This window comes from Sturnira hondurensis, unplaced genomic scaffold, assembly GCF_014824575.4.
Source record: "Sturnira hondurensis isolate 20B ecotype Veracruz unplaced genomic scaffold, ASM1482457v3 Scaffold0020879, whole genome shotgun sequence".
NCBI classification, from domain to species: Eukaryota; Metazoa; Chordata; class Mammalia; order Chiroptera; family Phyllostomidae; genus Sturnira; species Sturnira hondurensis.
Window position 1 is genome coordinate 37,698 of NW_028093510.1, and position 72,089 is coordinate 109,786.

Below are 72,089 nucleotides of genomic sequence, written 5' to 3' on the forward strand. Positions count from 1 at the left end.
TGAGTGGATGACGGATGGATAGGTAAGTGAGTGTGGCTAGCGGATGGGTGGCTTTGAAAAGGGATGGATATGTGGAGAAGTAAGTGAATGAAGAATGGGGTGTGTATTGGGTGTCCCATGGAATGGGTGGTGGGTGGAGGGATGGCTCTGAGGCTGGGCCAGGGGTGAGTGGGGGTGGGGGTGCAATAAGTGGGCAGAAACAGAAATACTTTCTCTCCCTTCTAACAGGCATAGCTTCCTAGACATTCTCTACTTCTCCCCTACAACCATCTTCTAATGAATGTATCACTCACCTACAAGGTTCAGGCTGGCCTAGATTCATCATTGAATTGATCCCCTTAAAAGTATATTCAAATTCAAGAAATCACACATTGCAGGATCACAGGGTTTGGCAGATACCTATACCTCAAGAATGAAGTGAACTGCGTGGCTGCTTAATAGACAAACGGCACCAGACCTCCAACAGGCTGATCCTAGGAGAAACCCCCCGCCTCGTGCAGCCCAGAGCCCTGGAAGGCTGAGGAATGCTCCTGCTTCTGCCCGCCTGGAAATGAGAGAGATTTTGCTTTTTCAAGAGCGGATGGAATCTCGCCAACAGGAGAACTGTGCCCAGCCCTCCCAAGACCAGGGCACGAGTAACCAGGTCCCGTGGCATCTGCTAGAGCATTCTGTGTCACCCCAGCTCCTTTCCAGAGTCACCGTCTTACCCTGATGCCATTTAGGAAGTGTGCAATTACAATAATAGTTTAATGAGCATTAACAAAGGACTGTGCCAAGAGCACTCCTGTGTGTTTCATTTCATCCCTAACGTGACCCCAGGACCTGGTGCTGATATGACCTCTGCTGGTTCAGGAATCAGGTGAAGTCCTCTGCTCACGGTCACCCAGCCACTAAGGGGGCAGGCTGGGCTTTACAAGCACTTTGATCTAACTTCCAACTCTTGCTCTGCACTTCTGTGCCGAACTGCTCCTTCCCCAGAAACAGGAGACCTGGCTCTCTTGACAAGAGACTTGGAGAGGACAGGATAGAGCTGGGACTTTGGGCGATAATACTTTAGAGCATATGGTTTTGCTAAAGACATTGGGAGACAACAGACTAAAAAAAAAACATTCCCTGAATCTCCCTCTGAACCATAATAGTCTTGGGAACACCTCTTGTTTGGCTGATGGATCCCAAAGGCTGTTCCCAGTCACTGGCCAGAACAAGAGAAATCCAAGGAGGCTAAGGAAAGAATTGGGCAGAAAATGGCCAAAGGGCTGTAGGTAGATGGAGCTCATTCTACAAAGCCCTTAGCATGGTACTTCGTTAATTTAAGAGCTCTCATACCCTCCTTCCTTCTTAGCTGTGCTGGATCCTTCCCTTTCGTCTGGCCACAGCTGTTCTCCGTCTTGTCCAATATGCACTGTGCCAGTGGGCCAATCTTTAATGGTTCTGACAGCAGATCCCTTGCTCTCTGCTTCTAGCTGAGTTCAGTCAAGGGGAGGTACCGGCAGGAGATACAAGGGAGGGAAGAGGGTATTGGTGAGTCATCTCTTCCCCTCTCCTGAGGTCACAAGTGCTATCAAGCAGCTCAGTACAGTAACTGCACCTCTCTGTGCCCCTCCTAATCAAGAGGTGGGCATGAGCCAGTTTTTCCCATTAGGAGCGACCTCAAAATCTCAGTGGCTACAGGAGCAAACATTTGGTTTTCTGCTCACGGGTCCATAGGTCACCTTTGGCACTGTTGGGGCCCGCTGACCTTGATCCAGGCTGCCAGTTGGGTCCACAGCTGCTCCTCCTTCCGACTCCCACAGCATATTCTTCTCACAGTGAATGACAGACACATAAGAGGGTGAGTAAAACCAGGCAAGCTCATGTGTAGCCTCAGCTCACAGCAGCTTCTGCTTCATATTCTGTTGATCTAAGCAAGTCACTTGGTCAAGCCTAAGAAATGGTGTGGGATTCATTCTTTCCATTTTCCTGGGAGCCACCACAAGATCAGCTGGCTTAGGAGGAGACATGTGAAACCGTCGTCTTGGTTATTATACACAGAGGGCCGTGGCTCCTCCCTGGCACAGCCCTGTCTTGCCGCACTACCCCGTGTTGGTTTCGGGATGCCCCAGCCACACATTTGCAAGCAGTGCATGGCATGTGTCATTTCACAGCTACTGTGTGATTTAAACATGTTTTTAGTGTCATAATCTTTTATTAAACTATCCTCAGTTTGCCCAGTTTCAGGAAGGCACCTGTTTCCCGGAGAGCCCGTCTAACTCACCGTGCAGTGGAGTCAGTGCTCACCGGGAGCCGCCTCTGTGCCTGGCTGGGGTGGATGGGAAGCAGATGGATAAAAACAACACCCTCTTCTTGCTGAGCTCACACTCTCTCTGCACAGTGCTCATTTATCTTTACCTGCATGGTCTAATTTAATGATCACACCTGTGTGGGCAGGGGCTTCTATTATTGGTCCAATGTGAGGAAACTAAGTAAGGCTCTGAGTGGTCAAGCAACTTACCCCAAAGTTATTCTGCGAGCTTGGAGGTGAGAGAAGCAGGGTTTGACCCTGGGCATGCCTGACTACAGAGCGCGCCCAGGGTCAAATTGGTTCAGTCTTAATGACTGAACTTGAGAGCTCTGCTCTGTATAAAAACAAGTGTTTTGCAAATAGATTCTTTTCATCTTCATCTGAGCAATAGGTTCAGAATGGAGTCCTGTTTCCCATAGTACCTCAGGTAGGATATCATACAGTGGAAATATAAATCCAGTTCTACTCATCTCCAGAACTTGTTCTCTTTCTAACACAGCTCCCTGCCAATCAAATCTACTCTCTAAATGGGACTCTGTCCCAAGCAGGGCCCTGTGGGAACCCTGGCCAGCTCTGGCCACAGCCCCACGGAACAGGGGCCAGCCTCCTCCAATTTCTGCTTCATCTCCCTCCTCATAACCTGGCCCCTATCCAGGCCCCTGCAAGTTTTCCACTCCCATGCCAACTGCTTTTCAGGGCTGTCTTACTCCCATACTTTACAGCCCACTCAATGCCAAGCAAATAGGTACTGACTTCAGAATTACTCATGCTCTAAAGTACAGGTTGTGATTGGCTTGATCACCCCGAGATGACAATCTATGGACTGTACCAGGAGTCTGACCCTATTTATCATGCCAGGAAACCCAAAGACAGGGTGGCCCAAGGCCTGTGTAAAAAGGAACTATTAATTCGTCCAAGATCTACCTGCAAAGATATGTAACACATAACTCAGAGCTGGCCCTGGTCTTTGTCTGACAGGTCAATGTCTGGTGTCTTACTGTAACCATCATGTTGAGTATGAGAACTGACCCTGAACAATTTGTGTTAATAGTAATAATAAGAACAATGACACAATACTAATTAATATTCATTGGCCACTTGGCATGCGTTATTTCGTTCTGAAGCCTCACAGTAGCCCTGGCACTTACCAGCTGTGGGGTTCTGGGGAACTGCTTAGCTCCTCTGTACCTCTGTTTTCTCATCTGAAAAACAAGGGGCAATAGTAACACATGTTAAGTGAAAGGTTAAATGAGGTAATTTATATAAATTCCTAATATCAGGAGCTAGATATGTGCTTACCCCCATTATTCATGAAGGAATAGAAGCCCAGAGAACTTAAGAGACTTGCTGAAGGGTACACAGCTAACACGAGGTCATGTCTAGATCCTGGTACACTGTATTTAAAATGTTTAATTGCCAGTATTGAGAAATGAAGCTAATTTCTTGCTTCTTTTGAACATTTAAAAACACTAGCTGCACTGGGCCTGCACTTGTTACCGCCACACTGCACTGCTCACCACAGCCACTCTTTCAGGCTAGCCAATCCAGCAGTGCCAAAGCCCACCCACGGACTCTTGAGTAAACCCTCCCAAAGTCTGGGGTTTCAAGGTTTTCTGGAATGTGTTGGATCTTCTGGAATGTGTTGGATCGAGTGCCTGAGTACCTTGGGTCAGGTGATGCTAACCAGCAGCTGACTTGGTTACTAGGGGTTTGTCCTCTTGTTTAACCACAGTCCCCACCATTCCCTGTTGCCCTGCACTTGACCCATTTCTCTAATTCACCATGCCCATCTGGCCCCTGAGATTGTGGGGAAGATTATCACACTCAAGTCTCATATCGAGTGTGAGAGCTGTATACTATTACATGCTCAGTTTACAGATGCAGAAACAAGTTCAAGGAGACAGTGACTTTCCCAAGTCACACAGTCAGCAAGTTTCAAACACAGAACAAGGTTTCAAACACAATCCTACCTACTCCCAGAGCCAATCTTCTTTGTCCTTTGCTGAGGTTCTTTCCCAGGCTCACAGGCTAATTGAAAATCTGCAAACAAAGACAAGAAAGGAAAATCAGTGTCAATCTCTCACACTGGGGGAGAAATATGAAAGAGAGAGAGTGCCTGAGGCTCTAGCTCACAGACTCTCCAGCAACAACTTTTCTGAGGACGAAGAGCTGTTCCAGTGGCAGATGGCTCCAACAGCACAGGACCCTTATCAGTGACAGCGCAGGACTTAACATTTGTCTCTGTTTTGTGACCATCACAAAAAGGCTTCCACATTCAGTTTGCTGTTTTTTCATTCTTTTTTTAAAGTGTTGTTCAAGCACAGTTGTCTCCATTTACCCCCACTACCCTCCCCCACCCACCCACCCACCCACCCACCCCCACCCTCAATCCTACCCACCTTTGGCTTTGTCCATGGGTCCTGTTGTTTCTTTTTCATTCTTCAGACCTGCCGGAAACCCAGAGGCAGGGAGGGCTGTGGCTGACAGCAACCCCACATCCCCACCCAGTGGGTGAGAGTGCCCAGGCCCCACTGTCCTGTCAGCCCAGCAAAGAGCTCCCCCCCCCCAAATAAAGCAGCCCCCATGGGTGGGAGGCCAGGGAGAGAGATTACGTTTTCTCTCCTCTTCTAGAGTGACAGCCTGGAGAGAAGCTCCCAAGGAATAAACTTCATTCTCAAGAAGACAGAAAGGCCGCAGCTTTGAGTGCTTCCATGAGCCCTGGCTGGGTTGCTCAGTTGGTTGGAGTGTTGTCACACACACGGAAAGTTTGTAGGTTCGATCCTGGGTCAGGGTACCTATCTAGATTGTGGGTTGGACCTCTCAGGTCAGGGTGCCCACAGGAGGCAAACTATCAATGTTTCTCTTTTACATCAATGTCTCTCTCTCTCTCTCAAATCAATAAAGATATCCTCGGGTGAGGATTTTTTTAAATTATCCATGAATATTTATGGCTTTCCTCCCTGTTTCTGCCTCAGCCTCCTGCATGTGGGTGCCTCTGAAATGCCTCTGAAGCAGCCCGTCTGTACTCTGAAATAGTGACCACGAGGTGGCGCTGTTGTCTAGTGAATGACCTGTGATAACTCTACATTAGCATCTGTGTGTATGCAGTGTGCTAAGGGTTTTATATAGGTTAAATTATTTAATCCTCACAATGCCCCCAGAAGGAGGAAGTGAGAAGCAGAGAGGCCAAGTTGTTCACCCAAGGTCACACAGGATGTATTGAAGACAAAATTCAGATCCACACACCACTGGCAGTTTTCTGCAGCAAAATGTCAGCGTCAAGTCACCAACTGTCTCTGCCTGGAAGGGCCGCGATGATCATTTTCTGAAGTTATGTCTTTGCTATTTTTGAGGTGTTAAGGGGGCGTTTCTTTTATGAAATTATAGGACAGTGGATAATTGCACGTTGTTTGCCCTTCATCAAAATGTAAAACGTTTGCTCTCTCATGTCCTTCTCTCCCCGCCAATCTCTAGGACTCAAAATCCCAGAGCCGGGACGTCTCCTGAGGCCCAACTACTGTGCTGAGCTAGGAGGAAATCTGAGATGCTGCCAATCCAACAAGAATTGTGTTGGTGCTTTACAACCCTGGTATTATTTTTCCTCACTCGAAAATAAATCTCAAATATATAATGAATACTTACTACTCATTATTTATTCTAATAACAAGTACTTATGGAACATCTGCTAGGGGTGGTGGTAGTGCTGGAAATNTCTAGGTCTCAAAATCCCAGAGCCGGGAAGTTTCCTGAGGCCCAACTACTGTGCTGAGCTAGGAGGAAATCTGAGATGCTGCCAATCCAACAAGAATTGTGTTGGTGCTTTACAACCCTGGTATTATTTTTCCTCACTCGAAAATAAATCTCAAATATATAATGAATACTCACTACTCATTATTTATTCTAATAACAAGTACTTATGGAACATCTGCTAGGATTGGTGGTAGTGCTGGAAATACAAGGTCAAATGAAAGAGGCACAGTCATCCCTTAAGGAGCCAATGGAGAAGAGAACAAATCAGGCACACGCGCACATGAATCAGTGAGCTTTGAAGGTCAAGTACTCCAGTGCTGCGAGGGAGGGTCTGTTCTGCAGACTGTGAGGTCAGGAGAGGCTTCCCCAAGGAGGCCACTCATGACCCGAGGTCTAAGGGATGAACAGACCATCAGTTGATAGGATAGAAGCCAGGAGAAAGGAGCATGAGCAAAGGCCCTGTGGCCCAAGGGAGTGATGGGCATGAGGTCAGCAAGAAAGCTGGTGAGGCTGGAGCAGAGTGACTGAGAGAACTTGGCATAAGATTCAGGTGAGAAGTAGACAGAGGCCAGGCCTTGTCTTGTGGGGCTTTGCAGGGACTTGCTCTTTCTCCCAGAGCTTTAGTCCCAATACTTTATGTAAGAACTGATTCTTTTTCACTCCAGATAGTCTTCCTCTCACCAGGACCTTGAATGATTTGGCTCCTGGTTCAAATATTGGTCCTAGTAGATGGGCCTGTCTAGTTGGTACCGTACAGTGGACTGGTAGGTGGAGCACCGGGGAATTGCTGAAGGATTTTCAGTCGCTGGCATTGGAGGAGAGGGTCCTGACATCATTTTTTTTTATCTGAAAGATCCTTGGCTATAGTGTGGGTGAGAGGCCAGAGGGGCTTCAGCAGGTCAGGGAGATAGATGAGGAGTCCACTGGATGTGCCAGTTAGACAGTCACATAAACTAGGACCAATACTTGAACCAGACTTTGAATTCCCAACACTGTTGAAACAGGGATCACAAACATGAGGGCATTCGCTAGCATGAGGCAAAGAATACACAGCTCCGTCTGGGAGGGAGATGGATGGAGGAGAAGGGTTCCAGGGAGGAGAGACGCCCAAACTAAGTATTAACAATGAAGGACTGGCCAGCATAAACATTGGGGAAGGGATAGAAGGAAGTCATTTCAGCATGAGGGGTGATGGAGTCATTTAGAATGTGTGTGGGTGCTTGGGGTGCAGCCAGCACTTGGGTGTTGCTGTAATGTGCAGGGGGGGCGGGGGGAGGCCTGCCAGGGAACCACATTACGGAGCTCCATCTCTGCACAGCCCAGGTTGGGGAAGAGGAGATTTAAGGCAGGAGAGTGCCAAGATCAGATTTGTCAGTGCCTGTTCTGTGCCCACCTGAGCTACGACACATGGCATTCACAGGTTCATCACCTGCAAGGGCTTGCTTCCGCACGGTCCCGTTTTTTTGTTTACTTCTTGTTCTGCTCTAGACCTGCCCAACCGTGACCCATGCCATGCCTCTCCACTGAGTGCAGGCTGGGTGCTCGGTGTCTAGTCGGTGTCCTTCAGCCCACATAAAGATCCGGGATGGAGGGTACAACAAAATTACTCCTGAATTCTTTAGCAGTATTAATGTATTAGCTTTAGTTCAAGAAGCATCCTGTGGGATGCTTAAAGACAAATTTAAGACTTCAAATTTGTCTTTATAGGGAAACTGAGTCAAACCTGTCCTTCAAAAACTGATGAACCTTTCCCAGGAAACCTTTCCCTCAGGTCTGTGGGCCCCTTGAAATTGGCCACCGTCAACTTATAGGCACAATTTTGAGAGCCTGTGTGCACCTATTTGAAAAAATCACTCTAAACCTTTTGCATAAAAACGCCACTGAAATTTAATTTTGCAAAGTGGCCACATTCTTTTTGTCTAGTAACTGTTCCATAGGGCTTTTCACTGCATTTACATCTCTGCAGAGCTGGTCCTATCCCCACCCCATGGCTCGTTTCTGTCTCTGCGTTCCTCCTGTTGCTCGCCCAGCACAGTGGTGCTACAGCTGCCACGGCTGGTACCCGCCCCAAATGTCCAACCTATTGTTGAACACTTAGGTCCTATGCGCTTTTTCACTGCTAAGACCTAATGTTGCCAAGGACCATTAGGCATTGTGTCTTTTTCTTCTGGTGTGTTGTTTGTTACGTTCCCAAGAGCAGGATTATTGATATGAAATGGTATGAAGTGTGCTAAAATGTGATCGATACATGGTCTTGACCTTCAGAGAGTGGTAAATTAAATCATGAATGCAGCATTTACTGACTGCTCACTTTGCGTTTACTGTGGAAAGTTCAGGTCAGGGTTTTGAGTGTGTCCTTTCATTTGTGATCAGCTTCAGCTCCCAGAGGCACAGAGTCTCAGCCTCCAAAGCTGATGAGTGCACAGCAGAGAACTAACCACAAACACACTGAAATGCTATGAGAATATTACATATTCTAATGCCATTTGCAACTTATAATATATGTCTGTCTTTTAACCTTATAAAAGACAAGTTTACTTTAAAAGGCATTTGCAAGCAAAATAATATTTTATTGAAAACTCAGAAGTTTCAGTACTTTAAGATTTTTTATATTATAAAGAAAAATAAGTTCAAGAAGTGAGTGAAGTACAATGACATTTAGTTTTCATTCCAACTAACAAAATCACTTTACAAAACAAAAATCCACAGCTTAATTTCTCTATGGTATAAACATTATTTTCCTATGTATTATCAGAATAACCTCTAATGGAGCAATTTTCAGAGCGATCTTTCAACATATCTTTCTGCGCCCAGTTTAAATGGTACATTAGTACTGTCTAATCCACATAATTACTTCTGTGTGTGCACACAAACTAGCTAATTTTAAAAGTATCATCTCATTTATCATAGGGCAATATACAGTGTTTCTAATCATTTCTTAAGCATGTTTCCTTATCTCCCTGTGGAAACCAATCACCGAGAAAGGTGGTTAGCCCCCTGAGCACCAGAGGTATAAACTAGACTGACCCTAATTCTGTCAGCGTATTAACCATTCCATCAGGCATTCATGTCAGGAAGTATCTTGCTATACTTTTAAAATCAAAGATCCTGAAATTTTCTTATGAAGGGGAAGTTAGTTGAGGCAGAAAGAAAAAAAATAGACTCACGTTTTAAAAAACTCATTTTATATAATCAATGGTCTCTATTTTGATCAAACTATTTTATCCAGAGCAGAAAATATTCACTGAGCCACTGGCGTTCAGTAATTTTACTCATTATTCCCATGCTGTCTACTCTGCATCTTCTCCCGTTTAAAGAAGAGACTGAAATCAAGACCTACTATGGGTACTGAGCATCACAGGAAACGAATGCTCTATTCGGATGCTGTCCTGACTGACATGTACCGTGAACAGGTGCCACAGGTAACCTGCAGTGAGACCTGTGCTCTCCTTCAGCCACAAATGGTACCAACGCAGAACCTGAATATTTCAGCGTATGGTTTAGAGTCCTTTGCAGCTAGAGAGCTTTTTTGTAACTGTTATGAGACTACTGAATGAAACTAGGCCCTGTTAGGAAATTTACAACTTGCTCGTTGTGTAAGATGCTTACGAAGTGTTGGGTGTGTCCTAGGTGAAAGGCAGAAACTGTGTCAATAGGGGAGAACCCAATGAGGACAGAATTAAAACATAATGTGCACTCGCTAATACAGTACTTCTTTCATTTGGTAACACCACATGAACTGGTCTTGAGCCAAGAAAAAACCCTAATTCTTATTTGTGGAGCAATGTCTAAAAACCAGTGTTCTGATAAGCCAACTTCAAAACTGGTGAAACCCCTTTTGAATGTAAGGGAATAGCAGGAACTGACTTAGAACAGAGCTCATCAGAGGTAAGTAAAGCTTTCTTTTCTCTCCCTCACCCCAGCCATGGAAACAGCTCTCAGGCACCCGAGCAGCTTTCAGAGAACAGGGGCCTTCCTGGGGCGGCAGGTGAGACGCTGAAGTCATTTTAGCTATAATGTAGCGGAGCAGAAATACCAAACACAAACGTGGCAGGTGCAATCATTCTCATTTTTACAGGCTCTGATACAATAGCAAAATCTGCTCTAATCAAAATATCTTCTCCAAAAATCTTTAGAAAATGTTAGGATTAAAACTAAATTTTCAGAGGAAAAATACTGCCCATGAAATTTTTTTAACAAATAAAACTCATCATCAAAATCCTTAAATTAGTGCATTTATACTTCACATCTAAATAGGGTTTCCCATTAAGAACTAAAACTACTCTCTCCCTTGCAATCCCTCCTCTTTTCTGCATTTCAATTTTTCTCCTGTACCCAGATAATGTAGCGACTTCTAAGCCCTGGGTGCCACTGCAGTGCTCACTGCATAAAAACGCCTGGTTAATGATGTGTCCACCACTTACTCATGCTGAATTTAAATGTTATCTATTGCTATGATAAACTAATAGAAATTTTATTGAATTTGATGAATTCCTTAGGAAAATAAACAGGTAAACATATACAAATAAAATTTCACATACAGACTAGGAATTGCCGCAGGCCGCCGCAGCAAGGGTGGTCGCGAGGTGAGGCGAGGGACTTAAAAGAATGGAGAGGACCAAATGCTCTGCTGGCAAATGGCAACTTTATTCAAGGAACAGCTGTCATATACAAACTGCTAACGCCTGAAGCAAGACTGCAAGGAACTAGAAACAATGTTGTTTTTCAAAGTTTGTGCACTCCCTTAAGCTATCAAAAGGGCAAGAAGTTCTCATAACCGTCACTTTCTTGGAACATGACACTCATGCCAAAATCTTGTTATATCCTTCAAGGCTGGGAACCAGAAGGTTAGGAAAATGTCAAGGTACCCGCCGGCTCCAGGGACCAGAAACCAAGTTCATCCACCATTTTCACAGTGGAGAACTCTGTCCTTGATCCCCTTGTGGCCTAGCAGGCCCCCATAAGGAATATCATTTAAAGACAGCTGACAAACTCTTAATAGCGCTTTCTATTAAAGAACAGTTTTCGATCATTTTATACCACCATTTTTTTCACACCTTCTTGTTGCACCTGAAGGAGCCCAAGGCACCTGCGCCCTTGATTGGCACCAGGGGCACTTGCTCACCAGATTCAAGGTCCAGCTGGATTTGGCTGTTCTTGTCCACATCCTGGCCTGTGGCAGCCACCAGCGCCTTCTTGAGCACAGCCAGCATCAGGCCACTGCACTCCTCGGAGGCAGCCACGGCCTTGGTGATGAGCTGAGACAGCCTACAGGCTTCTTGGCCCTTCTTCTTCTTCACTGGGGCCTTCTCCTGGGGGTGGGGGGTAGGAGATGGGGGTGGGGCTGGCATGCACAGTGATGAAGTGGTGCTTGGGAGCAAGCAGCTTAGCACCAAAATACCATTCAACATTTTTTAAAAAGGCCTTATTCTTAGATTCAAAATTATATTCGTTTCAATGACATTTACTTTTCCTGTTAACTTCTCTCATATTTTCTCAACATGACTGAAGGCTCAACATAATAGATTTGAAATAAAAGTATCACAAATAAGTATTGATAATACTCAGTGTGAATGCTTTAAAAAAGTTTTCATTCGTATGAATTTATGTCCAAAATAAAGCTTCTGACATTTCTTTAGGATTTTATTTGATGCTTCATTCATGATGTAAGCAAAAAATATTTGACTAAGTTAATATTTACATATAAAAATAAGGAATATATACCCTGCAGTGATCTCAGTGTCTGATACTCTTACAGATTGGAGCACCACCAGCCTGATTAAAAAGTTCAACATGTTTTAAAGAATGAATTTTTTAAAAAGCAGGATTCTTACTTTTGGCTAATAACTAGGTATAAAGAATATGGGACAGAAATATGTCTCTGGAAGAAATTGAAGGTATGTCAATATTCAGTAGACAAAAGTTTAACATTGTCTTTTTTTCCTAAGCACGGATCTCAGGGGGGTTTACTCTGCCCATTCGGATCAGTGAAAGGGGAGCCACAGCACCAGAAACAGCAGAACCCCTGTGTTTTGTCAGCTATGTCCTGCCGTTAAGGACGGTTCCCACAAAACCTAGAAAGGGATGAAACAGTAAGAACTCCAACACAAAGAGGGTAGCTGGGCGCCTTCTACCAGCCAGCAGTTAAACCAGCATGTGGTTTCTCCCTCGCTACAAAGATCGCTTCCCCTCACCCCCACCCCCGGGTGAGTGCACACTGCCCCACAGCGTGGCCGGTAGGGTTCTGACTTTTTCTGCTCAGGTCACACGTGCCATTCAAAGATCACAGCCTCCGGAGTAGTCAAAATACAAAGGGACTCAACACTAAAGTTGAACTGAACATACTTTATTCTTTTCCTAGATGTAATGTGAAAAATATTTTTAAAAACACTGAACTGGGAATCAAACGATCACCTCTCTTGATCCCAAGGCTGAGTGATCTTGCACAGGCCCCTCGGTTTTCAGTACGAAGATCAACTATCATTGTAGAATAGTATAAAAATAATTCCAATTTTATGGATTTTCTGATGCCAACATGGTAAATGAGACTTTTCTATACTTCCTCGGGCTAAGCATTTGGCTCTCTAATAAAAGCATAATCAAGATATTTTTACATTATAAATAAAATATGCTTTGACATTCACTAGGGTGGTCCAAGTGAATTAAGAATTCACTAAGAATTAAAATTAGGATTTTATCTCTCTTATTAGTGAAATCCTGCTCTCTCCTCAGCTGGGGGCAGAACAGTAGCATGGGAATAAAGGGTTTCTATTAAACTATTTCTGACTGAATAAAAAATAGAAGCCATTTTACTCTTTAATTATTTAACATTTTAATTTGTTCAATTTTCAAAACTGAATTAAGAAACACTTATTGCTAAAACCACGAATCTGCCAAAGTCTACCACTGCTAGTAAAGAATACAATTTACTTCCAAAATATCCATTTGTGCCGAAAGAAAACAGAGTTTGGCTTTATATTTAAGTCTATGGCAATGTATTCTACCAGTCCTTATTCCAGTCATTTTCAGAATTGAGACAAAAGTAGAAGACTCATAATTCCGTACCAACTATTTCAAACCGGATGTAAAGCATGTTGCATTCAAACTCAGAGAGGGGCTTTGTGAAGTACCAGGCACAACTCTGGGAGTTGGGTAGATAATTTCTTCCACGGTGACGTAGGTCCCCAACAAGAAACCAGCGACCCCAGTGAAGGCTATGGAAATGTTTTTCAGGACCATCCACACACTGCAGTGGTCCCTGGAGAGCGTGAGGATCTGCACCAGCGGCGGCAGGATCAGGGCCAGTGTGCTGCTGCTCACAGCGCCCACGAAGGAAATCACAAGGTCCAAGCGAGGAATCAGAATGGCCCCAGCACCTGGAAAGCGAAAAGACACATTTTTATTTAAGTATTTGATACTTACGTCAACGCTAAATACAGACATTTTCAACACTTAAAGTTAACTGGTGCAAGTAGGCATTACTCAACCGCTGCTGTGGGAGAATCTGTCCTATGTTGTCGTGAGCTGGAAATGAAGGCAAAGAAATGAAACAGTGACGTTTCTGGGGTTTTGATTTGTCAATAGAGTTTATTTTATAAAAATCTTTTATTTTTTAAAATTTTTAATATAGTGTATTGATTATGCTATTACAGTTCTCTCATTTTCCTCCCTTCACTCCCCTCCACTCTGCACACCCTCTTCCACCCACATTCCTCCCTTTAGTTCACATCCATGTGTCATACCTGTAAGTTCTTTAGCTTCTACATTTCCCCTACTATTCTTGCCCTCCCCCTGTCTATTTTCTACTTACCATCTATGCTATTTATTCTCTGTACCTTCTCCCTCTCTCTCCTCCTCCCACTCCCCTGCTGATAACCCTCCGTGCGTTCTCTATTTCTGTTCCTGTTCCGGTTCTGTTCCTGTTCCAGTTGTTTGCTTAGTTTGTTTCTCTCTTAGTTTTAGGTGTGGTTGTTAATAACCATGAGTTTGCTGCCATTTTACTGTACATGCTTTTTATCAGATAAGTCCCTTTAACATTTCATATAACAATGGCTTGGTGTTGATCAACTCCTTTAACTTGACCTTATCTAAGAAGCACTTTATCTGTCCTTCCATTCTAAATGAAAGCTTTGCTGCATGAGCAATCTTGGATGTAGGTCTTTGGACCTCATGACTTGGAATACTTCTTTCCAGCCCCTTCTTGCCTGGAAGGTCTCTTTTGAGAAATCAGCTGACAGTCTGATGGGTACTCCTTTGTAGGTGACTGTCCCCTTAACTCTTGCTGCTTCTAGGATTCTCTCCTTCATTTTAATCTTGGCTAATGTAATTATGATGTGCCTTGGTGTGTTCCTCCTTGGATCCAACTTCTTTGGGACTCTCCTGAGCTTCCTGGACTTCCTAAAAGTCTATTTCCTTTACCAGACTGGGGAAGTTCTCCTTTATTATTTGTTCAAATAACTTTTCCACTTGTTGCTTTCCTCTTCTCCTTCTGGTACCCCTATAATTCAGATGCTGGAATGTTTAAAGATGTCCTGGAGGTTCCTAAGCCTCTCCTCATTTTTTTAAAATTCTTGTTTCTTCATTCTTTTCTGATTGGATATTTTTCTTCCTTCTGGTCCACACCATTGATCTGAGTCCCAGTTTCCTTCCCTCACTATTGATTCCCTATACATTTTCCTTTATTTCACTTAGTATAGCCTTCATTTTTTCATCTAATTTGCAACCAAATTCAACCAATTCTGTGAGCATCCTGATTACCAGTGTTTTGAACTATGCATCTGATAGGTTGGCTATCTCTTCATTGCTTACTTGTATTTTTTCTGGAGCTTTGATCTGTTCTTTTGTTTGGACCACGTTTTTTGTCTTGATGCGCCTGTTATGTAGTGAGGGGCGGAGCCGTAGGTGTTCAACAGGGCGGGGCAACCCAGTCCCTGGCTTGTGACACTGTATGTGGAGGAAGGGTCTGAGAGGGAACAATGGAGCTTGCTCCGCTCTCTGCCAGATTTTAGTCATTACCCCCACTTCCCCCAAGCAAACCGGGCCCTTCTGTTGCTGAGTCCCAGCTGGGTGGGTTTGTATAAGTCCAGGGACGCTGTGCGTCTCTCCAACAAACTCTCCTGTGAGGCTGGGAGTCTCTCCCGGCACCTCAACCCCCACAGGTGTTTTCGATTGGTGTTTTGAGGCTTGATTTCCCCACGCTGGGACCCTGGATTGCGTGTGTCTGTCTCACTCTCCAGTTTCGCCTGGTTTACCTGCACGTGAACATGGGACCATGTGGGCCGCCAGCTGCCTTGTGCATTGTGCCCCTCCACAATCCACCACCTTGCTGAGCCTGCCTGCTGCCCTCATGTGCCCGGGGCCTGCCAGCCGCCACTTTGCCCCAAGTCCCCTCCACCCCACTGCCTGACTCCGCCCCTTCTTCTGGTCTGGATGAATGTTTCTTCTTTAACTCCTCGGTTGTTGGACTTCCATACAGTTGAATTTTCTGTCAGTACTGGTTGTTGTTGCTTTTTCTAAATTTTTGTTGTCCTTATTTTGGTTGTGCAAAGCACAGTGTGTCTACCTACGCCTCCATCTTGGGTATAAATCCAAAATCTCTTAATTTTTTTCTGTGAGACTCTCGGTGAAGAAGTTTGGATAGTTTATTTCGGTCGCTCTGCCATTCAGACATAGTAGACAAGAAGCGATACAAATAAATCATGAGAGAAATGAGAGAGAGAAGGGGGAGCTAGTCCTTACGCCAGAATTTTAATTAACCTAACAGAAGGGACAACAGAAATATAAAGTCATTATTAAGAAAGCACCACAGTAATAATTGCTGCAGGGAAATCTTCCAATCTTCCTCACTAAAGGAAGATAAAAATTACTGGGCAAAAACTGTATGAGAACAGGATGTTTCCAAACTCTCAAAGCCTCCCCCTAAAGACACTTAATTTTAAAGGGGAAAGGGGCTTCTTTACAATGGAGAAATCTCTCAAACGCCTTCAACCAAGGAATCAAAATTAACGTCACCACTCATAAGACATGATGATATCTGTCATGTGAAGCATTAAGAAATTCAAGGTGTCCCCTGTGGAATTCTTGTTAAATATGCTTTACTTCAACCTAATCAAAAGAAAGCATCATATAAATCTAAATTGATGGAAATTCCACAAAACTACCAATACTTCAAAAGTGTCAAGGTGAAGAAAGACAAAGAAGAAAACCGTCCAGACTAGAGGAAACTAAGTAGATATGACAACAAAATCAAGTGGGGTGTTGCGTTGGTTCCTGGATCAGAAATGGGTATTAGTGAGAAAATTGGCAAACTAAAAAATAAAGTCTATAGATTAGTTAGTGTTGTGTCAACATTAATTTCCTGGCTTTAATAATTGTAGGAGGTAGGTCCAAGATGGCAATGAAAGAGGCCATGTAGCTCGGCCCCTCTGATGAACAGCTTCTATAAAACAGAGAGAGAGAGAGAGAGAGAGAGACCAAGCACACAGAGAAGATTAAGGATCTGTGGGAGTCCACCAGAAATCTGGGGGAAACCATCAGGAATGGAGAAGCTGGTGACACCATTGTTTACATGCCCCACCCCCCACATTTGAATGGCCCAACAGGAGCCCTACCAGGTGCTTTGCCAGCCCAGTGGGGCCGAAGTAGCCCACCCCCAGCTGTCATGCCTAGCACTAGCTCCAGCAGGAAACAAGAGTGAGCCGCTGTAGGGGTGCACAGGGCCCCCCATGTCTGGAGCTATAATCAGGAAGCCCAACAGGATGCTGGGGCTCCCTCTCACCAGGCCACTGATGCATGTACCCCCTGGGATGCCCCAGAAAAAAAACCCAGAAACACTAGGAGCCCTAGCTCATGGGTGCTGGGCAGCTCTGCCAACCTTGTGTGGGAACTGGGTGCTGCTGTGGTCATGCCCACAGGGCAGTCTAGCTCTGGCCAGGCTCTCACAGCAGTGAGAACAACAGGGTGCACAGCAGAAAGTCTCCCGCCACCTCCAATAAGGGGGAGAGGGCCACTGCACTTCAGGCTTACACCAGGCTCCCAGCTCAAGACCAGCAGCAGCGCAGCAAGACAACAGGGCCGCCGCAGGCCCCACACCAGGCTGCCCCACCTGGATCACAAGCAGGATGAGCAGGGCTCCACGGCCCAACCTACAGGGCTGCCCCACCTGGCACAGCAGGAAAGCCCACACACCCCAGGCTGTACCAACTTCTGGCCAAGCAACATTTCTGTTAGTGATCTGAACATCAGAGCAGTGGAAAGCACCGAACGGAAACAGAAAAATAAAACTGGGAATTCCTGGGGTCTCTGGCACAACATCTAGGACTCCAACACCTGCATTAAAGGTCTTCCAGAAAGAGGAGAGAAAGAGAGGCAGCAAGCATATTTGAAGAAATAGTGGCTGAAAACTTGTCTAATCTGGGGAAGGAAAGGGCCAGGAAGAACAGAGTGTTCCAAAGAAGATGAACCCAAAGAAATCCACACCACGTCATATTGTAATTAAAATGGCAAAACTTAAGGAGACAGAGGCAATCCTTCAGGCAGCAAGAAGGCAAGAAGAAGTCACATAAAGGGAAACCAACCCCACAAGGCTATATGGGCTGATTTCTCAGCAGCAATGTTACAGGCCAGAAGAGAGAGACAGGACGTGGTTAAAGGGCTGATGAGAAGGAAACTACAGTCGAGAGCAGTACACCCGCAAGGCTGTCGTTCAGAACCCAAGGCGGGAAAAAGAGCTTCCCCAACGAGCAGAGTAGAAAGGAGTTCACCACGACTAAACTTACTCTACAAGAACGAGGAAGGGGTCTTCTTTACACAGAAAGGACTACGTAACCTGAAAGAGGAAAATACGGGGAAGAACAAAAGTCACTGGTGAAGGCAGATATATAATAAACACAGTGAAACCATCACTTAAAGAGCTAAAAGGTTAAAAGACAAAACTAGCAAAATGAACTAAAAGAAATAGGGAACACACAAAACGAAAAGAAATAAAACATGACATTAATAACAAAGTCTGGAGGGGGAGTAAAAATGTACTGCTTTTAGGATGCATTTGAACTTACATGTGATCTTAAAGTAGACTGCGACAGATACAGCTGAATATATGGTAACCCACACCAAAAACCTACAAAAAATAAAGAGAAAGAAATGCAAACAAAACACTAAAGAAAACCAGCATTAACAAAAGGAAAGAGATCGAGAGAAGTAGAAAAGAACAAAAACAACCAAATGGCAATAAGCAAATACCTATCACTAACTACTTTAAATGTAAATGGCCTCAATGTCCCATCAAAAGGCACGGCGGCACCGCGGCACCGCGGCACGGCAGCACGGCAGAGTGGGTTAAAAAAAGGCCCACCTGTCTGCTGCCTGTGATGGATTCACTTCACACCAAAAGGCACACTCAGTGTGAAGGAATGAAAAAGGTACTCCATGCAAACAGAAATGAAAGAAAGCTGGGGGAGCAATACTCTATTAGAAAAAATAGACTCTGAAACAAAGAATCTAAAAAGAGAGAACGAAGGATACTACATAATGGCAAAGGGGTCTAAGAAGAGAATATAGTAATTGTAAATATTTACATACACAACTTAGGAGCACTCAAATACTAATGACCATAAAGCCAAAAATTAACAGTAATAAAATAATGGCTGGGTACTTTAATACACCACCTACCTTAATGGATAGATTGTCCAGACACAAAATTAGAAGGGAACAGTGGTTTTAACTGTCACATTAGACTACGTGACTTAACAGACATTTTTTGAACACTTCATCCCCAAACTGCAAAATACACATTTTTCTCCAATGCATATAAAACATTTTCCAGGACAGACCACATACTAGGCCACAACACAAGCCTCAATAAATCTGAGAAGACTGAAATCACATCAAGCATCTTTTCTGACCAAAACAGTATAACACTAGAAATCAAATACGGAAAGAAAAACTGGATAAAATACAAATACATGGAGATTAAATAACATGTCAATGAATAATTAATAGGTCAAAGAGAAAATCAAACAGGAAATCAAAAACTACTTGGAGACAAAATGAAAACACAACTTTCTAAAATTTATGGAATATAGCAAAAGCAATTTTAAAAGGGACTTTCACAGCTATACAGGCCTACCTCAAGAAACAGGAAAATTCCCAAATAAATAGTCTACCTTCACAGCTAAAGGAACTAAAAAAACAAAACTCAAAGTAAATAAAAGGAATAACATAAGTCAGAGCAGAAATAAATAAAACACAGACCAAAAAATATAGAAAAGACCAATGAAATGTGGAGCTAGTTCTTTGAAAGGGTAAATAAATGGACAAATCTCTAGCCAGACTTATCAAGAAAAAAAGAGAGAAAGCCCAAATAAAATCAGCAATGAAAGAGAATGCCAACAGACAACTCAGAGATACAAAGGATTATTAAAGAATACTATGGACAATTATATGTGAACAAATTGTACAGTCTAGAAGAAATGGAAAAATTTCTAGAAACACACAAACTTCCAAGACTACACCAGGAAGAGCAGAAAACAGGAGCAGACCAATTATTAGCAATAAAAGTGAAGTCCTAATTTTAAAAAAAAACCTCCCAGCAAACAAAAGCCCAGGACTGGACCGCCTCATAGGTGAATTCTACCAAGCACTTAAAGAATAATTAATACCTATCCTTCCCAAACTACTCAAAAAATTAAAGAGGAAGAACTGCTTCCAAACTCATTCTATGAGGCAGCTTTACCATGACACCAAAATCAGACAAAGACACTACAAAGAGGAGCTCAGAGACGGTATGCAACTTCCCTGAAGACACCAGCAAGTAAGGGTGGGCCTGAGTGTGAGCCATCGGGTCAGTGTGACTCCAAAACCCACACCTGTCCACTCTACCAAACTCAAGCTCCCTTTCATAAGTCTCCATTACTAATGCTTGTGGAGACATTTTCTAATGTGAAATCTTAGTAACACATTATACACAAGATGCGTCCAGAAAGTATCCAGTCATATATGAAAAATAGACATTCATTGAAGAAGATACAAGAAACACTGTACACAGGACAATGATGCCTCGGTCCCCTTCAGAGTGGGCACCTTGAAACCTCCCACAGCTCTCCCAGCATCTCTTCCACTGTTCAAAACGCTCTGCAGAATCCTTTGTTGGAATCACCATCAGGTTTCTTTCCATCGTATTTTTCTGAATCTCATTGACAGTCTGACATCTCTTCCCTCTAAAGGTGATTTTACTTTTGGTAAAAGCCAGAAATTGCAGGGTGGCAAATGTGGGCTGCAGCAGGGCTGAGTCACCTGGGTGATTTGATGTTTCAACAAAAAACTCTGTAGGACACGTGACACACGAGCTGGTGCACCGTCGTGATGAAGATGCCAATCACAAGTTGCCCGTAGCTGTGTGGCCATTTTCATTGTACTGCTCTCTCAACCAACAAAGAACACTGAGGTGGTTCTTATTAATTGTTTGGGCTGGAAGGCATGCTCACGATGGACAAAACCTTCCCAGTCAAAAAAACAAAGTTAACATGGTCTTGATCTTGCTGCGCTTTTGCTGTACTTTACGCCAACCTTCTTCAGGCATGAAGAACCAGGTGACTGCCATTGGGACAACTGGGCCTTGTTTCCAGACCACAGCCGTAGGCCCAGGATTCATCTCCAGTTGTGACCTCCTTGAGGAAATCTGGTTCACTGGTAGCAGTTTGAACAATGTAATTAGCAACTACAGTACAATGTTCCTTCTGCTCTGGTAGCAGAAGCCATAGAATGAATTTTGCCACAACATGTTTCATGCCAAGATCCTGTGTCAGAATCTCAGACACCATAGATTTTGGAATCCCAGATCAGCTAATTCTCATACTGTCAGTCGCTGATCTTTGTTGACTGCAACCCATTCTCAGGTGTTTTGCCTGTTGCAGGGCCACCAGAATGTGGATCACTTTTAACAGGTTCTCAGCCATCTTTGAAGCATTTGTGCCACACTTTTATTTGCTCTGCACTCATTGCATCTTCCCCAAAAGCCTTCTGAATCATCTCAATAGTATCCGTAGAGGAATGCTCAAGTTAACACAAAATTTGATGCAGATTTGTTGCTCTATTCACTCAGTCAACTTTAATGTGACCACCACACAGTCTACATGCTCACTCAACAGCATCTACTGCCCCCACTGACTAGTACAGTGAAGTCATCATTGTTCACACATGCAGCCCAGTCCACCCTCCTTGGCTGCCAGGTTACATCAATGTCGTGCAAACCATTCTGATTATATTAACAATGGCAGTATTTTTTCTGGACAGACCTTCATATACTCCAAATAATATGTAAAATAAGCCACTGAAATTATTTTTTAAAAAAAATTACCAAAGGTAGTCATGGAGAGTTAAACTGAAATATACAAAAATTAGCAGAAAAAAAAAATCCAAGGAAAACCAGAACCAAAGTAAAATGTGTATCAACCATATAAGGGGTCCCTAAGGCATCTGATTTAAATGTACTTATACAGGGTCTAGCACAAATAATGCCCCCTTTTTATTCCAAAACGATAAGCATGTAATTCTGTAACATAACAATATCACACTCCAGCACACCATATGACACTTTAGGTAAAAATGTTCAAGTTAAAACTATAAATTATCACACCCATATCATTACCCTACCAACCCACTCAAGCAGGGATTACTTCTGCCAGACTCTATTTTTACCACCATTGATTTCATTTCAAAATAATATTTCGATTAGGTTCTCTTAAGTGTGATAGTTTTCGGTTGCATTTTTCTTACATAGTAGGAGAATAATAAAATTTTAAATCAACATATATCCTGGCTAGGTGAATAAAATTGTTCAAAAATATTTTAATATACACTTGAAGTTGCTTCAGTATACAAAATTCAATAATAAAAAATTCTTATGATATAAATACACAGTGATACTTACAAGTAATAATAACCAAGATGGACCTTATCAGAAATTCACAGATTTGCTTCCATTTAGCCTGAACTTTGGATGTGATCACAGGGATGATGATCTCGGCTGGGACATAGAACTGAATGGAATATGTCACAAAGATGCCAAAGGAATACAGAATTTTCACTGATTGATATAACCTGTGTAAAAATTTCAAAATTTAGCCATTCTTCTTTTTCCAGCTTTATTGAGATACAAGTTAAAAATAAAACTATAATCCATTTAAAGTTACGATGTAATCATTTACGATGCACGACACCATGCAGTATCTGTCTTTTTCCGCCTGGCTCATTTTACTCAGCATTACGCCTTTACATTGTTATCGTAATATGAATCTAGCTTTCTTCCTTTTTAATTTTATTGTTATTTATGAGGGACAAGAAATCCAACACAAGCCATGACCAGTATATTACTAATTAAATGCTTATTTACATAAAAAAGCCAGCTGATTTCTAAATCTCTAGACAATAGAGGGACAATTCATTTTGATAAGCTCAGAAAGCCGAGGCATGCAACGATCTGTGAAACGATGTTGGAAAGACGTTTTTTGAGGCCCAGCCAACATTCTGAAGGTTAGGCTTCAACCTAAAAGAGCTAATGTATTTTTCGACTTTCTTTTTAAAACCTGAGCATACTGTATACCTTTCATATCTCACTCACTTATAAAGAAAAACTCCACATGGAACTCTGAGTTATATAGTTCTCCTTGCTTAGAAGCTGGTAGGTTTAGCACTGGTTGCAGAAATGTCGTCATTCCTACATCCACAAAGTGGGCATCTAAATGGTTTCAACTTGCAAACTTCCCTAGAATGTACAGAAGTTGAACCTGTTTTAAAGTTGCATTAATAAGGGAAACAAACCTCGGTCAGGTAGTTGTTTTGTCCAAGTAAACTTATCTTTTTTTGATGCCCAGTGCTTCAAAAGAGTACAGCAATTTTCGGTTTTAGAAATATCTTTAGATTTCTATACTGTAGAGAACCTCGGGTCAAAACTCAGTATGCATGTCTTAACAAAGACTTTGGACACATTATAAACATACCCTATATACTGCTTCATTTAGCAGAATACGGTTCTAATATCAAAGAGAATACAAAGACACCACATTATTTAATTTATTTATAATGCATCCAGTGCTCTGAAAGGAGCAGGGTACATACAGTATGAAAGCTGCCCAGTAAAACAGTTGGGGACATAAGTGACTGGTCATGTCATTTCATCAGGAGCCCAGCAACGGTAACATGGACACTTTTGTTAAAGTGTCCATATTAAAAGAATCTGTTTTACTTTCCTACTTTATTCACTTCTAAAACGTCCTAAAATTTTTAATCATTTTTCAAAATCTCACAAGGATCTGTAAAATCAGAGGTGGTTTCCTCTGAAGATTATAAAAAATATTCTAGACTACACAAGTAAAAAAATTAATATGTTTAAACTATAAAAACAAGAATTGACCTTTATCATCAAATACTAGCAAACTTATATATATAAAACATGCAAACCAGGATCAAGAAACTTGTATCTACCTACCACACATCCTGAGGAAGATTCAAAGTTATGCTGCCTTTGATTTCATCCTGAAAACACATGTACCCTAAGGTAGCTAATGTCACATACAAAGTTGTAACAATTCCCATGCCAATATTCAGTGCTTGGGGAAAGCGTTTTGATTCCTTCATTTGATTTTCAAGTGGAAGGACCTAAGAAGAGAATGCAAAGAATACAAACAATTTAAAACGATCTAGTATCTTGTCTTATATATGCACAAATTAGTCTTTCTACAGTTTATAAGCAAATCTTTTTTCTTTTTAAACACATAATTGTTGAGTATTTTTCTATGTGTTATACACATATTTTTTTACACTACAAATTTTTTAATTCTTTAAAAAATTAAAATCAGTTCTTAGCAAGCAAATCTGTTTTTAAGTAAATTTGAACAGATTCCCCGTTGTTAACATTTAACATAACCAAAGTACATTTGTTACGATTAATAACCAACACTGGTACATTATGATTAAATTAAGCTCCAAACTCCGTCTGGATTCCACCAATTTTTCCACTAATGTCCTTTTTCCCATCAGGAATTCCACAGTGCATTTTGGCATCTCCTTTGTCTCCTCTGGTCTGTGAGGAGACCAGAGACCTCCTTCTTTCCTTATTCTTCACCACCTCACAGTTCTGAGGTCTTGGCTAGGTATTAGCATAATGTCCCTTTATTTAGGTTTATCTGATGTTTTTCTCATGACTACACTGAGATTATAGGCTTTAGAAAAGGATCCCACAGAAGCAAAGGGTCCTTCTCATCACGCCTGTAATCAGTGCGATTTATCATGGGTGACATTAATTTCGATTACCTGGGTGAGGCAGTGATGGCCAGATTCCTCTGCTTTTAAAGTTCTTTTCTTCCCCTCATCCTACTCAGTTCTTAGGAGGTCAGCTCACACTCTGGGAACATGGGGGGATTAAACTACCCCTCTTGGAGGGGAGATTTACACAAATTATTTAGAAATCCCCCTTACTGGATTAAATTATGTACCTCCTTAATCATTTATTCACGTTAGTATGGGTTTATTTTTTTTTTTACTCATACTTTGAGTACAAGTCCAAAACCCTGCTATTTATTTTGTTACTCAGATTTTTCCAGCTTTGGTCATTCTATCAGTTGGTTCCCAAGTCCCTTTGACCTGACTCCATTCTTTTGTTTTTTGAGCACTTCCATATACTTTCTGGCACTACAAGATGCTCCAGACTCATCTTGAATTTCTTTGCTTCAGCAAAGAACCAGCCATTTCTCCAGAGAACTTCGGTTCTTCTGCTGGCAATAGTATTTAGAAATGAAGGTCTGGGTGCTACCAATAAGGTTCGTGTGCTTGTTGCTACCGGGGTGTCGCTGCCTTTAGGGCCTCTCAGCAGACAGCGCTAGAAAACAAATGTATGTATAGTACCCATGTGTACACAGCTCTGTAACTGTTTCTGTATCTATCCACCTGTATCTATTGTCTATTAACGAATAGAGACAAATAAACTATTAGAGACGAATAAACTATTTTCACTATGTAAAAAAGTAAAGGAAAAGAAAAAAAGACTAACTGAAAAGTTAGGCAAATCTTCAGAGATTCTGGCTATATGATTTGACCATACTGTAAAACACACTGGTAATAACTCTAGTTTTTATTTCTGCTTTTCAGGTGAGTAAGTCAGAACCATGTGTAAATATTAACTGGTTAATAAAAAGAGAGAACAGAGAACAAGTTGGATGCTCTGGGGATAATCTAGACCTGAAATAAGGGGCCATGGTCAAGAATGGTGCCAATGAAGCCACGAAGGGGGGAGGGGAGGAAAGGAACACTTACACAGGCTCCCACTGTGTCCAGCAGCGTTGCTGGTAATTCACCTATAATCTCCTTTATGGCACAGATTTGGGGGAACAGGAAAGAAGAATCAACATGCCTTAGTTACTGACTGGAATGAGAAAACCAGTGACAGAGTGCAAAGAATCATTCCAATGTTTCAACCTTAAGCAAATGAAAAACTGAAAGAAGTAGAGAAGTGAGGAAGTAAAGCTGGTTTTGCATAAGAAAGTATGTGTCAGACTTTGGAGCTGTTGAATTGGAGATATCAGAGAAACAACACTAAACCAGAATGTCCAGCCATTCACTAAAGCTTAGTAGGTAAAGACAGAAATGAACATCTGAATGAAATGTGACTGAAACCGGGATAAACAGAGCTGTAAGAACTTGTGAGAACCCTCTAACAGAGAATTCAGAGTAAAAGGGTATAAAATTGTTTTTTAGATATATTTTGTTGTGGTTCATATAAGTAGATGTTTATAAGTGGTTTTCCTCTCATAACAAATGGTCAGACTATGAAACAAGCTATGGAGAAGACAGCAATGTCTTACTTTCCAAAAATCTACACATTCCAGGCTTTAAAATAACTGGAAGCATCTTGAATGAAAATATAGTTAAACCTTGGTTCCCGACCATCTTGGTTCTTGAACAATTCAGTTCTCAACCAAGTTGTCACGAGAAAAATCTCTGTTGTCTTACAAAAACTTCAGGTCTCGATTCTCTACCCAACATCCCCTTCATGCTGACACCTGTATGATCAGTCACTCGTCTCTCAGGAGATTCGGTTTCCAAACAAATTGCTTCTCCAACAGTTTTCCAGAACAAATTAAGTTTAAGAACCAACGTTCCACAGAATTTTAACACCTTAAAATTCTCAGGATGCTGTATCTCTTGGTATTAGCTTTACAATAACACTAATTTTCAAAACAAATGATATGCACAAATCTAAAGGGAGAATATACATTCGACTCTTCTTATAAAATAGTAACATCATAACACTTTTAATTCACTTCAAGTCATCTAGTCTGTACAATCTGATGTTTGGGAATTGTCTGGATATTACCCAGGCCTGGCAGAGTAGATGGAATATAGATGAAACACTGGCTGTGAGTTCATGGTTTTGGAAGCTACATGATACTTACATAAAAGTTCATCAAAATGTTTTCTAAATTTTGTGTTTTGAAATCTTCCACAATAAAATGTTAAAAATCAGCCCTGCCTGGTATAGCTCAGTGGACTGAACTCAGGCTTGCGAACCAAAGGATCTCGGTTCGATTCCCAGTCAGGGCACATGCCTGGGTTGCAGGCCAGTTCCTGGCAGGGGACGCATGAGAGGCAACTATACTTTGATATTTCTCTCCCTCTCTCCTTCCCTTCCCCTCTAAAGATAAATAAATAAAATCTGTAAAAAAAAGACAAAATGTTAAAAATGATTTAATCTAATGTTCTTTTGTTGTACATTAAGATAAAGAGAATTACAGAGTTTAAGTGATTTGTCTAAACTAACCCAGTTAGTGGAAGAACGAAGCTGCACGTCAAGTCTCTCATACCAAAATGCAAACCATATTCTAGAAATAAAGTCAATAGAAACAAAAAAGAAAAACATACATTTTTAATGTAGCTTAACTACATAAATCTTTGTTTTGACTTAAGATTTTAAAAAATAATAAAAGCTAAATCCTTACCACTCCTATGCCTTCAAAAGCAAACACAGCACTACCAAAAAAAAGTGGGTACTTTTTCCAACCAGCTACTACTGGAAGGTTGTGGAGATCTGGCATATTCTGGAGAAAGAAAGAAAAAAATAAGGCAAGTTACATCTGTACTTATTTTACAGAATTTTAAATGAAAAAGCAGAATCATACACTTCCGAGTTTCACAATGGCAAGTACGTATTATAAAAAGAAATAATTCTTTCAACAAACACTTTAAGCATCCTATGTTAAATGTAGCCAAGCTGTTAGGATTTCATGGCCAAAAGCAATTGGTTTCCTCATGCCCACACATTCCATCTGAGCTAAATGGTCCTCATTACCTGTTTCCACCTTCGAGTCCCAGGCTGTTCACACTGGGTATGGCTCCTGCCACAACAGGAGACACATAAGCATAATCAAGGGCTGAGATGACAGCCATTTATTCAGTTATTAACCACTGCAGATGGTGTTCAACAAAATTCATTCTCCATGCTATATTTTCATTGCTTTCAGTCCCTGTGATACCTGGTTCCTGACTTTGACTTTCTACCTCACGACTCTGTGCTGCTCCCTAGTACAGGTCTCCCCATTTTCAGTGTTTCAGTTTTTGGCCTGACAGTTGGCCTTGAACCTCATCACTTGTGCATGTGCCCTGAGCTCTGGCTCCGATTACTCACAGCCCTGTTCCAACTCTTGCTGTCTGGAAACTCACAGGAACTGCACATCCTGTACTAGATCTCTGGCTCCACGATGGCCACTTCTTCCAGCTACTGCAAGTCTGGTCCCTACTCTCCTCGCCCTCCTGTGTTCTCTGCCCTCTCTGATTGAAAGTGGAATTCAAGGCCAGGAGAAGAGGATGAACTAAGAACCTAATGTGAAAGCACACAGATAATTTGGGAAAGAGAGAGATCTAGAACATCAGAAGCTTAGGTAGAAGTGTGTGACTAATGATGACACATGACTAAAAACATAAGCTCGGGTCAGAATAAAAAGGGTATTAGAGTGTGTTTGGATCATGGGATAACACTAAACTGTTATTCGAGGCTCACACCATTTCTTCCATTTAAGGAACCTCTTCTTTTGCTCCACTAATTCTTACTTCTGCACCCAATGGACTGTGAACTCCAGAAGGCCTTGAGATATTCCTGTCTGTCCCTGTCCACTCTTACATGCTGTAAGAAAGAATCTAGAAGTTCTGGAATTCAGAGATGGGGGAAGAAATGAAATACACGTACATCCTAAGAGTCTGTAAAGAACAGTTATTGGAGATTTCAGAACAACTACTTCGGCAGCAATACATAAGACGCACTGGGTCAGGGAAGATGAGAACAGGGAGTCCCAACCTGTTTTGAGCGGCTGGCCCCTCTGCAAGACGAAGGCTTTACGGCTGCGCGGTAGAAAGCATGTATACACACTGAGAAACACTACATCTTGCACCTTAGTTTAAGGGGTTTTCCGCTCCCCTGAATCCCATCCACGGATTCTCTTAAGGAAAGTAAGTTGAGAACGGCCAGGCTATAAACACTGAAATCAACTGAGGTTATTACACACTTCAGGTACAGAGGTTAGGATCTAGTGCAGTGCCAGTGGACCACAGCGGTGGCACCAAATAAAGGTCCAAAAGTGAAAGGACACTACAAAATTACACCTACACTCCCATCTTCCGTGACTGGTTCAAATCATAACAGAATACAGAAAACACTAACAGGTTCTGTTTCACGTTAGGCAGTGTGTACCACGGCATGGCCCTAAATCCCACAACAGTGCTGACGGGCACGGTACTGCTGTCTTCTGAAGCACTGCCATACAACCCACAAACATGTTCGCCGAGATTCACCATCTGACTCCAGAGCTTGCACTTTAAACCTCTACGCCACTCGCATTCCCAATAAGCATCGCCCTCCCAAAGGAAAGTGAAGTGTACTAGTTATCTGCTCTGTGCCACCTATGGAGTAGGGGGTCTTCCCATGTCATTACTTTTACCTCCCAAGGAAACAGAAAATTTACTTATTAAGAAACATATGACAGTAAAAACTTGTTATACTTACCCTAACGACGTATTGATAAATTATCACAAGGCTGACAGCCATGGAAATGTTAGCAAGGAATGAAAGCACAAACAGATTCTTCAGCTCACGAATGAAGACCAAGAGAATTATAAATGGAAGAAAGCAAAGCATATATATCCGTAGGTCAATACTTCTTCTCTCACATGGGTTTGATGAACTGCTACTATTTGAAACAAACACTTTGCTCTCCAGGAAGCCTTCATGAACCTACATAGGATTTTCAAGAGAATCAGAAAGGGGGAGGGGGAAAACGTCCATCAACTTATACGCATACAAATGCTGTATAAAGAAACTTATGATCTGTGTACTCAATGATAAAGTCCTTTACAATATTTGCATTTTTCAAGATACTCTAGCTTCATTCATATATGTATATACACACACCTATATATATACACACACATATACATATAATCTCAAATTTAAGGATAATTACAATAGGATCACTTTCTTCACAAATTATCTTCCTTTACCACACTGTGAACAGATAGTTCACTAGAAAATCACAAGGGTGGTTTTACCCACTTATTTTGAAGCGTTGTGACTAACATGATGCTTCACGATCCCTGCAAAGCCTCAACCTGTTTCTGAAATAATGAAAGGAGGAAGCATACTTGTCCAGAACAGCCACTGGTACACACTTCGTTATTTTTTCACAGTAGAAAGCTATAAGTACCTCTTAGAAATGTACAGTTGGCAAAATAAAATGTAGAAACCATAGCTTTAAAATTGTTGTATAAATCATTTATACATTATCATCATATCAGTAAGTATTTATTAAGAATCCATTAAATTCATGCATGGTCATATGTTACACAGTAGATAAAATTTTGCTAGAGCAAAAGAACTTCTATAAAATAAATCAACTTTACCTTAAAATTTATTCAGATAAATTTTGCTAGAGCAAAAAACTTCTATAAATCAACTTTTCTTTAAAATTTATTCAGCTACTTCTATAAACCAATACTGTTTTCAAAATAGATACAATGATTTATAGGATCCATATATGAAAAACTGTCTCAGATTCAACTAACGACATACCTAACTTACTAAAACTGAAATGCAACGATGGAGACCTTTTAAAAATGATCTTAAAAACTCACAGCAGAGGCAGATCACACCATAATTTAAACACCAGTGGAAACTCATTTACCCCCAGTACTGTACTCTCCTTTGAACATAATGACACCATCAAGTCTCTGGACACATAAATTCTTAAGAACCAGACCCTGTTATTACCAGAGTAATAACAACAAGTATCTTTTGAGTATTTCCTGTGTGTCTGTACGCCATCTCATTTAAATCTCAAATGGGTGGCAGTAATTTCAATTCATAATTGAGAAAGCTGAGGTTTAAGGAGTGTAAAGAAAACTTACATAATATCAAGCCAGTAAGTGATGGTTCTAGAATTCAGACCTAGGCTTGAGACTCCAAAATCTAACATGCAACCACTACAAGTTCCCCTGACCCAAAAACTGCCACCCTGAGCCGGGGCGGGGTGGGGGGCTGCTGCTCAAGCAACCACCTGACCTCCACTCCAACATCCCTCAATACAGTCAGTATGAACAGGCCAGCAGATCAGAAGTTTAGAATGAATTCTCATATGGTCAACAATTCAAGTGCTTCCTTAAATTACACTCAAAATCCATGATTTGCAACATTTGGTGCAACTGAAAAGGCACACGTCATCTTCAACTGCAGGGAATATATCTACTAGTTTCAAGTTATACAAACAATTCATTACTAATACTGGACTAACAAACTCTGGTTGCACCATGCACCAGTTAAGAAACTCATAACTCACATTTATCTTGTAACTAGCCATCAAAACTTTATATAATTTTCTATAGTTAGAAGCTGTATTGGTAATTCACGTTACTTGGCTCTTGAGAAGATATTTTATTTGTTGACTCAGTTTTCTCAGTCACCTAATTATTTGGAGCCAAATACTTCTGCATCAAAGAAGTAACTACCGTAATTGGATTAGACACTGATCCATATTAAGCTCTAACCAGGAGAGCTGGCTAGCAAGAGAAAAGCAATTAGAGTTATAAAAAGAGCTATTTGGATCATTAGGTGCTTGGGAATCTGAAAAATTAAGTCTATCACAAATATCTCATAATAATTTAGTATTCTTTGGCAGAACAACGGTTATAAAAATTTCCAGGACTAAACAATAAAGTAAAAATGCAGATACATACCCAGAGCAAGATTCAGGTAAACATTTGAGTCCTTGGTGCCCTCTAGAGACAGAGATTGGCTATCTAATAGGACTTCCTATGATCTCACATGTTTACCAAAATGCAAAACACTGAAATAAATATTATAAAATAAAATTACTAAATTCAGTTTTTTCCACTTAGAGCTCAAAGTTACTAAACACCACTACTTATTAACTATTCAAGTATTCACTAATTTAATGGTTAAAATTCCAAAGACAGATTACGTGTTTCGGCAAAGCTACAATCAGAGTCAAAGCCATATTGCCCTACATTTGTATGCTGTTTCACAAACTTTTTGTGAGCTGAGCCTCACAATAAGTTTATGAGGAACAAGGGGAGATTCTGTTACTATTCCCACTTTACAAACAAGGAAACTGAGGCTTGAGCAGAGATAAGGGTCTTGTCCAATGTGTGAGCTAAAACTGAGAGAGCCGGGACTTGAATTCAGATCTTCTGACCCTAAAGTCCACACCAAGTCTTTGGTATTGCTACATTTCTTTCCTAATGTAATATCCCTTCCCCACTCTCAGGCCCATACATACTACTTTACCTGTCTGAAATTTTCTCAAGCATCTGAGAGTAAGAACAGAGAGGAGTCATAACCACCATGGGCTAAGTCACCCTGCCGATTGTCCGCCGTGGCTTAATGAGACCTAGAACAGCCATACAGCCACTACAGAGCAGGGGGCTCACACATCTGTTCAACCACAAAACCCTTAATCCTTTAATTTGATAAAATACCACACCTTCAATTTTGTGTAATTAAGACAGTAGTAATCTTACAGTTTTTACCTATATTAGCTGCAGTAATTGGTAAGGTTCAATCAGCCCGTGTGTCTATTACTGGAGACTGCTATTGAACACAGGAGAATGCCTCTGTAGAGTAAAAATCTCTGATGATGCAGCTTCAGTGACCATCCGTCTGCTCTGCTGAGGTGACAGGTTCATCACTCCTTCCAACTTTTCTTAAGTCAGTGAATGTCTCTTTCCCTGTTGCTCTTTATGCCTCAAAAGGACTTTCATCTTTCCATCTATAACAGGCATTCTCTTTACCTCCAAGTCACTTTTTCTACCTGGTATTCTAGTATATGTACAAATGAGTTCAATTCTTCTGCTTATCTTTGGAAGCAACTGATAATAATTTACAAGAGAAAGTCACCAATCCTGAGCTCACAGACATTTATTTTGTGTACTCCATATACTCTTTATGCCACACACACGTACACACACGACTGAAAGCAGACGATGTTCTGTACGATGATGGCCAAGAAACATACTGGGCGGCAGCTATCAGAGACCCGGACTTCAGCCCGATCCCCAGGACTCAGGTCACACTGCTCTGCACTGTGAGACTCAGTTTCCTCATTCATAAGATGAGCATAGTCCTGACATTACAGAGTAGTTGTAAAGATTAAGTGATATATATCGCAGCTTATAAATATAAGATGATAAGGCATTACTAGCCTTATTTATTATTCATAAATTCAAACCAAGTTTGTTGGTTGCTCTCTCAGGAGATGATAAGGAGACAACAGTCCACCACCATGTTGCACAGCCCTGGCAAGGCATCATTTGCACTGCATGTGACAGCTGGTAAGACAGTAAGTCTTGCCAGTTCTCACTCTCACCCGAGTTAGTAGTCCTAGGAAAGTGCAACTTGTGGAATTAGATAATTGCAAAATTAAAAGGACATCATCTATAATGAGTAATGCTATTGAAAGCATCCACTCCCTTATTCATAAAAGGGGATTTGACTCAGTGAGCCTTCCAACATTGGAAATCTAAGCTAGTGGCCTTAAAGCACACTATGGCCCACAGACCAAACCTGGCCTATTTCTGCAAATACAGTCTTACTGGAATACAGCCATATCTATTTGTTTATGTATTGCTGTCTATCACTGAGTTGAGACAGGGACCATATGGCCTACAACAGTGAAAATACTTATTATCTGGCCTTCTACAGAAAAAGTTTGCCAATTCTTATCTAAACATAAAATGAAGCATACTTTATACTTAGAAAAGGGAGTCAAATATAGGACTTATATGTATACATATTGGTTCTTTAGAAAACATTCACATCATAATTTTACATTAAAATACCAAGTACTCTATATTATTACTATGTATAACACCTACCATTGCACCATGCACATGTGGATAATTAACCAGTGTTATTAATTAAAATAACTAAAGAACAAGGTGTAATATAGGAATAATTAAGGCAAACTACCAGTGAAAGCACATAAAGAAATGTGCTTTGGCCTTGTTTTGATAGGGGAGCTTTTTTATTTCAGTGCTTTGCATATTTGTTCAAATTGACAGTCTCTGCTAAGACCGCGACCACTTTCTCTCAAGGCAAACGATTCAATATGGGGAGCATTAGAGAACACTGTACATTTCTGGATGCAGCATCTTTTTAGACTACAGCAATAATCACTGGATTTTAGTCATGGCCACTTTCGTACTTCACTTTTTAGGCTGCTGGCTAAAGGTTTACATAGTCTTTATAAAACATCAATGCAAAAAATATGCTCCCAAACATCTGTATCTAAATTCTGAGTAGCTAAGAATCAGGAAATTATGTCCTGTTCTGATCTGAAAGAAGAAGCATTATTGATACAATGACAAGAAAAATAAGATCACCAATAATAACATAAATCCAACTTGCAAAAAGGAAAATCTACAAAGGAACATGATTAAGGAAAGAAACACAACTGTATATTTATTTTTAAACCATGGCTTACTCAGAGGAAGTACAATGCTATGACTATGGCATTGGAAGAAAATGACTTTGGTAACAGGAGAAAAATACTTACTTGTTTCACATTTTCAGCTAAGAAGACAATATAAACACTACAGAAGCCCAGTTGTGTTATCACCAGAAAAAAGTCAACCACACTCCTGAAAAGAGATGCCCTCAAATGAGTATTAATAAGAGCTGCTGAAATGTCAGTCCATATTTTCTCTTTTTAACTACTTTAAAACATTTTATAGTAGTGTACATTCTTTTCCCTTCCCTAAAATAAGAAACAGACTTAGATTATTTATTTTCTACAAAAATCATACACTTATGATCAGTATGTCACTACAGTTATTATTGAGCAAAAGAATGTTCCATTAAGTTAAAAAGCCAAAATTTTCCCATCGCTTATTTCTGAAATTCAACAGTTTATGAGTATCTGCTTATGAAATGACTTCATAAGAACATTTCTTCTTTTAGACTAAGTGCATCTCTCCTACTTCTCAAGATTTTTTTCAGATCAACCCAGTGTATTTCCCAGCTCTCCCAGCTTCATGTCACTTGCAAATACGATGAGCATACTCTCTACGACCAAATCACTAATAAGAACTAATATGGACTGTGGGGCAATAGGGGCACAGTCCTAAATGATACCATCGGAGTCCTCTTTAGCGCCGTTCTTTTCTAATGACATACTGCAGATAGCTCCAGATACATAAAATAGTGTGTGGGAATGGGGAAGGGATGTCAACAGTCATATTAGCATTATTTGGACATGGCAGTTAATCAGGTTACAAATTTGCCTGCATGTCAACAGACAGCCCACACTCCTCAATTTTGTTCTGGGAACAATGCACCTATTCATTCACTATAGCCTCTTGTTTGATCCTCAGTGTCAAGAGGTCAAATAATCTGGTCCACAAATCTACAAACCTTCCTTCTGCCATTTGAAACTAGAAAAGCCCCTGCCTGTATCTTCATTCCTGCCGTATCCCTACAGTTCTCCATGGTTCCTCGGGGATCTGATTTGTAAGCAACCCTGGTACCCTGAAATGAATTCAAGTTTCTTCTTTCTGATGAATTAGATTTAAGTATTCCCTTAACATCTCTTTATGCACCCTGGACTTTGGTACCCCAGCGATAATCATTCCACCCCCTTCTGTGTAAAAGCCATTTTTCTTGATAGAAAAAACAGACAAGGCTGCCTCTAGACTGGAGCGGAAGGAAGATGAAGACACAGTGCTGCGGGCACAGCCCTAGGGCATGAGACTCTGTTTTCTTCTTTTCCGACTTGGCATACCAAGAACTGAGAAGTTCATAAACAAATCTAAACTCCTGGAAATCCTAGACAGGCCATATTTAACCATAAACTACTCTATTAACACTGATCTTCTTCTCCTTTTAATTTTCACTGCACATATCATTTGTACCACAGTCAGCATTTTGTTGATTGCCTGGGCTTATTTTTCCAGGTCTGTATTCATCTGACCTTGATTAGCCTTGCCCGCCAGTGACAGTCACATTTAAACAATGAGAGCATGCTCAAATACATGCTCCAGATGTCTTATAAGCATGTAGCTAAATAGCATAATTTTATTGAAATAGTATTTTAACTTTTTTCTTGTTCTTCTACTTTACTTAAAAAATCACTGAACAAGCTTATACCACAGGTCAGCCCAGTGCTTTATAAATAAATACCATTGTATCTAAACTACTGTAGTAAGCCTGTAAAGCAAGTATTATTATGAACTCATCTGATGTTGAGATAACTAAAACAAAATGATAATTTGACCCAAGTCACAAAACTGAAAAATGGTGGAGTTGAGATCTGAACCCAACTCTGTCTAACTACAGAGATTACATTTATTCCCCAAACTTCATCATACTTCTATTTAGTATCTTATCAGATTATGTTACTTAAAATTAAAGTCATTTCAATAGCCAAATATTAATAATACAGCAAGGCCTTACCGTCCCCACGCTGCTTGCCTCTGAAGACAACTCCAAGGACTTACTTCCATAGCAAAACTCACAGTGTCGCTATAACCTAATGTTGACTTTTTAAACCTGTAATGTAATAACATACATGTACATGAAAAAAAATTAAGCTGGTTCAGAAATCCTCCCCTTGAAAAGAATTTTCTCATATAAACGAGAAATAATGAGCACAGAGCTATGCTCTGACAGAGGAGTTTTTGAGATTTCAAGAACTGTCTCATGAAATTCAAATACTTTATATCTATCTGTCCTATTCCCAATATATTAGTTTTATCTACTTCAAAACCTTATATATTTGTAGAATTCACATGACATAATATTTGTACTTTACCAATTTAAACATTTCAATTACCTAAAAACATCAACTACATTGTTCATGCCTCAGTTATTTCATTATTAGAATAACATTATTTAATACATCTATACAAGGCTTTACAATATATTTTCGCATATATATCTTATTTAACCCTCAAAATAGCCCCAAAAGGCACGTATTAGTTCTCCTGTCCTCTCTCCCACTTTTTTAAAGTATACATTGTTACTTACAGATCATAATTGACTTGCCCAAAGCTTAAGAACATTTAAAACAATAATAAAGAGTTAAAATTTGAGTATTAGTTTACTAGATTAGACTATAATTATTTTTTAAAAGTCAGCCCACTGTCCCATAGAAGCATTTTATGACACAAAGATAAAGAAAAAAATTACTTTATAGACTAACTACAAATCCACAGATCACCAAAGAACACCTAAGTCATTATACCCCAAACTGAATTACTAGCAAATTAAGAGCCTTACACTCTAACTTAAAGCAGTACTGCTTCCTTCATTTCCCCATATATTTTCCTGATTTTTTTCACTTACACTAAATAAACCATTATATTCCACCAATAAGACTACATTTTAAAAGAAGTAAACATATCTAACCAGATTTCACTAATAAGGCTGTATTTTAAAAGAAGTAAATAGGCCCATGTAGTTCTGTGGATACCCCAATACACCAAGGTTATGGGTTTGATCCCTGGTCAGGGCACATAAAAGAATCAACCAATGAATGGACATATAAGAACAACAACAAATTGATATATCTTTTTCCCTCCCTCTCTCTCTTTAAAATCAATTTAAAAAAATAGATTTTGACTAGATTTTAATCATATGAAATACTACCTTTTCCCAAATTACCTTAAAATTGTCTATATAACAAATTACAGGAAATACAACTGGTAGTTGCAAAGCAGAGTAAAAATATAAGACTATCCGATGCTTTCAATAACTACACAGCTTCAAAATAAATAAACTTAACGAATCCACATTTACCTCTGACATAGAAAGTGACTGCAACGTACCAAAATGTGCATACAGTGAACAGAAATAATTCCTATAAACACAAGGCTGATTGGTCCAAGCTGTAGGGGAAAAAATATAAGGTTTAAATATTTAAGTTTCACAAAAATTAAGTTGCCTTATAAGCAATGAAACAATAAACTACTCATTTGCAGTAAATAAATATTTGTTGGACAAAATGGTTCAATAGTTATTTGCATAAGGGATAGCTAATCAACTGGATACAGAAAGAATTTCAGTGATACTTAACCACATATGATTCTATCTTATCATCAACCTGGCTATCTAAACCTATGAACACACAGTACGCATCTGCAACAAAGAGGGGTGAGATGGCAAGTCTGTCACTGCCAGTGCCCCACCACAATAATCACAGGCAACTATGAATCGCTGTCTAAATGACTAGAAAAGCACTGTATCAATCTGAGACTATGGGCAATCCACTTCTATAGACTGCCTGGTGAACACTTACTATGTGTGGGAAACTGAGCCTAGCAAAAAATTATCTGAAAAAGTCGTACATAACAAATTTTAAGTATTTATTACTATAATTAAAGTTTTTCCTGGATTATTGAGACATAGACAAAACACTGCCAAAGCATATTTTATCATTGGAATATTTAAGTTTGTCTAAATTAGGATGGACAAAGTCAAATGCAGAGAAAGATAATAATTAAAACTGTTTTTAGAAAACTCATCATTTAAAAAAGATTAAGTATAATCTAATTACTTCATAAGTGAATTCTCCTTTATCTAGAGTCTCTATAATTACAGTAACTAGTCCTAATAATACTTTAAATATTTGTTTTGAAAAGATATTTTTCCTTTCCTTTACTATTGTTCTTTAAACCTGAAAACTATGTATTTTATTCTGAATCTAAACAACCATAAAATTTCACTAATACAAATGATCGGCTCTATAAATGTATTTGCTGATATGAGCACACTGCTTAAATCCCTGAAAGTCCAAGAATAATAAGACATAAACATACCTGAAAAAAATCTAATACTATTTTATGATCTTTCTGTCAAATAATATACATTAATTAAGTAGGGGAAAATAATTAATTATCATTTTTGTTGGGTACTATTATCATAATTCACGTAACTTTATCAGTACAATGGCTAAATGATTACTAATTGTCATCTGATCATGTGCTAGTGGACGAGGCCGAGTGACAGTCTGCTGTGGTTTCTGCTGCACATTAAGGCGGATAACTGTCTTGACTAGAGAGTCTTACCACTATGCCTGCGTTCTTTATTGCCAATGGGAGTCCTAACAGGCCAGTTCCAATATTTCCTTTAAGAAGATGCATAAGAGTTTGTAAAAATCTGAAAAGTAAAAGTTGTAAGATTTAAACATTTTAGAACAAAAGCTGTTAAAGTCATACCATCATGATTCTAGCACTGGGAAGTAATTGAAAATTAATCTCAGCAAGGAATCACTTCCACTCAACCAGACATTAAATGGGCCAGAAGTTATGATTTGGTTCAAGTTCCATTTCTGCCACTTAAAACCAAAACACAGAGGGTTATTATGTAGATTATATGAGATATTTAAGTAAAATTATTTTGTACATATTAGAGTCATAAAGAAAAAATAATGTGCTCCTAAGATTCTTTGCTGCAGTACTATTCAGGGCGGTGTTGAAGATCACAGCTGGGCTGGCAGGACGTCGATTCACTGACACTGTCTATGTAATCACAGTATCAAATGTGTTGCCTGGATCTGTCACCAGCATAAGAGGAAGTTAATTAAACAAACAACATACAAGTTTTGAAACAATGTGTGCCATCAGGTAAGAAAAATGCTAATTAACTTTTAGACTTTATGAACACCCTAAGGGACTTCACCTAATAAAAGTTTCCAAGAGGCATTTGAAGGAGGTCTCTTGACCACAAAAAAAAATAAATTAACTAGGAAGAATAGCACAAGTTTCAACTTACGAAATAAAAGTGTTTGTTTAAAATTTTTTAGTTTATAGTATTATTTTCTTATCAATTATGATGTTACTTTGCTTAATCATTAAATTACCAATGGAATAGGAACGTAAATCTATTAATGATGATAAAAAATGAAAAAGGTTTAAAAAAAGTTCCATTGCATAAAGAGTTTGCTACCTATTTCCCACCATCTAATTCCCAACCTTTTCAGAAGCAACATCTCTTAAAATTTCTATTCCTCTCAGTCAGACCTCCCCTCAAGGTTCATAGCATTTGAAATATATCATATTGTTAATATGTCCCATACACTGCTCTGTAATTTAGATGTATTTCTTTTTTCCCAAATAGCCTATAAATACCTTGAGGGCGGGGACTATGTCTTTCATCTGTGCCTCCTGTAGTACCTAATAAAGTGCCTCGCCAGTACAAGGTGATGACACAATACACACTGAGTGAAAAGAAAAGGAGACATAAACCGTAACACTTACGAAATACCCTCCTGGTCCTCAAGCTGGTAGTGCTTCTGAACAGGAAGGAGTTCATGCTCATGTTCTTCATCTGATGTCCCATCACAATTCTGCTCATTTATTAAGGGTCTCATTACATCCATATCTTTAAAGAGAAAAAACAAGGCACTTCACTGTTATTTTGAAAGCTGGGCTAAAGCTAGTATAAATTAATTTTTTCAAATAGAACACAGCACTGGCACTCACCTTTACTATTTCTACCCTAAATTAATTCACATTAACACCCCGAGTTTTAGTATTCTTAAAAAGAAACAACTAGATTTATGTGCTGGATATTTTGTTTGGACTAAGCAGTACAAAGTGAAAAGAGTAAGTATTCGATGCAAAATTTTCTGTTTTGTCCACATGAGGTTTACCCTAAATGATCATAGAATTATGGGATGAGAAATGAAGAAATAATCAAATTAATTTTCACCTCATTAGCTTCAAACCATACTATATATTGAACACATAAGTAGCAATCATATTTTTAAATAATGATCTAGTTGGGAATGAATGATTAACATATAACATTTTAAAACATTTTATTTTGGAATAATTTCAAATTTACTTTAATTTTCAAGAATAGTACAAAAGCCCTGACCAGTGTGGCTCAGTTGGGTGGGGGCCCTCCTGCAAAGCTACAGATTGCCTCTTCCATGTAGGGTCAGGGCACGTGCCTGGGTTGCAGGTTCAGTTCCCAACTGACCGATGTTCTCTCCTTTTCTCCCTCCCTTCCCCTTTCTCTGAAAATAAATAAATAAAAATTTTTTAAAAAAGATTTGTCACAATTTATTAAAAAACAATAGTACAGCCCTGGCTGGCGTAGCTCAGTGGATTGAGCGCGGGCCTGCGAACCAGACGATCACGGTTCGATTCCCAGTCAGGGCACATGCCTGGGTTGCAAACTGGTTCCTTGCAGGCTAACTACCAGCAGGGGATGCACAAAAAAAGGCAACCATACATTGATGTTTCTCTCCCTCTCTCCTTCCCCTCTAAAAATAAATAAATAAAATCTTTAAAAAAAAAAAAAAAAAAAAAACAATAGTACAAAAAACTTCTATGTACCCTTTGCAGACTCACCTATTTTTGACACTTTGCCACATTTGCTTTTTCTCTCTGATGTATATGGCTTTTTATTAACTGAGAGTAGAGGACATATATCTTGCCACTTTATCCTATGCACTCCCTAATAACAAAAATATTTTCTTGAACATTCACATTACAGTTACCAAATTCAGGAAGTTTAAACTTCTTTGAACAAATAATAAAGGAAAACTTCCCCAGTCTGGCAAAGGAAATAGACTTCCAGGAAATCCAGGAAGCTCAGAGAGTCCCAAAGAAGTTGGACCCAAGAAGGAACACACCAAGGCACATCATCATTACATTAGCCAAGATTAAAATGAAGGAGAGAATCCTAGAAGCAGCAAGAGAGAAGGGGACAGCCACCTACAAAGGAGTACCCATCAGACTGTCAGCGGATTTCTCAAAAGAGACCTTCCAGGCAAGAAGGGGCTGGAAAGAAGTATTCCAAGTCATGAAGTCCAAAGACCTACAGCCAAGATTGCTTTATCCAGCAAAGCTTTCATTTAGAATGGAAGGACAGATAAAGTGCTTCTCAGATAAGGGCAAGTTCAAGGAGTTCATCATCACCAAGCCCTTATTATATGAAATGCTAAAGGGACTTATATAAGAAAAAGAAGATGAAAAATATGAACAGTGAAAGAACAGCAAACTCACAGTTATTAACAACCACACCTAAAACAAAAGCAAAGCAATAGGACAGCTAGATCAGGAGTGGAACCATAGAAATGGAGATCAGATGGAGGGTTAGCAACAGGGGAGTGGGAGGAGGAGAAGGGGGGAGAAGGTACAGAAAATAGCACAGACAGTAGGTAGAAAACAGATGGGGGGAGGGCAAGAATAGTAGGGGAAATATAGAATCTGAAGAACTTGAGACACGTGGTCATAAACTAAAGGGGGGAATGGTGGGAGAGGGGATGTGCAGGGTGGAGGGGAATGAAGGGAGGGAATAGAACAACTGTAATGGTATAATCAATAAAATATATATAAAAATACTGATGCAAAACTTTTATTTCATCTACATTCCATATTCCAATTTCTCAATTGTGCCAATGTAGTTCTCTTAATTTTTTTTTTCAGTGCAGGATCATGTATTACATTTAGTTATTACATGGGTCACCTTTGCCATTATGGCTTTTATGATATGATGCCCTTAATCCTTTTTTCCTTACTTAATCTTTCATTGTCTAGTTTGTCAGTTTTTTTAAATTTAAAATGTCATTAGTCATTAATATGGTAAACACTGTCCTCTATTTAAAAACAATGATATTTGTCTTTCAATCTGCCAAGCTTAGCTAAAAATTCATGTGTCTATTTTACATCATATGTTGACATGATATAGGATTCAGGATACTAAAGTCAATTTAATAGACATTAAATAATTTCACACATGCACAATCTTGAATAAGTAGTTAAAATTATAGATGAACATTAGTGTGGGTACATGGATATTCAATGTTCACCCATGAACTTAATAGAAGATGTGTTTGCATTAATTTCTGACAATCAACTTGCTTTCTGTGAATCTTTAATCATCCAACTCCAAATCTTCCAGCTCCTACAGAAGGCTTTCTCTTTTTTAATTTCTCGACTGTTTTTTTTCCTAGCTGTTTTCCAGTTGCTGCTTGTTTCTTCAGTTGTTCAACAACTGTTTTCAGTTTCTTCTTTAGGTTTTTGATTTATTTAATTTTTTGTCTACCTCAGGATTTCCAGAAGTTGACTGTGAGTATTTTGTGTTGTGCTCTATGGGGCCAGAGCAGGTGCCAAATCTGGACTCACTGCTTCCTGCTTCCTGCTTCCTACTTCCTGCTTCGCAGCTTTTTAAACCTTCTCTCATCTTCAAATTTTAAGGGCTGTCTTTGATAATGGTTTGCCATTTCATGATTATGGTTTCATATTCTGAGATGGTTCCTCATGCAGCTTGGAATTGGTGACTGGTTCATTTCTTAAAGCTTGGGGTCTATAACCTGTCTATAAACTTTAGGCTCTTTATTGGGTATGTCACTTGGAATTGAAGGGTAAATTACTGCTTTTGCTGGAGACATTCCTTCAAAAAAATGAGTGTCAAGAAACTGGCCATAATTCCACGTGTGATGGAAGACCATATTTGTGCCAGACAGAGCCAGTATAACGCCAGCTCTTACACCCAGAGGAACACGTAGCCTGGGAGCATACGTGGCTGTTAAAATATGCTCACCATCTGGGCACCAAGTATAATATGGAGAATGAGAGGCCAGTAATTTAGAAATAAGTTTATAGTTTTTAACATTCCACATGTTCATTTGTCACCTCAGGTTTCCAAATCCAGCCAGTACTAATACATGTCCATGAGGGCTACAGCAGGCCGCATTATGGGGACCAGTTCCAAAGTCAAACACAGGATCTACTTCAAGTTAAAATTTGCCACTTTGGTGGGCATAAAATCATAATCAGCACAAAACTCGGTAGAACTACAATTCCACAGTATATCATAAACAGGGCCATTTTGGGGTAACTGCCCTACAGCACGTCTCCATCTGCTGCCATGTAGTGCAGCATTTACATCTCATAGTAGGAAGTTCCCGACTTGCCAACAACACCTGCACCAGCCATTACCAACACAGCAGACTTTTCATTCCACGGCACTGTACCCTTATCCGCCTCAAGGACCACTTTGGGCTAAAGCTGCACAAGTCCATCAGAGTTGGGGGACTGACAGAGTCTAACAAACGAAGCTGCACCCTCACTTCCTGGAACACAAGCAGCCACCTTGTGTGACTGGGGAACCAGATGATCAATCCTTTTTTGAAAACACAATTTATTTGCAATTTTATTGAAACTTGTTTTCAAAGAGACCTTCAATGTTAACATTTTGGGCACAGTTTCATCTTCTCACCAAGACTGACACCAATTTTGCATATTTTTCCGGATGAAAGACGTCAAATATGCCCCAGTTTCCACACCACGAAGGTGGGAATCCCAGCTGTGCCGTCTCTGAAAGCAGCATAAGGCTGCCACATTGCCAGGACAGTATTTGTGGGCAAGGACTCAAGGCGAACTGCCGTTGGGCTGAAGGGGTGCAGAAGTCCCTTGCTAGAGGCAGCGATAATGTTTATTTTGTTCTCCACTGCCCCAGGCAAACAAGGTCCTATCCTCATTAAAGCTGGACTTTGCCATTTTTCCCAGACTCTCACGGAAATACTGTGCTTTCTGTGAAATGTGGTGCCCGTTCTCCAGGTGCAGTACTTTTTGTACTGTCAGGAGTGGTGTGAATGGTGCTGTTTTGTCCTGGAAAGAGCTTGTCAGTTTTAAATGGCATCCATTACCTACACAATGACTGGTCTTATTCTACTTTTGCCATTCTGTCTCTTATTCTCTCAGTTTTTAGTTGTATTCTTTCCACTTTGGCAGTATATACGATGCTTTACATAGTGCCGTCCCAGTCACGTCCCCACACATATCTGAGACTTATACATACAATCAGTATCTTAAATGTTTGCTATGAGTCCTCTTCCCAAGTTTGCTCAGTCATCCCTTGGCTGGAAGAAGTTCATTCTTCTGTAGAATCTGCCTCAGAATGACCTGCAGGGCTTGCTAAAACACAGTTCAATGTCTCCACCCCAAAGCTTCTGATGCAGCGCCCTGGGGTGGGCCTGAGAACACAGGCATTTGTGAGGAGCGCCCAGGCAATGCTGATGCTGCTGGCCTGTGGACCATGCTTTGGGAAGCACTGCTCTAGCACAGGGGTGGCCGGAAAGTTCACCTGGTTTTTCCCGTTAAAATGGCTCCAGTAGCACATAGTTGCTTTTAACGTCATTTGAAACCATTTTGTTAGGCTGTATAGAGACAGCTGTCATACCAGCATGCATTAAAAAGAGCTTAATCAAAATTGGTGAATTTGTGGGTAGCCATTTTATTACTGAAGATGAAAGAAAATACACATTGCCAGAATATTATGCTTTATTATTTCAAAGGTAAAAATTCAACTGAAATGCAAAAACGATCTGTGCAGCGTGTGGAGAAGGTGCTGTGACTGACTGAACGTGTCAGAAGTGGTTGGCAAAGTTTCATGCTGGAGATTTCCCACCGTGATGCAGTCACTGGCAGTATCCCCTGCATTGTGGATGAGACACGAGACAAAGTCACATGAACTACCCAGTCCTGTGGAGGAAAAGTGACAGCATGGCCACTCTCTCAAGGAGACAGCACCTCAAAGCATCTCGACCACTCTCTCAGAGGGAGAGTGCCCTGGCCCCACCTTGACAAGCTTTTATTGCTTTTCTGGGCACATGACCCGATGATCCCCATTCACTGTGCACAGGTTCGTTTTAGGTGGTTACCTTTTACAGAAAACAAAGGAGAGGATGTTGCTAACTGCATCAAAGAAGAAGAATATTTGCGAATGCAAAGGGAAAAGTGTTTGAACTGGTTACACTCATCCTTGGAAGGTTTATCATAAATTTTAGAAAGTTGCTTTAAAGATATGCAGTAAATGTTCACTGCCTTAATTCAAGGTAAGGGAGTTTTAGCAAAAGCAAGTCTCAAAGTGGCCTAGGTACAATGCAGGCCCAATTCCCCATGGGGGAACCTATCTGTGGGCGTGGGTCCTGTCTGGGCCCACGCTATGCAGAACAGTCTCTTATACCAGTGGACAATGCTCCATGGTCAGGTAGACCAGCTGATGTTGACAGCAATGGAGACAGTAACTGAAAACAACCTATGTTATACCATGTAGGAGACAGCTGACATACTCAAAATATCCAAATCAATAACGTTATTGGTGAAAATGAAAAATGTGTCTTTTATTTTACGGAAGAAAACGCATGGACTTTAGCCATCCCAAGAGGCCCCTCAGGAAGGGGTTAAGCACACAGTATTCCCTGAGTCTTTGCAGGTTTTAAGCCATTCTTCTATGGCCGTGATGTGGAGGGCAACACGATAGATCACTTTCGGCTCACACTTTCTATTCTTGAGTTTCCTGAAAATGCTGCCCCACTCTTTCCTTGCTTTGCATGCTACTCTTGGGAAGTCTGATGCCAGACTAATCTTCTCAGTCACTATAATTTGGTTTTTTTGCTTGAGGTCCTGAGAACTGAGTTGAGTGCTGAGTCAATTTTCCCAGAGATACACTGGGCCTCTTTGGCATGTAAATTTAGATGTTTCTCTTATTTATGCAAAATTTTCTTGGATTATAGCTTTAAGTATTTGTTTAATTAAAATATTTTGATTTTCTTCTTCAGAGATTGTGTGTTAGGTGGTCTTTGCCTGTCTCCCATTTCAACCACTTTCTCTCTGGCCCTTTTGATGCCTTTCTTACCTCATTTAAATTCTTTGAAATCCCATGACTCTATTAAATTTTCATTTTATTATATTCTCCCTTGGACACCTTGTAATTTATTCTTTATATATAATTCTTCCTATTGCTGGACATTTCATGGACAGAGATCCTACTTTGAGATTGTTCCGTTCTGTCAATATAGTGAAGTTAGTTTATTTAATGTTTACTCACTACTTGGCAACAGGGAGTACCTGGCATGTCTTCTGCTCCTCTCTCATTTCTGCGGAACCTTCGGTTTCCCCTAGTGACTTCTTTCTTTCTCATCACTTCCATGTTCCTGAGGGCCATCCCCAAATGCTCTTTTTACCTCTTCCCCCGGAAGCAATGTTTCGGCACAGCTGCCCTGTCTACTCCTTCGCTGCACTTGGTGCTGTGAATTCCAACTTCTGGACAGGACCTCTGTTTAGCCTTGAACACTTTATACACTCTCTCTCTGAAGGAGATTTTCACTGTGCCTTTTCCAAGGCCCCCGCTCCCTTCTCCTCTTTTCCACAGAGACTCTGGAGCCCCACCGCCTCATTCTTCCTGCTTGCAGCAGCAACAGAACTCTCCTTAAAATCTGCTATGTTTCTACATACAGACAGTTTGAATTTTCCTTGGTCTCATGGTAATGCTAAGAGAGTACTTTTGTGAATGGGTTTACTTGTGCTACTTGTTGAATTAACAGGTTTGGGGGGGAGGCTATAGAGAGAGACAAGAATCTAGGCCACCATTATACCAGTGCTAACTTGAAGTCAACACAACTGTTTTTCCTAAGAGTAAAGTGATGCTTTAAGATAATGGAAACGCCTTAGCTTTATATTGTTGTAATACATTTTGAAATCAGGATATGTGGTCAGCTTTGTTCTTTTTCAAAATGGTTTTGGCTATCTGAGCCTAATACTGGCATAAGGACAGACATGCAGACCAATGGAACACAACAGAGAGCCCAGAAATAAATCTATGCATATATGGTCAACTGATCTTCAACAAGGGTGCCAAGAATACACAATGAAGAAAAGTAGTATCTTCAACAGGTGGTGCTGGGAAAATTATATACACATATGCAAAAGGATGAAATTGAAACTTTGTCTTGTCAACAAAAATCAACTTAAAATGATTAAAGACTTCAGTGTAAAACCTGAAACTGTAAAACTCCTTCAAGAAATCATAGGGGGAAACGTTCAGACATCGGTTTTGGCAATAATTTCAAATCTATGACACCAAAGGTACTGGCAACAAAAACAAAATAGATAAATGGGATTCCATCAAATTAAAAGCTTCTGTGCAGCAAAAAAAACCAAACAAACAAAAAATCCCACAATCAACAGACTGAAAAGGGAACTTATGAGGAGGGACCAAAAAACACTATCTTCTAGAGAGCAAGTCCCTTTTGCTACAAGCTCCACCCACTAAGTGAGTGTTCTAGGAACCCATCTGTATGAGTGTACCAGCTGGCGTTGTTGTGAGAGGCTATGTTCGGCTTCAGTGAAATTTTTTTTTGAAGATTCTTGTTTGCCCATTTCATAATGAGTGATTTATGAGTGCACCTACCCACAATGGCCTAAGTGTTCAGCAGTTTTTGACCAAAAACAGCATGACCCCCATGCCCCACCCTCCCAATTCACCCCATCTCACTCAACTTTTTTTTTGTTTCCTTACATGAAAAGTCCTCAAAGGGAAATGTTTTGCCAGAAGTACTAAAAGGCATCAAAATCAACAATCTTAAAAACTGTTTTGAGCTGTGTAAAGAACATTTTGATAGGTGTACTGCATCAAATAGAGAGTATTTTGAAGGTGACAGAAGTTTAAATATGTAAAAATAAATACAGAATTTTTAATAAATAAATTTGAGTTTGGGGGGACCCCACTCATCAAAAGATGGGGTGACCTGTCGTTTTGACAGATCCTACATTCTTTTCTGTTATACTCTATACAAAGTATGTAATTTTGTCAAACCACTGTATTAGTTTGCTAGAGCTTTTATAACAAAGTACTACAAAGTGGGTGGCTTGAAAAACAGAAATTTATTATCTCACAGTCCTGGAGGCTAGAAGTCCAAAATCAAGGTGTTGACAGGGCTGGTTCCTTCTAAAGGATAAGGAGATCCTTCTAAAGGAGAAGATCTGCCCCTGGCTTGTACATGGCTGTCTTCAAGTTCACAGGTCATTCTTCCTTTCTCTTGCTTCTGCCCTTTCCATTTACTGTTTGCTCCTGAGTCATACTCTGTTCTCCTATTCCCTCTTCTTTCCTTCCAACTCTATCTAACCACTATATTTTTTGCTCAACCTTCTGCCTTCCTTAACCCCAAGTCGGGCTTAACTCTCTCTCCCAGGTGTTCCCCCAGCACCCTATAACCGCCCTATTATAGCACTTGACATATGGTATTGTAATGGTCCATTTTACTTGTACGTATTCTCTAACTGACAGGGAAGAAGTCTGACTTGTCTACTAGTGTGTCTTCAGTACTGGAAACAAGTGAGTAAATAAATACATGAAAGAAGAAGCAGCATGTTAAGGAAGAAATATGATTTCAATTTTTAAATCATACAATCTGAGATTACACTGAATGGGCAGTTACAAATCTGGAGAGGAGGAAAGACTTCTGGGCTTTTAGAACTACAGCAGAATGTGGGTACTGAATAACTGGGGCCCAAAGGCAGGACGAGGTCCCTCAGAGATTGCATGGAGAAAAGCCGAGCTGAAGATATATCCTGAGTTCAAGAAAAAAGCTGGCAAAGGTAACAGAAAAGGAATGATAAAGCCTTCACTGAGTTTGGTACAACAGACATCTGAAATTGTAAGGAACAGATTCAAGTTTTCAAACCAGTCTCGTTGAGAACCATAATCCCTTTCCCAAGAGCAGTTTCCAGCTCAGGCCGAGGAAGGCAGCGCCCACCACCACACCCTTCCCCTGGCTCTTTCACACTGTCCTGTCACTGTTACCTCTGACTTTACCTCATGCTACTCTCCCCCTTGCTCATTCCTGAGTGCTCACTCCCTGGCAGAGAGGTAGGAGGTAAAAAAATTAGGGCTCACCTTCTCTCCTGCAACCTCTCCATTGTAGAAAACCAGAAAGATGTGTATATGAAAGTGGTCAGCAGAACGTTATGAACTGAATGTTTCTGTCCCCCAAAATTCATACACTGAAATGCAATGTGACAGGTAGGGCCTGTGAGAGATAATTAGATTTAGATAGGTGGAGCCCATGATGGGATTAGTGTCCTCATAAGAAGAAGAATATGGAGCTCTCTCTCTCTCTCTCTCTCTTTTTCCAGCACATATGGACACAGCAAAAGGACAGCCACCCGTAAACCAGGAAGAGGGCTCCTATCAGGAACCGAATCAGCTGGCTCTCAATCTAGGACTTTCCACCTTCAGAACTGTGAGAAATCAAGGTTTGTAGCATAAGCCACCCAATTTATGGGTTAAAGCAGCCTGAGCTGACTAAGGCACAGGAGTTGCTCTTCCTGGTACAACAAATTCTAATAGATGACCCTTTCATTTGCTAGCGAGAAAGGTGACAAGGACTAAGATGGCCTTTACGCACATCAGGACTGCAGGCAGAGCACACTACAGGAGCTGGTGCAGGGGCACACTTTCTCCCACAAATGGTACTGGTTTCTGGCCCTTCTCACAAGCCTCTGTTAACATACTGTCACTGCCTCTCAGCACTATCTACTGACAGCAGCCGATCATTACAAAAGGTCTGTGCCTCCTGGTTGAATGTATTCAATAAACAAATGTAATGCAGTTTCACAAATATTAAGGGAGTCGCAATACATGTCAGGAGCTATTATGCTGGGAATAAAGCAATTACTGGAACTAACAAAAATTCCTGACCTCATGGAGCTCAAATTCTAGTGGGGGATGGAGACAACAAATAAGATAGGTAAAACAGAGATCATGTTAGTGGTAAATGGTAAGTAGAAAAACAGGGATTGGGAAGGTGAGCCTGTAATTTTAGACAGGATAGCCAAAGAAGGCCTCACAGAGAAAGTAGGATTTTGAAGACCTGAAGGTAGGCTGACAGTGAACACTGCAGCTATCTCGGGGAAGAACATCTGGCAGTGGGAACAACAAAGGCAAGGCTCTAACCACGTAGAGAGTCTGGTGTGTTTGAATAGGAAGGAGGCTGGAGTAGCTGGAGAGGAGTGCGCAAGGGGAGAGCAGCAGGAGAGGAGGTCAGAGAATCACGAAGGACAGACGGTAGACACCCCTGTTGACCACACCAAGGGGCACAAAAGCCACCAGAGCAGTGCTGACCAACAGAAATATAATGTGAGCCACAAACATAATATAAAAAATTTCAATAACCATATTTTTATAAGGGAAAAAGCAACATAAAAAGATAATCTATTTTAACACCATATTTTGCCATGCATAATGCACTGTTTGTTTGCCCAAATGTTTGAGGAAAAAATAAGGGTGTGTATTATACATGGGAAGAATGATTCCATACCATGGATATAATAATCGCAAGTATAATACACACACAAACGTGGGTGTCCATTACACAGAACAAAATACGAGGTAATACATTTTATTTAACCCAATATAATTAAAATAGTATCATTACATTATGTAATTAACATAAAAGACTAACAAGATATTTTACATTCTATTTCTCATACTATGTCTTAGAAATCAGTGTGTATTTTACACTTACGGCTTATTTTAATTTGACCAAACCGTATTTCAAATGCACAGATGGCTGAAGGCTACTGCAGGAGACAACACCACAGTAGAGGATTTTGTGCTCAGTGACCTGATCTGATTTGTAACTTTAATCAGGGTATTTCTGGGCCTACTCTGCCTGTGTAAAAAGAGAGTGATAACTTCTTCCTCACAGGGGTTTTATGATAATGAAATGAGATAATGTATAATAAGCGTGGAGCTCTGACATAAAGTAATAAATTACTAGTTTTCTTCCCTTTTTTACATAATAATAATATTAGAAGAAAATTATGCTACATAGAATTTGAAACTGTAAATCTTTGCCAAGAAATTAATTTACTAATACTAATTAATAATTCTGAGCACTTATGAACTATAAACTGTACTATAAGATGAGTATACAAAGATAATAAAAATATATTAAGCCAGCCAGAAGGAAACACAGACTAGCAGAGGAGACAATAACTTAAAAGCCTAACATGGTAAAAACTTTAACAGTTAAACCATATGAAATAAAGTCATAAAATGATTAAAAATTACAAAATCCAATTTATATGTAATATAAAGTCTATTATTTTTAGCCAAGTGCTGAAAGAATTGAGAAACTCTGAAAAATACTATGTGATTACTATAGGTAAGAATTAATAATACTTTATAAAATAAAACACTATAAAGCAATGCACATCAAACTGCCTAGACTTAATTACTTACATTTATAAATGAGAAAATTATAAACACTGCTTCTGTCAATATTATACATTATACATGTCTGCATACATTAATACTGCATACACTCAGAACATTCTTAAATCAGGCAGTGCTTATATGCCATCTTATATTGCTCAGACAATTATTTCAACCTCAATTTCCTAACCTACAACCAACCTAAATTTCCAGTTTTAATAGGAAGAAACAAAATCATATTAATTTAGTAATGTGTATTGAAATCTTAAAAATATTTATCCTTTGCACCTAGTAATTCCACTCCCAACAAGCCAGTATACAGAGAAAAAAATTTCTGCATAAAGACGTTAATTAAAACATTATTTATGTTAAAAATTTGGAAACAACCTAAATGTGCAATAAGGAAATTGCTAAATTAACTACACGGTGCACTCACTTTATAAAGTATTGCAATGACATTAAATTATGGTTTTGAAGTCTGAGTAAAACAGGAAAAAGTATATCACAAGCTGAATGGGAAAAAGTTGAAAAATCACAGTGTAGGTACAATAATGTTTTCGTTTGTTTTATTTTTGAAGACTTCTTTTGCTCAATATAGAATTCTGGGTTGGCAGTTAATAGTTTTATTTTCTTTTTTTATTATTTAGAAGTGGGGCAGGGAGGAAGAGCGAAAGAGGAACATTAATGTGAGAGGCAAGAACCTCTTGCACTCACCCTGACCAGGGATTGAACCTGCAACCTAGGCAACTGCCCTGACCAGGAATCGAACCATTAGCTTTGAGGGACGATGCTGAAACTGAGCCACACCAGTCAGGGCTGTTTTCAGCATTTCAAAATGCTGGCTCATTCTTGTCTTCTGGTGTCCATGCAATAATGTTTTAAAAAGTTAAGTAAAAATGAAAGAAGGGAAATACATCAAAATGCCTTTCTCTGAAAAATGTAAAATGGAAGAAGAAAGTAATAAATTTGCATTACTTTTACAACAGGAACTCATTTACTTATATTTTGGCAATGGACAAACTAAAAGAAAGTAAGGGAAGGGGATTACAGGGGGAAAGGGGAAGGGTTTGCAGGAACAATTGTGAAGGACACATGGACAATAACAAGGGGGGATAAAAACAAGGGAGGGAGGTGGGGAAGGCTGGGGTGGTGGGAGGGGTGGGAGGAAAAGGCAGAAAACTGTACCTGAACAACAAAAAAAAGTTAAAATAAAAAAACTAAAATATAATATGGCCACCTAAATCTATGGACTGGTATAAATAAAAGATGAGAACAGTAACTATTTTATTCATTTCTGAGGTGGAAAAAATATGTACAGGAAACCTTCCAGAGGCCCCCACAGCCTATGAAATGAAATGGAGACATTATGCTACTTATAAAATAATCTTTAAAATGCTTTTTTAAATGAAATATTTGGTCACTGTGGAAAATCAGGAAATATATAGGTAAGCAACAGTTTGTAATCAAAATTGCCTCACAACACCCCCCAAAGAAATGACCACGGGTAACACTTTAGAGAATAAACAAACACACTCCCATAGGTTCCCATTTAGTCCCATGGCTTTGCATACTATTTATATGCCAATGACTTCCGAGTCTATATCTCCAGACCAGAACCTCACACTCACTATAGACATAACCTAATTGCATACTGGACATCTGCATTCTCATGTCTAACAGAAATCTCAAACTTAACATTTCCCCAAACAGAACTTTCTCATCACCACCCAAAGGGCTCCTCCTGTGACTTTATCCATCTGTGCTGGTTATCTACTGCTCTGCAACGATTTATGGCTGTTGTCAGAAAGCCTCAGTTCCATATAACTTAGACCCTCCCTTATGGCTGCTTACAACATGGTAGCTGGCCCAAGTGAGTGAATGCAAAGGACAGACAGCCAGGCACAATGCCAGTCAGGATCTAGCTGTGAAGTCACACATTTTCACTTCTACCATAATCTATTCTGTAGGCACAAGTTACTAAATTCAGCTCACAACTCAAAGGGAGAGAAATTAAGTTCCTCCTCACAGAGAGAGAAACATCAAAGAATATTAAACCACTATAGCATCTCAGTTCATCAAAATTTGTCTCTTATCCAATCTGTTAGAAAATCATTCTGGTTCTACTTTCAAAATATATCCAGTGTCCTGCTACTTCTCTCCCAAACCGCTGTGAAGGACATGAAAATCTCTTTCTTGAATTACTGAAATACCCTTCTGCCCCTTACAGCCCATTCTTCACACAGCACCCAGTGCAATCCCTTTAGAATTTAATTTAGATCATATCACTCCTCCACCAAAGCCCTGCTTGGCTCCCCACTCTCTCAGAGTAAAAGCCAACATCTTTACATGACCTTCAAAATCCTACATAACCTGGCCTCCTCACTACCTTAATCCTCCTGCTTCAGCTACCTTGGCCTCCTTCAAATTTCTATCTTTACTCTAGGTATTCTTTCTGCCTGGAATGGTCTTTCCCCAGATACCCACCTGACTAATTGCCTCACCTCTTCCAACTCTTTGCTCAAATCTCACCTTTTCAATAAGGTCTGTCTCAACCACTTTATAAAATTTTATAAACTATTCCACCCCACCCTCATTCCTGATTCCCCTTACTTGGCTACTCTTTTTCATCATAGCACTTTCTACCTAATGTACTATATAACTAACTTATTATTATCTGCTTCCTGTTAATAGAACGTAAGCTCCATAAGAGCAGGAATTGTGATGTTTTGTTCATGAATGTGTCCCACACACCTAAAACAGTGCCCAGTACATAGCAGCAGCTCAATAAACATGTTGAACTAATGAAGAGACATAACTGTTTTCAAAATTAAAATCTGGAACCTTGTTTTCAGTTAATAAAAATGTACCTGGTGAATATCTTCCCATATTACTTTTAATGGTTATCATTGCCCTAGCATGACTTACCTCAACAGTTTTCTTTAACTGAACATTCAGATAGTTACCAGTTTTTCTCTACTGTAAGTGACATAATGAACATCTCTTGATGTAAGTGTTTGTTACACAACTCATTTCCTTGGGAAATATTTATAGAAGTAGAATTGCCGGAACAAAGGATGTGTGCATTGTTAAGAATATACTGTACTGCTCTTACCAGCAACGCATGAGAATGCACATTCCCCACATCCTCACCCAGATGGGTTACTAGTGAATTAAAACAGTCAAGTAATGTTGTAGAATTGTGCACCTGAAACCTGTAAAATTTTGTTAATCAGTGTCACCCCAATAAATTCAATAAAAAGAGAAAAAAGAAAAAAGAAAAACCTGGATTCATATCTGGGTTGTGCCATTAATGAGCTTAAATTATTGGATCTATGAAATGGGGATAATGTAGCACCTACCTCACCCCACTATTATGAGGATTAAAGGAAACAATGTGCACGTAAAGCACTTACTTAGTACATTGTGACCCACAGTAAACATTCAGTAAAATGCTATGTTTATTTCTACCATTATGAGTTAAAAGAGTCACAAAGTGACCAGCACATTATTACAAGAATGCCAACCAATTAGTTACTATAATAAAGTATTTCTTCAAAGTTCAACTTTTTAAAGCACTTAACATCATATTAAAAACGTCCCTAAATATAATGCAAATAACTGGAGGAAACAATAATATTACTACCCCGATCCTTACTTCTGTTTTCCTTTTGACAGCAGGAGACCATTACGATGGTTTACCTTCCCTGGCTTGCCTTTGATGTGTACACACAGCACACCACACCCCCAACACACACACACCCCAAACACAGACCCAGAGAAAGGAAAGGGTAGCTAAGCGGCTCCTCCAACTGGATCAGTAACCAAGGGAACACAGTAAAGTCCTTCCGTGGACTAGTTATGTATAGTTCCAACTAAAACAATAAATTAGTATAGAAGGAAGTGTTTACTCTTTCTTCAGCCTGATAAAAATGCAAAAAGGATTGCTTCCCATGACTCCCGACTACAGGTGTTTGGCGACCCTACAGGTGTTTGGCAACCCGACCTTATCTGTATATTCTCCCCACCAGATGTAAAACTGTTAACCCTTGAATGTTAGCGGTAACTAAAACTGCTAATACAGAGCTGTATTTTTCTTTGCCCTTCCCCCTATACAAATATCTCCTCATTAACTAAAGTTAGAGCACTATCTAGCCTTCTTGGAACTCTGCTCTCCCGCAATACTCCCAGATTGGCCGAAAGAAAAATCTCTTTTCTCAAATCTACGAAGGTTCAAGTCTTCTCTTCGTTAATCTCACACACACACACGCCTATTTTTAACTCCCTTTGTAGGTCCTGACATCCCAGTCAGCCACCTCGCAAACCTCAGCTCATCTCAAACGTCGCTGGGAGGTTTGCCTTGCTGCGTTTCCAATTTAAACCCGTGCCAGACCCACAATACCAAGAGCCCTGCCAAACAAACAAAAAACGCCTTCTCTCCCGGTCCAAGGACTAGCAACCTGAACCCGGATGCGGCCCGGACAGCGCGTGGGGCAGGGTCCGCAGGGGCCCGGGTTCCCGCACTCGCCTTCCCGGCCAAAGCCAAGTGCAAGCCGGAAGCCCCCTAGCACCCCACGGTCGCGCACCCGCACCACGTCGGCCCGCGCCCCCGGCGCACGCGCAGCACCCACCTAGCTCCTCAGGCCCCACCGACTGGACCGCCGCCGGCGCCGCCGCTTCCATCTCTCCGGGGTCTCCAGGACGCCGCTGCCCTAGGGCGCGCTCTCTGGCTCCTGCGGGACGAGCGTCAGGCCCACACCTTCCCAGCGCAGCGGACCGACACCCCGCGCCCACCTCCCGCCCGACCCACTCGCCTGCGCGACGTGGAGCATGCGCAGTGGGACGGCCTGTCCCCGCCCAGGCGCCAGGGCGCGGGGCCTCCTCCTGGGGTTCGGAGTCCGCTGTCAGGGAAAGGCCCTAAGGGACCACACCTTAATGAGAGGATGCTGGACTGGAGAAAGGCGGGATAACGGGACAGCAGTGGCGTTTTGAGACAACTGGAAATTGGGAGAGAGGGTTGTCTTTAAAAATGACCACGAACTTAAATTTGAGGGTCCCGTGTATTTGCAAGGCTTTAGCATTCCATACAACACCTTGGAGAAAACAAAGGAGGAAAGGATTCGCCCCATCCCTGTTGGAGTTCTGACTACTCCTTGATTATTGGTCTCCCTGTGCCCCAATTTAGAGGTATAGGGTGCACTCGGGTAGAATTGAATTCAGCCAAATGATTTCATTTTAAGGATTTTCAAGGCTTTTTATAGATATTGGACGTTAACCGCAGTACTGAAACGAAATCAAGGCTACAAGTGATTATATTGATGGAGCGTCAAATACTCTTAAGCACTATACATGCATTGTCGTATTTAATTCTGATGAGGAACCTGTGAGATAACTCTAATGTTTCTATCCATTCTAATGAGGAAATTGAGGCACACAGAGCTAAGTAACTTGTTCAGGAATAGTGAACTACTAAGTGGCAAAGATGGAATACTCTGCAGCGGGAGCTGGGGCTCTCCGATGGGTGCCAATAAATGTTTGCCGCATCGATGGATGAAGCATGCTTTCAAAAGAAAGGAAAATTGTTTTCATTTTGACATTGCTTTCATTTTTTCACTTCATAGTTCTTTAAGGTCAGGACATCAGACATTTTTTTCCTTCTGTTGGTTCCATTTCCATGGGGGTCTTCTTAGAAAAGGTGTGGGGCTTGGGGGGTCTAATTTCTAGGATCACTGATGTAACTACATAGTGCTGGTGTTAAGTATTTTAAATTCTGAGATTAAAAAGGTGCACGATTACATGATATCTGAATATTTTCTCCCGTTGCATCCTTTGTAGGTTTTACTAGTGGTAATGATGGTTTGCCGAAACACTTTATTTTCCTTTAGGTCAACCCCAAATACTCACACACACCTATAAACCCCAAAGACAGGTTTTATTTAAAATTCTCCTGACACATAACAAAGATGTTGGGGAGAAAACTGTTTATAACTAAAAAAACAGTTCCCAACCCGTGTTGGGGTGGGGCACCTGGTTAGAGATCAGAGGGAGAGAGGACAGGTGTCAGGTAACTGCCCATAAAATCACCCACTGTCATGAGAACACTGGAGACAGTGCTTTGAAAGAGCAACATTATCCTTTGAGTGTTAAGACAGATCAACAGTCACTGTCCTGCCACCTCAGGATTAGGAAAAGCAGATCTGGCAGTGTGGTAGGGAAAAAGCTCTGATCTGCAATGGAATCCTGTGTATAACCTTTGACTCCTCCCAAAACTTAACTACTAATAGCCTACATTGACTGGAAGCCTTACCAATAATACAAACAGTTGATTAACACATATTTTGTATTTTATACGTATTGTATACTGTATTCTTACAATAAAGTAAGCTAGAGAAAGAAAAATTTTATCAAGAAAAAGCATAAGGAAGAGGAAATACACTTACAGTACTGTCCTGTACGTGTGGATATTATAAGTTTGTCATCTGCTTACAAGATGAATCATGTCTGTCAGTACCCACATAAATATTGTCTTTTATAAAACACTGTAGATGTTACACATGTTATTAATACTAGACATCAAAAATGAAAATATAACGTGATAAAGAATCCCATATTCATTGGAATGATTTATGCACTGATAACAAAAAAGCAGCAACATGATCACTTCATGTTAGCCTAGCCTGTACACTAATGAATAAATCATTATATAACTTCTACACATACAGTACTGCAGTCACATCCATATACAGTATGGAAACATTGTTACTTTTTAAAAATATCAGTTATCTATAATGATAAGCTGATACACAGTTTCTCTAATTAAGAGAGAGAGAGACATAGAAGGGGGGCAGGCACACTGTACAGTATCGCAATTCTTTGAAAGCAAAGTTATAAAATAATTTTAAAATTAACACATTATTAATTTCATATGAAATATCACTCACCTTAAACCTATGTAAGGCGAGGCTATGTATGCACTTCCATACATGTCTTGCCCACAGTGAATACTTAGGCAATGATGATGGCATAAAAATGTCCCTTACAGTTATTAGATTCTCACCCAAAGTCACACACCATACACAACAGATGGGCTTAATAACTGTACTGCATTATGATGATATACTTTTTGTTCCGTGAAAGTGGATCATGATAAAGGTCTTTTATCCTCCTTGTCTCCATGTTGAGTGGGGTGAGAAGGAGAAGGAGGAAAGGGGTGGGTTGGTCTTGCTGTCTCAGTGGGTGGCAGAGGCTGAGGAACAGGTGGAAGAGGAAGTGGAGGCAGGTACACTCAGTGTAACTTTATAGAAATACATTATAATTCCTTTCTGACTTTTTTGCCTTTTTATTTCTCTAAAAATGTTTCTATACGGTACCAATCCTCCTTCTACTGTTTGTTGTAATGTCAGTGCCATACCCTGGCAGAAGGGTCCATGCTGTGAAAGAAATTAAAAGCAGTCTTAAATAATCAGAGCCCTTCTTCCAGATAGTCCAATGTCCATTCGTTTTCTGGCTCTGCTTCTTCTGTGTCCACCTCACCGTCTGGCCTGGTTCAGAAGCACTCATCTCCATCAACTTGCCTTCTGTTAATTCTTCTGCTGTAGTGTCTGTTAGCTCTTGAATTTCTCCAAGATCCATAAGCTGATAACCCTTTATGCCCCATCTTTTTATGATCATATCCACAATCTCTTCTGTGAATTCTTTGATTGGCTCTATCATAAACTTTGTGAAGTCATGTACAACACACATAGACACAGTTTTCCCCAGCAGGGAGTTACTATTTCAGGCTTGATGGCCTTGTGCCTTTTTCTATAGCAACGATGGCATCCTCAGGGGTGTAATTCTTCCAGACTTTTCCTCATGCTCTCTCTATCAAGGTTCTTTTTCGTGCTGTTGACAATCCTTACTAACAAATATCCTTTGTGGCATTTTTTTTCCCAGAATAAGACAATTTCCTCTGCATCTTTTCTCTTCAGTGATTTTGTTAATGGCATATGGAAATTGGCATACTGCCTCTTGGTCAGCAGAAGCAGCTTCTCCTGTTATCTTGACACTTTGTAAGTCATATCTCTTTCTAAAGTCAGCAAATCATTCTTCCCTGGCACTAAATTCTCCAGTTTTAGATCTTTCACCTTCCTTTTCCTTTAAGATAGCGTATAATGACTTTGGTTTTCCTTGAATCATATTAGGGATATAAAGATATGTTTTTCTTATAGCAATCCTGCACCCACATAAAAGCTGCATTTTTCAATACAGATAAAAAGGTATTTTGAAAAAAGTTTGCAAGGTTTTCACACCTGGAGTATTTGTGGTGACAGCTTCATGAATTTCCTTTTGTTGTTGTTATAATGGTCCTACATTATAAATAAATTCTACACTGGATTCATTTGTCTTGAAATGGCAGGTAACTGCAGCTGCAGACCTGAATCTACAGCATATACCAAGCAATTCAACTTGTAATATCAGGACTTTTCTCTGCTTCTCTGGAACCCTTCATACCATTACCAGTGGCACTTCGTATGGACCCCACGGTGTTAGACAAGGTTCACAATAGTGCACTAAACACGATGAAAAATGCCAAGAACCATGAGAGATCACCTTTTGCTACAAAAGGCAATTTACTGGAGTGTTGAACTGCTCATGTGGAGATGGTTAGCGTCACTTGGCATTTTAGCGGGATACGCACAACACTAGAACTCACCACAATAGCAACAGGAGGTGGCTACAAAATTATTACAATAGTATAGTATGTGGTGCAGTAAATTTCACACAGTTGTGATTGTATACTGTATCTTTACATTTGATTTCTCTCAGCTGCCGATAGCACCATGTATGGTCTGTATGTGGATAAGTTTTGATAAATTTTAAGTCTTTATAATAGATATATGTATATTTTATGGTAGTAAGTGATAAAATAGACTGGCGTGTACATAGATTTTATGCATTCGTGGCATACCTAACTTTTTCTTAATTTTGTTTTATTTCTACACTATGCAGTTCATCTGCAAGATTTTTTAAATTATCACAGTTATCAAAAATTTTTTTCTGATATATTTACTGAAAAAATATGCAAGTAAATGAAACTGTGCAGTTCAAAACAATGCTGTTTGAGGGTCGACTATACTATCTATGTGCCAGAAAAGATACTATGCATCTGATAACACTCTCCAGTTGACTTCCATTGTTCCCTCCAGATCCACTTTCCCTCATTTTCCATCTTACTCTGGGCCCCAGAAGGCCCTCCTGTACAGGCTGTCTCAGTGGGTTCCCTGAGCTCTGGCTTCCAGTTAGGTCTGATGATTGGAGGTAGTGGGAGAGATCATAGCATCACGGTGAGATGGGGCAGGAACTCATTCCTCTGGCGCCCTCCTCACTGCAGGTTGGCTGTTTCCTCCATGAGCCACCGCACCTGCTAGGCAGCCCTTTCCTGGGTCTTGTAAACATTCCTTCCTGTTGCCTGTTGCCTGTGAACATTCCTTCCTGTAAACATTCCCAGAGGTAGGAATGCTCTTCCTACCCACTGCCTACCTAGGGCACTACCTCATCCCCTTTTGTTTTTCCCTAAAAACATGCCCAGGTCATTGTAAGTGGCTCTTCTACCTGACCCCCTCAGCTAGCACCTTGTATGAATGTGTATGCTGTTTCCTTATAAATACACATACATAATCTCATTTATTTCTCAACAAACCTTCAACTATTACCTCCAGTTTACAAGTGAAGAAACTGAAATTGAGAGAAATTAAGCAATTTGCTCGAAATCCAATAGTAGAGTCAAGATTCAACCCTGTCTCCAGAAACATTTCTTCAGGCAGTGAGAAATGACATCCTTATCCCAGAAAGTTCTTAAAATTTGAAACTCTATGGGCTTTCCTTACCACTTCAGTAACTTTGTAGGGTATGGTTATAGGTATGGGCCAATAACTGCCAGATAGCAGGACAACAGTTACTAAAGTGTCTGTTGCCTTGATTTGGGCCAAAAACCCAGAACACTAAGAGAAAAAAGTAATAAAGCATGCTGGGTAGAATGGCACACATAGGTAGCCAGTGAGGGTTCTCTGTCCTATGTTGCTCACTTTGCCTGTCCATTAGCCTCTTCCCCTTTCTTCAGGTTGCTAAACTGGAAACACAACTTACTGCAAACCCTCCTCTGATCTTCCCTTCGCCTTGTTCAGTCCCAGGAGCACCCTACTGAGGATACACTGTTTTAGAACTAGACTATCAGGTCGTAAATTATCCTGGAAAAATTGTCCACGGAGGTTCCATTTTTCTGTTATTTGGCAGTAGGGCAGGCATGGGGATTAAAAATGGGGTGAAATGATAAGAGCCAGGTTAGCTCAGTTTAGTCCCCTTAGCTAGAGTCTTGCTCTTCACCTTTCCTTTTGTAGTCATGTCAAGAAATTAAGTAAGAGTTCTTATATCACAATGGTCTACTTAACTTTGTTAAAGTAATATAGTAATAACTATAATAGCAAGGAAATCTAACTTCCACTGAGCCAGGCCTATCCTGCACAATAACCCTATGAAATAGGTGTTGTATCACCCCATTTTTCAGTTGCAAATCACTGGGGCTTAGAGAGCCTAAGCAACTGTCCCAAAGTCCCACAGCTGGAAACCAAGTTCAACTGCAATTCTAGGGCATCTCCTCTAAGCCACTGTGCCTCACAGCCACATGAGGACCAAGCTCCTGGTTGGCAGGCTATGGGTACCATTCCAGGCTAGTGTTGTGATTTACTCACTAGAGCATCGCACATGTCTGTGTACACATTCTCATGCTACTGATGAAAGATTAGGAAGATCATCATAAAATCAGGTAACCAAGATTCATTATTGGGGTTTAATACTTGCACTAATGCCCCTACTACCATATTCAACATCGTCTTCTGAAAATACTACTCTTTAAAGGGCAACAGAGAAAGCAACCTAGGGCAAGTTCTGGGAAGCACACATTTCATGTGGCATTTATTCCTCTTGGTATTTAACATACATGGAAAAAAGGCTTAATGCTTGTACTTAAATAAATCCCAAGTGTAATTCCGAAGGCTCAAAAGGAAAGAAGTGCTTTCAAAAATGTGCTTTTTGCCTTTTTAAGCATTATGGGTTGTTTAAACATTAACCTACAAGGAAATTGTTTAGCTTGTGTTGCCTTCAAATGAACCTATTGTTATGCAGAGTACAGAGGTCTGGGTTTTCCGTGCACACCGAGAATTCTCTATCCTCACATGTAAATTAGTAAATCCTCTCCATTTCATTTTAACATTAAAGCCTAGTTTGGGGTTTGATTTGACAGGCTGTACCTGTCAGCTTTTGTGTAGCTTACTTTTCATCACAGTTCAAAGGGAGCATGTGAAAGACTTACTTATGGTAAGTAGGCCGTCTGAGACATATGTATGCCTGAAGAATCTTAAAATTCCTACAGCCTGGAGCACTTTCCATCGTGATTCAAGATGCCTGCTCACAAGTTAATAACACGGCTAAGCACCATCAGCCACATTGGGAGAATATAGAACCAGATTTCATTAAGGAAATTGGCCTAAGAGTTGCTAATGTCCACTGGACCTCACTAGAGAAAATAAACAAAAACATATAACCTGCATTTTGGTGATAAAAAGAAGTGGCATGGACATTAGAAAGCTTCCACTCAGGAGGAAGGAGACATCCCAGTTAGAAGACTGTGTTCTAGCTCATGTCTTCAGAAGTGTTTAAGACAAGTAGTCCCTAGAAAAAGAAAATGCCACCAACCTGTTTCCTTTAAGGCCAGGCAGCTGGTGGCCGATCACATTACACTCCATTGAACAGGCACCATTTCTGTTTTGTTTTGCAGTGAGAAGACAGATAATTGGCCATTGTTTGATTTTTTCCCCTCACAAAAATAGCTAAGTACTTCCCCCTTATTTTCTCAATAGTCAGCATCCATTTTATAATAAATTAAATCAATGATTGATTTCCTAAAGATGAGCCATTGTATTAAGTCAGAGAAGTGAGAAATTGACCAAGGAATAGCTCATTTTGCTTAATATGTTTCCTAATTTATCTTCTGGTCAGCTCTTTGGACCTCCATTAGTTGTGTCAAAAGACTCTTTACCATCTAATAAATTTGACCTCATCTTCATGGTGCCATGCAAGTGGGACTCTTTAGGGAAATAAAAAAATGTTATTTATATCATGACATTGAGATTTTAAAAAAATACAGCTCCTAATTATATCTTTGTTTTCATTTCAATTACCAAAACTTAATTCTGAAACATAGAGCTTCATGGGTAAAATTTGCCAGACTGGGACTGGCGCACTGAGGCTGGGGCCAGAGTACGCGTTCCATCCATGGGGGGTTAGCTTTTCCACGCAGGAGGGTGCCTCCTGGAGTTGACTATCAGTGACAGCCTCACACTACACCAAACAGCGCCTCTCAATTGCTGTGCATGGTCCACAGCTTAATTTCTGTAGGTGTGTCCTGAAATAAATGAAGCCTCTATCCCAGGTTGGGCTGAATTCCAGGTTGTTACAACTGAATGGTTAAAGAATTAAAAAACAAACAAACAAACAAAAAGGCAAAGCCAAGGCTGCTCTCTTACATATCACATTCCAAAAAACAGCAGAAGAACATACAGTAGTCCCCCTTATCCATGAAGAATGAGCTCCAAGACCCCCCAAATACATACTATGAAACTACAAGTGTATACTATATATACTGTTTCCTATACATAAACAAACATGCTCAGAAAAGAAGTAAACCTCAGAGTCCCATAGTCAGTAGAAACCAGGGCCCCAACTCTGAGCTGATAGATTTCAAAGCTTCTATTCATTCTCTTATTTCCACTGCATACTTTAGGCTTCTGGCAGCCTCCTGCGTGCTAAAATATTGACCCCACTCCCATATGCCTCTAAGAAGTCAGATGTGTTTTCCAAATTATGATGGTGTGGTTTCTTTTTTGATAACATGTACAGAAATGATGGGAAACCCTAGGTAATGTTTGCTAGAGTTAATAGCTCTTTCATTCAGAACCAAACAAAGATGGTTCTACATAAAAAGAAGTTTTTTCAAAATCAACAAGTATTCACTGATGTGGAGTCCTTGGATGGAGGAGGGCCAATAATATATGGCTGCTATAACCCAACCAACTTGGGAAGACAAAAGAGTCCACGTAAAGAACAATTATTGATGCACAGCTATGTACACCAAAGGTTACCTGGACTGAACAACTTCTCAAAGCTGCAAGGATTAAAGTAAGTAGAAATACCTTCTAGTTGGACCAGTGATGTATTTCCCCTTAAATCTCAAAATATGTGTAGAGAAGGCTATCACAGTTTTGAGGATGGAGAAAGCAATGGAATTTGAAGGACAATGAGAGCATTTCACAAAGGAACTCATCTCTCAGTGAGCCTTAAAGGGAAGGTCAGGATTTGGAGAAGCCTTAACATGTCCACTTGCCCAGAAGACGCTGGATGCAGTCATTGTGATTCCCAAGTTCAGGTATCAGCCTCGGTGCTGGGCAGAGTCAATGCCCACCCACTGTCACTGGGTGGCACTTACAAAGGAGGCCTGACTTTCCTGAACTGACCCAGTACATGACTTGCTGACTGGGAAGCCTGCTCTTGCGTTATCTTAGAGATGTACTGAATCAACCCGTTAGCTTTCGTTCAGTCACTCAGGATTATTCAGACACATTCAGAGTTTTTTAACACTTGCTCTCAGGATTTGCACCTTATCTCCTCTTTTCGCACTTATCTGCTATTGAAAGAGGTGGCCGTCACTGACTCGATTTCCGATAGGATGATCTGCTCTGATAGCTAAGGTTCCCGTTTGCCTGGGATAGTCCCAATCCACTCTGTTGTTTCCAGTGTCCCAGTTTCAATAAAACACGGCCACCCTACACACACCTTCCATCATGGAAGCATGTGCCCAGAAAGCCACTTTTGCCCCTTACCTGGCCAGCAAGGAGGATCTGTATTTCTGTACTGTTCACTGGGATGCAATGCCGTGGGCGAATACCCTCATTATGGATTTGGGTAAGTGGGAACTATAGAATTTTGAATATGATGTAGTCTCTGACCAAGACAGAGTTTACCAGCAAAGCTGCTCTTCACCAGGAGAGGTAAGACAGGTGCAAAAACACCTGTAGAGTGAAGCAGAACCTGACAAGTGCCCTAAAGGGAACAGAAACAAAGGGCAATGAAAACACAGAGAGAAGCTCTGACTTGAGGGATGGTGCAGACTCATGGAAATAGAAATTATTATTTATCATTATTAGAATGCCATTAACTAGTATTTGTGGAAGGCTTATTATGACTCAAGACCCATTCTCAGTACTTCAAGTGTATTTTCATCTAAATTAGTATCATTTAAGCTCACTCTTGGAGAAAAGGTGTAATTGAGAGAAATAGAAATGGAGAAGAAAGGGTTTTCCCGGTAGCAAGAAAAGACAAACGAAAGGCATGATGCCAGGAGTCATTCAGAAAACACTAAATACGGTAATCCATTTTGGCCAGACTTTGGGATGTGTAAAGAATGAAGGGAAATGAAGCACAAAGCAAGAGTCGGTGCCTTAAATATTGCTGTGAGAAATCTGAGACCTGCTGACGAGGCACTGAGGTGTCATGACAGCAATGACTTAACCACAGATCTGCATCAGGATCCCTTGAGGAGCTTTCTCAAAATGCACACACCCAGGCCCCCTCACTGAGACTGCGTTATCTGTAGCCCAGCATTCCATACCTTTTCAAAACTCCTTGTCAGTTCAGCTGGGCTTCTTCCCAGGGTGAGAACTACTCCTAGAAAGGCTTCTTGTCTGGGAAGTGCGCTGAGTAGATCTGAGTTTTAGGAAGACTTAAGCAGCAATGTAGAGGACAATCCCGGTGGGACATAGCCTGACCTCAGAGGGCTGAGTGAGTAAGCCCCTGCAACAGCAAGTGAAATGTCAGCAAGCCCGATGGAAGGGGACAGCGGGCATGTTCTGCTGAGGTGAACAAACCACAGAGCTAGAATCAGTAGGTCTATGCATAGGTCATATAGGAAGAGGGAATTAGAGGTGACACTGACATTTAAGCCCATGCTAGGGGGATGGTGCTGTTCTTGGTAGAGATAGGAAAAACCTGAAAAGATTCTATTTTAAGTCTGAGTATGGTTTTAAACTCACTGTATTTGAGGTGACAATAAGTGATATAGTGTGGAGATGGGCGCCAGACAATCAGAAATGTACATCTAGAACTTGGACTCCATTTGGAGTCATTTGAATTGAGGTGACAGGGTTTCTGGCTCATTCAAATTTCTGTTGAACACATGGATACGTAAAAAAGATACCCAAGCATAAAATTGGGGGAAGCTCCCCATGAAGGGGTAGGGAAGAGAAGAGGAGTAGCAGTGGAGACGAAGAAGATGCTATGGGAGAAGAAGCCACGAGAATGCAAAGTCATCAAAGACACAGAGAGCAGGATTTTCTGCAGGGAAGTTTTCTTCGGTGCCAAGTACTTCTAAACTGTGAGAGAAGAAGGTAAGAGTGTGACTTGCCTAAGAGCAGGTGTAATGAATAGAAGTGGACTGTGGCCAGCATAAACAGAAAAAGGAAGTGACAGCAAGTGCCTGAGGGATTCTCGAAGAGCTCCCAGTCATTGGGAGAGACGAACAAGAAAGATTCTGGAAGAGAAGGAACCAGAGGAGAGCTGGTGTCCTTCTAAGAATTCACAAACCCCTGCTCTAGGTGACACAGCCTTTAATGCAGCTTTGCCTCAGTGAATTCTGGGCCTCTCAATTCAGTCTCCAAATCCTAGCCCAGGTTGTGTCTGTCTCCTTCCCTGGGACAGTCAGCTTTGGCCAAGAAGCAGTGTCAGCAAAGCCAGGAGGTCACCCCAGCTGGGGTCTAGCTCATGGAACCTAGCACTGACCATAAAAACTCCAGTGTTCCAGTAGAAATTTCTCATTGAAATCAATCAATTGATCTCCTATCAGGGCAGACATTGCCTATTCAATTTCTTCATTGGCTTTTGTTTTTGAAATTTCCTTTCGCTACAAAATGCATTTATTTCCATCCAGATAAAATTCTCCAACTGCATACATGGATACATATCATAAGGCCCTTCTTTGATAGATGTCCTATTTACAAGGGCCATTCCTAATGATTAAAATGCACACCAAACAAAACATCTCCATCTCCTAAAATACAATGTGAATAAACTGCTAATATATGAGCCATAAGCCTGGTCCTTTACGTGGGTGGACTGCGATTCTTACTGAGGAGCCTGGAGCGGTAATGACACACAGGCCCACGGGGAGATTCCACGAGCAGCAGGCAGCAAGCACCTCCGGTTCATCTGCTGATTGTGTGGATAGTTGCTGTTGTGTCAGCAAGTCTTGTGTGACAGAGTTAAGTGCATTTCACAGAGCACAAGCACCATCCAGGCAAATTCATGGACAGTGGAATGAAAGCTTGGTGAACACTAATCTGTTTACACTGTCCCACAGGGCACTCAGTAAGTACTAAGGGAAGGATAGGAGAACAAATGGTAACGTTGCCTTGGTGCCCAACATCTCCCTTCAAGACTGGGCCCCGGCCATGAATGTTTTGCACACCATGTTCTACTTAAAAAGCCATCCATGTCCTTATCTTTAGATTCATCATTAGCATTTAGTGACTTCTTGTTCACTGTCACCGTTGGTCAATGCCTGGCCCTCTTTCATTCATTTTATTATACTATTGGCAAATAAGAGTAAAAACAATAAAAATCTAAAATTTCAAAAAGAAATACAGTGGTTTGTGTATCCCTCCTATAAGTTTGATTAATGTATGGAACTCATCCTTAGGGATAAGATTTCTCTTCACAGATCAACAAAATTAGGCTTTTGGTCCATGTGGGTAAATTGAGGCCACACTGCCACCTTGGAAGGCCTGTGGCAGATCATTAGTGGCAGACATGCTCCTGTCATAATCGCTTGGTTTCTGCTACCGCCACTGTAGACCCGAATGCTTATCTCTCCACGTGGCCTGTTTGGATCAACGAAAAATACTGGTGGAACAAACACACCTTCCACAACATCTAGTCACAGTAAAAAAATCCATTTCTTAGTTTTCAGTCTTTTGCTTATATACCAGGGGGTATTAGTCAATCATTTCTGAAGTGCAAGAACTAAAAATAGCTACCGCATAGTGAGCGTTAATTAGGTGCCGTGAGTAGTGAGTGCTGCAGTTACTTTGTATTATCTCAACAAATCTCACCACGACCTGCCCAGCACCCGGTGAAAATAAGCTTCTGGTACCTCAGCCCTGGCCGCAGCCTACGTCTTGAACTCTTTGAGTTTAACACACTGTGACCTCTATTTCACTGTGACCCTGACCTTGGCTCCTCACCTTGCATCCCCAGCAGTGCCACAGCTCAGGTCTGACTCCGATCCCTCTGAACACCTGCAGCCACGCTCACCCCTACCCATCAGAGCAGTCTCGTGCTGACTTACTTGCGTGGATCCGGGCTGGGACACAGGTGGGCAGCCACTGTCCTGACTGCAGCCCGTAAAGCCAGCGTCCCCTCCACACGTGGCCCAACCTCTCTAGAGGGCAATCCGACCCCTCCCTATGGCACCTCTTCCTGTTGCTCGCACACCTCAGGTGGGGCTGACCACCTCCACACTCTCCCGTGGGGATCAGGGTGCCAGGTTGGTCGTTATTAATATGATGATGATGGTGGTGGTGATATCTGTTCAACGAGCAGGTCTTTAATTCTTTTCTTTGAATGCAATTTTAGTCTTTCTGGGAAGGAAGCCTGACTGGCCACGTAAAAACAGGAAAGGAACCAAACAGCACCAAAATCTACAGTGACCGACTTGTCCTGATTTTCCCAGGATTTTCTTGATTTTAGCGTTAAAAAGTCCCTCATCCTTGGAAACCCCTCAGTCCCGGGCCGCTGGGACAGCTAGTCAGCCTTCCATCTCTAAACAAGAGCACCGTGAGAGCAGAACGACCATCAGACAGCCTCAGAATGAACACTTCTGTTCAAGTCTTTTCTAAGGAGACTTTTCTCCAATTCTATTGAAAGATAAAAATAATAAAAATCATTAACAACATCTGTACTAATACTCTGATTGAGTGATTACGACAGTCTAGGCAATGGGGTAAGTTAACGCAACCATGCTGTGAAACCAGTATTATTGTTCCTGTTCTCAGATTTTAAAACAGTGAATTTCAGAACAGTCCACAGGGTCCCACCATCAGGCCTAACCTCTGGTGTGTTTGATTCCAAAACTCATGCACTTAATGATTTATGGTGTTAATATTTTATGTTAATTAAAAAGAGAAAGGGACAAAAAGCTTACCTGTCTGAGTCACATTAAGGTCAGGTTCTGATGCCATCTATCTGGACAAAAGTAGAAACTTTAAAAACAACTGATGATTTATTTTATAAATTACAACCAAAACAATTATTTTGGTAAATGTAGACTAGAAGGATACTCCCTTCCCACAAATTCTTATCCTCAATCAATAGCCCACATCACTTTTTTAAAAAGATTTTATTTATTTATCTTTAGAGAGGAACGCAAGGAGAGAGGGAGAGAAATATCAATATATGGTTGCTTCTGGTGTGTCCCTTGCTGGGAACTGGCCTGCAACCCAGGCATGTGCCCTGACTGGGAATCGAACCGTGATTGTCTGGTTCGCAGGCCCGCCCTCAATCCACTGAGCTACACTAGCCAGGGTAATAACCCACGTCACTTTTTGAGGGAAGAATATTAGAGGCGTTCTACTACAGTAGGGGAGAAGACAAGCGTCTTGCCACTGCTACTATTCAGTTTCATCCTAGAAGTTAATAAATACCGAAAAGGTGTCAACATAATTATTATTCGTTGAAAATTATGGCTGTGTACCCAGAAAAGCCAAGAAAATCAGATGAGAAATGGTTAGCTCTAATGAAAGACTTTACATATATATCCAGAAGAATGTGCTTTAACAATATTAACCACTGGAAATTTCTAGTCGGGGATAATGGGGGATTTTCTTTTCTTCTTTTCCTTGTGTTATAGATGACATGCTAGGGGTTAAAGAAAGACCGGAAGAATTATCCTGAGAAGTGACTCTTTTCAGCAATGACCTACCTTTGTGCTATTGAGCTCAAATCTGATCTGAAGGAAAGGAACCTGGGGATCTAGGGCAGCAGTTGTTAGCAGGGGGGCAGGAGCTCCTTTGTCTAGACTGACAGTGAAGTCGGCCCTTGTGTGTTCAAGGGCCCCAGAGACAGCCTGCTGTCTGCAGAAGAGGCCCCAGGGGGAGAGTGTTGGCAGGTTTGGGTCTGTAAGATGCTGGACTCCTGAGCCCACCCCAGCTCAGCAGTCAGACTTGTTCTAATACCTGCAGGAGCTGTGCTGGGGAGACGAAGCAGTGAGGAGCGCCATCTAGAGTGACCGTTTAATGATGAACTTGGAAACTTATTTGAGGCTGAACAGGACTCTTTTAGTAATGACACTTAGTGGCAACTGAGACTGTCCTGGGTCACCCAGCACAAGTGACCCAGGACAAGTGACTCATGGCTGTGCCCTAGCCAGGGGTGGCTGCGCATTTTCCTCAGCAGGACGCCACTCTACAGGGGCTGCTCCTCCTTGTGGCTCCAGCTGGCATTGTGGAACCAGATTCCCAGTGACCGTAAGAGTCTCAGCTTCTCGCTGACACATTCTTTGCTAACTCTTGGGTTGCTATGAGACTCAGAGATTGGGGCTTAGGCTCTGTATTTCAGGGAAGAACTGTGTCCTGTATATATTCAGGGAATATATACACACACACATATATATATATACAAGTACACATGTGCAAGTGCATATATGTATTTGTATTTATATAGGTACATTATGCTCTTATTTATTTATACAGGGGTTATACTTTCTTTTATTTTTAAACTTTCATTTGAAAACATATGCCATTTCTGTAATGATAGGACACTGAATTTCCCCAGGCTGTGGGTACTAATAAGGCTACCTAGCCATAAATTCTCAGTTTTCCCTGGCTTATTTCCCCATACACTCTGATCTCCTAGCCCCTGAGAACCATCAGGAGACATCATATGTGCTCAACAAACCCCACTCTCTGTGCCACCCCCACTGCCAGGCGAAGAGCCAGCACCTCGGCTGTGACTCAGCAATCACAGCGGCTCTGCTGGAGACCGAAGCCGGACAGCTCGGAACCTGCTGGCTGCGGGTATGTGGGTTCCCGTGGGGAACAGTGTGCGAGGGAATTTTTCTCTATGTGCGTAACAGCATTCTTTCAGAGTTAGAAATAATTTTTAAAATTTATAAAGCTGTGTAGGTAGCCCTGGCGGCTGCTAAGTTGGTTGGAGCATCATACCGATATGCCTGGGCTTGGGGTTTGATTGCTGGTCAGGGCACGTACAAGAATAAACAAATGAAGGCATAAATAAGTGGAATAACAAATATCTCTCCCCCCCATTTCCTCTCTAAAATCAATTTTGGAAAAATTAAAGCTATGCAGGTAGCTTTATAGCAGCCAGCTAGAATGGCTCTCTGGTTTCTATGATTTA

The 72,089-nt window shown here is 40.7% G+C and overlaps 1 protein-coding gene and 1 pseudogene across 3 annotated transcripts; both read right to left on the reverse strand.

The window, feature by feature from the left end:
• Positions 1 to 12,356: 12,356 nt before the first annotated feature.
• Positions 12,357 to 56,394, reverse strand: SLC36A4 (solute carrier family 36 member 4). 3 transcript variants are annotated; one of them, XM_037030684.1, is made up of 11 exons: positions 56,222 to 56,394; positions 39,836 to 39,959; positions 38,645 to 38,735; positions 37,377 to 37,465; positions 36,033 to 36,128; positions 34,138 to 34,222; positions 29,079 to 29,306; positions 27,022 to 27,120; positions 23,517 to 23,686; positions 21,960 to 22,129; positions 12,357 to 13,407 (listed from the first exon to the last, which is right to left on the reverse strand). In XM_037030684.1, exons 1-11 carry the CDS (start codon positions 56,271 to 56,273, stop codon positions 13,100 to 13,102), a joined length of 1,512 nt encoding a protein of 503 aa, XP_036886579.1. In that variant the 5' UTR covers positions 56,274 to 56,394; the 3' UTR covers positions 12,357 to 13,099. The 3 variants fall into 3 exon arrangements, with proteins under 3 accessions (XP_036886579.1, XP_036886580.1, XP_036886581.1); XM_037030685.1 differs by lacking the exon at positions 56,222 to 56,394 and adding an exon at positions 49,272 to 49,371; XM_037030686.1 differs by lacking the exons at positions 38,645 to 38,735; positions 39,836 to 39,959; positions 56,222 to 56,394 and having other exon boundaries at positions 37,406 to 37,465.
• Positions 42,465 to 46,541, reverse strand: LOC118976272 (eukaryotic translation initiation factor 2A-like; annotated as a pseudogene).
• Positions 56,395 to 72,089: the final 15,695 nt, after the last annotated feature.

What these genes read in the sequence shown, in the direction of transcription:
- SLC36A4 (XM_037030684.1), bottom strand. Translation starts at nt 56,273, where the DNA reads ATGGAAGCGGCGGCGCCGGCGGCGGTCCAGTCGGTGGGGCCTGAGGAG. An exon ending in GAGGACCAGGAGGGTATTTC is followed by an intron (nt 38,736 to 39,835) that starts GTAAGTGTTACG and finishes TTTACTTTTCAG; the next exon opens with ATTTTTACAAACTCTTATGC. An exon ending in CTTTTGAAGGCATAGGAGTG is followed by an intron (nt 23,687 to 27,021) that starts GTAAGGATTTAG and finishes TTCTCTTCTTAG; the next exon opens with GTCCTTCCACTTGAAAATCA.